This window comes from Dermacentor variabilis, chromosome 4, assembly GCF_050947875.1.
Source record: "Dermacentor variabilis isolate Ectoservices chromosome 4, ASM5094787v1, whole genome shotgun sequence".
NCBI lineage: Eukaryota > Metazoa > Arthropoda > Arachnida > Ixodida > Ixodidae > Dermacentor > Dermacentor variabilis.
In genome coordinates this window covers 190181249-190253337 of record NC_134571.1, presented here as the reverse complement: position 1 = coordinate 190253337, position 72089 = coordinate 190181249, and the positions used below count along the sequence as shown (strand labels likewise).

The window sequence follows — 72089 nt, the reverse complement described above, 5'->3', positions numbered from 1 at the left end:
TTCCTGATCGCCCTCAGAAACGAGGGCGCACCGAAGATGTCTTCAAGTTTTTTGGACGCGAAACCCAGAACTTTCCCCACTTCCATGTTATTCATTCCGAAAAGCCAAACAAAGCAGTGCGAAACATCTCACCATTCCTTGTTTCAAAGTCCCTAACTGATATTTTTGGTCCAGGTTACAAGGTGTCGAGGATGGCAAGCGGCGACCTCCTCTTGGAGCTCCGTGATGTAAAACAGTATGAGAAACTACCGCAACTAGTGTCATTTGGAGAGACCCCCATAACAGTAACCCCGCACCGTACAATGAACACCACCCGTGGTGTTGTGTCAGATGATGATTTGCTTGAGCTGACTGAAGAGGAACTACTGGAGGGCTTCAGCGAACAAAATGTGATCAATGTCAGAAGAATTAAGATGAGGCGGGATGGAAAAGAGATTCAGACGAAGCACCTAATAATTACTTTTGGATCAAGTATCTTGCCCGAATCAATCGAGGCCGGGTACATCAAGCTCCACGTCAGGCCGTACGTGCCAAACCCACTCCGATGTTTCAAATGCCAGCGCTTCGGCCACAGCTCGCAGAGCTGCCGAGGCCGCCAGACATGTGCAAAATGCAGTGCCCACGAACACACATCTGAAGCTTGTGAGAATGCTCTCCACTGTAAACTGTGATGGGGAGCACGCCGCGTACTCGCGGGCGTGCCCATCCTGGAAAAAAGAAAAGGAAATTGTAACAGTTAAAGTAAAGGAAAATATAAGTTTCAAGGAGGCACGCAGGCGGGTATCGTACCTGCCCAAGAAAACCTTTGCCGATGTGGCGCGTCAGGGGGCAGCGTCACAACGGCCTCCGGCGGCTGTCCGACCCACAGGCAGTGAGTCGGCAGTTACGCCATCTGCCCCCGCGGCGGTTGCAGCTAGCGCTGCTCCGTCGACCCAGAATGAGGGACCATCGACCCCGAAGGTGGCTGCCGCCGAGGGTGTCCCAACCTCCCCGGCCCCTTCCAGCGCTGGCAACAGCCGGCGCAGCCAAATCCCGCAGGGTGCCCCATCGACCTCTGGGCTGGTGGGCGCAGGGGTCTTGCCCTCCAAGGCAGGACTCTCTCTTGTAACTTCTCGCTCGCAAGAGCACGTGTCCGGCGCCTCACAAGAGGCAATGGACACAACACCTATCCTCAAGGCGCACCAAGCGCCTAAGGAGCGGCGAGGCTCCCTCGAACGCTTCAAAAAGGGCAGAACTCCAGTTACAGGGCCTCGAAAGAGCTCTGTAACCTAAGACATCACCACCGTTTCCGTAAACACAGCATCAATTTTTTTCTTTAATATGGATACACAAATCATTCAATCGAATGTCAGAGGTCTTCTTAGGAATCTCGATGATCTACAAGAACTCATCTACCAACACAATCCAAAAGTGCTGTGTTTACAGGAAACACACTTAAAACCAAAACACACAAATTTTCTTCGACAACACGTTACTTTTCGCAAAGACCGCGATGATGCTCTCGCATCATCGGGTGGCGTTGCCATTGTAATTCAAAAAAGCATAGCGTGTCAACGTTTGCAGCTACGAACGGCCCTCGAAGCAGTGGCGGTTCGAGTTGTCCTGCTAAACAAACTCATCACTATTTGCTCACTTTACATACCCCCACATTACAAACTAAACAAACCTGAATTTCAGTCCTTCATAGATGAATTGCCAGAACCTTATGTTGTTCTTGGCGATTTCAATGCGCACAGCTCCCTGTGGGGCGACTCTCGTACAGACGCGCGAGGTCGTCTCGTTGAACAGTTCCTTTTTTCTTCAGGTGCGTGCCTTCTAAATAAGAAAGAACCCACATATTACTCTCTTGCAAACAGAACCTTTTCGTCAATAGATCTTAGTATAGTTTCCGCGTCTATACTGCCCGAACTCGAATGGGAAGTTATGAGCAATCCTTACGGGAGCGATCACTTCCCCGTACTGCTAAGAACATCCAAAGAAAATGAATTTCCTCCACAAGCTCCTAGGTGGAAGATAGACACAGCCGACTGGGAGAAATTTCGAAATCTATCTAGCATCTCATGGGCTGATATGTCTTTTCTAGAAATTGATGCTGCTGTGGAGTATGTTACAGCGCTCATAATAGATGCCGCATCTAAATGCATATATGAAGGAAGTGGTTTGGCATGCAGACGGCGTGTCCCGTGGTGGAACAACGAATGTAGGATTGCTCGTAAGAAACAGAACAAAGCGTGGGGGTTGCTACGCGCCTCCCCCACTGCAGAGAACCTTATCAAGTTTAAGAAAGTAAAATCTCAAGGCAGGAGAACCCGCAGGCAGGCCAGAAGAGAAAGTTGGCAGAACTTTTTATCAAGTATTAACTCGTTTACAGATGAGGCGAAAGTCTGGAACCGCGTAAATAGAATTAGAGGGCGACAAACATATTCACTCCCTCTGGTAAATACACAGGGCGATACACTGAAAGACCAGGCAGACTCACTTGGGGAGTATTTTGAGAGCGTGTCAAGTTCAACAAATTATTCAGAATCCTTCCTCAAATACAAACAAATAGAAGAATGTAAGCCACTCATAGGAAAATGTCGAAAGAATGAACCATACAACTGTCCATTTAGTATTGCCGAGTTCAGAGCTGCCTTGGAATCATGCAAGAGCTCCGCACCGGGTTCTGACAGAATTATGTATAAAATGATCAAAAACCTACACAATGACACCGAAGTTACACTACTCAAAATTTTCAACACTATTTGGGCTGCGGGATACTTTCGAACTGCATGGAAAGAAGCAATTGTGGTTCCTGTTTTGAAGCAGGGGAAAGACCCATCCATGGCGGCAAGCTATCGCCCAATAGCTCTTACAAGCTGCCTGTGTAAGGTTTTTGAAAAAATGATTAATCGCAGACTCATACACTTCCTTGAACTCAATAATATACTTGATCCCTATCAGTGTGGCTTCAGAGAAGGCCGGTCGACAACAGATCACCTTGTATGCATTGAAGGATATATTCGGGACGCATTTGTACATAAGCAGTTTTTCATGTCAATATTCCTTGACATGGAGAAGGCATATGACACAACATGGCGCTACGGCATCTTGCGAGACTTGTCGGAAATGGGCATCTGTGGCAATATGCTGAAAATAATTGACAGCTATTTGTTGAATCGAATCTTCCGAGTGAAAATCGGCAACATATTGTCGCGACCTTTCACACAAGAAACAAGTGTACCACAGGGAGGCGTGCTGAGTTGTACGCTCTTCATCGTGAAGATGAACTCGCTTCGTGCTTCGCTACCACCTGCCATTCTTTATTCTGTCTACGTTGATGACATTCAAATCGGCTTCAAATCCTGTAACCTCTCAGTATGCGAGAGACAGGTGCAACAGGGCTTGAACAAGATTTCCAAGTGGGCAGACAAAAACGGATTTAAAATCAACCCCCACAAAAGCTCTTGCGTTCTTTTTACAAGAAAGAGAGGCCTGTTTCCGGATCCTTCCTTAGAACTGTGTGGACACCAAATACCTGTCAACAAAGAGCCAAATTTCTGGGTATTATACTTGATTACAGACTCACTTTCATTCCACACATTAAATATCTGAAAGAAAAATGTCTAAAAACAATGAACTTAATAAAACTTCTATCCCAGACTACATTGGGTAGTGACAGGAAGTGTTTAATGAACCTATACAAGAGCCTAATTCGGTCTCGATTGGATTATGGTGCTGTAGTATATAACTCTGCCGCCCCGAGCGCGCTAAAGATGCTAGAACCTGTTCACCATCTAGGTATCCGCTTAGCCACGGGCGCTTTCAGAACAAGCCCGATTCAAAGCTTATATGCCGAATCGAATGAATGGTCTCTCCACCTACAGAGATCATACATTAGCTTTACATATTTCCTTAAAGTACGCTCCAATCCTGAACATCCATGTTTTCATACCGTTACCGATATGACGTGCGCTACACTTTTCAGCAATCGCCCCTCCATAAGACAGCCTTTCTCGCTGCGTGTGAAGGAGATTAGCGATGAAATGCGTGTCCCACTCCTCGAGCATCGCTTAAAGCACCTAACCAAGCTCTTACCTCCTTGGGAGTGGCAGGTGATACAATGTGACATATCCTTTATAAATATTACAAAGCACGCTCCTGAGGCCGAAATTAGAAAGCATTTCCTCGAACTGCAGTACAAACACTCCTGCGCAGCGTATTACACGGACGCTTCGAAGTCAAATGCCGGGGTATCCTATGCAGCCGTCGGCCCATCCTTCTCGGAATCCGATGTACTGCATCCGGAAACAAGCATCTTTACGGCCGAGGCCTACGCATTACTTTCTGCTGTGAAGCACATAAGAAGATCAAAACTTCCAAAAGCGGCGATCTATACAGACTCTCTAAGCGTCGTGAAGGCCCTAATGTCACTCTACAAACATAAAAATCCCGTATTCAATGAACTGTATTCGGTATTGTGTAAAGCGTACTCATCTAACCAGAACATCATAATATGCTGGGTCCCTGGCCATAGGGGAATCGAAGGTAACGTTCTCGCGGACGAGATGGCCACGTCAATCACATCGCAAGCTGTTAACCCTACCGCTGATGTGCCTGTCACAGATGTGAGGCCTTTCTTACGAAATAAACTGCGACATCACTGGCAGTGCACGTGGGACGCGCAAACAAATAACAAACTGCACGTTATAAAGCCCCAGTTAGGTTTCTGGCCCTCCCCAACAAAATCTCGGCGAACAGATGTCCTATTCTGTCGCCTCAGAATAAGACACACATTTGGCACCCATAGTTACCTGCTTACTGAAAGTGAACCTCCAACCTGTGGCAGATGCGGTGAGAGGCTTACCGTCCTCCACGTGCTCCTGGAGTGTCGGGAAGCCGAAACGGAGAGAAAGAAGCATTTTCCGCTTGCTTACCATTATAACATCCCTCTACACCCGGCTATGTTTCTCGGCAAGGAACCGCTTTTTGACACCAAGGCAATCCTCAACTATTTAAATGATGTCGTACTACACGTTATATGCCCATTAAATTCGTAGAGCATCCTCGCTCCAGAGGATGCCACTGCGATAACAGTTTTGCATAGCACATGCCTCCAGGCCCTTGTTCTTGAAGGGCTCTAAGGAGGCAATAGTGCTCTCGCATATCTTATAACCATATATATTTTTACACATTGTATCATTCTTTTTAAATGCACCTTAAATGTTCATAGTACACGTCATAAGACATCGCCATAATCTTAATGTACAGATTTTGCGCACTTTAGCGCGAACATTTTTAAGGCCCCTCTACAGCCACAACACACCAACTTCATCGAACTCATGATTTCATTGCAAACTCATTACCATGGACATGGCGCTCTTTGGCCATAACTGGCCCTTGCGCCATTAAAAACCACATATCATCATCATCTGTCAGCTGCCTAGCACAAGGCAAGAAATAAGCTCTAGATTCGACACTTTCGGCCTAATTATTTTCACATAAGACGCACAGAATGAGAACAAACCGAAGCATAACATTACTGCAGGCGTCCTGCTATATGCAACAAAAACAAATTTTACCTGTCTTCTCATTCAGCTTCCCTGCAATCGCACTTGGCAACACATTGAGCTCCATGAACGGCAGCGCGTAGTTCTGTTCTTCATCTGTTAGACGGCAGTACCCTGGATATGACTGAAAGAGGTGGTTGCTTAGTTCATGACTATGGTTGCAGTCGACTTTTGTCATTTCAAGCTGCTGGGCCTCGCGACGTGCAACGATGACGACTGTCACAGAACAATTCTGCTTCATCGTCCTGCGCACGGAGCACGTGTTTAGGTGACAGGCACGCAACGGCACTTCGATGACTAGCAGGCTTCACTTTCCATACTTGCCTTTGCCGAGGTCGTATGCCTGTCCCCGTGCATCGTAGTTCCCCTCCATGCTTGCACACGTATGTGGCATTCGCGAACTTGAGCTTAGGGTCCAGTCGTTTTAGATCACTAGACAGCCGCACGTTTACTACTTCAATCTCTTGAGAAGCTTTAGTGACGAAGTGAGCATTGTTTTGTACATGAAACTCGTGAAATGCCCATTCAAATTCCAAGAAGCTATCAAATCTCGAGCCAACTTCCATGTTACTGCAACCGCTGCATAAAAGCACACGTGCGTTAAGCTTGAACAAGACATTCTGCGTTGCCTTTGGGTGCTTGACAGTGAGTGGCGACGGTCGGCAACGGTTCCAGCGCACGTCATCTCATGGCGCGGGAATCGCGTCGTGCATATAGCCACTTTCAGGTGGGAAACACGACGCCGTGCGTATAGCCTTAGCGAAAAGCAGCTCGGCCGTGGTGCGCAGTTAATGTTGAATTCCAATGGCGGAGTCGGAGCAGTCGACAGACTCCGCGAGCGAGCACTCGACTCTGGCGTAGAGCAACGCCTCCAAATCCGCGAGTGGAACACAACCTTCGCCGCCGGAGCAAGGCGGTAGCGGAACTTCTATCGCCGAGTTACCCAGGATGCCTTGCGTGTTGTCATTTCTTTCCGCTGTTTGATCCCAGCACCGCCGCACCGGTCACTTGTCTTTCCAGCGCCGTTCACCTGTTTTTTATTTAAAAGTGCGGAATGGATATCTCGCCAAGCGTGCAGCAGCTTTTGCTTCCTCGCGAGTCGTGACCGGTGGCGCCTCCCAGCAGACAAACGTGATAAAGGAAATACGTCACGCAGAGTTCCGGTCCACTCCGCCGATTTTGGCGGAGCATCTTTTTCTGCTCCACGGCGTGACTACCGCTCTGAATCCACTCCGACTCTCTCATTGGAACACCTTACTCCCGCCCTCACTTTGTCATTGGAACAAACTTGCTCCGAAACGAGCAGAAAAATTTGCTCCGACTCAGCCATTGGAATTCAACATAAGTTTCGTGTTTTAATTCACTGACAAGACAAGTTCATGGTGCTTTCTGTGATGCCCAACATATTGTAACTAATTTCGTTACTTTTTGGGGTACTTCTCAAGCGCAGTCGCCGCGCCTGGCCTTGTGACGCAGTTAGCGAAAAACAGCTCAGCTGTGTGGCACAGTTTTTTTTCGGGTACTAAATCTTACTGCGACAAGTTTGTGACAGTTCTTATGGCCTTGCAACAACTTAAGCCTTCTTTCGGTGCTCACGCTTGTCAAAAACAACACGCGATTGCCAAGAGTGACAACACGGAGTGTGTAGTTTGTGCCGGCGGAACGCGCAAAAGATAATGCCAAGGAGCTCAAATGCCATGAACTACCCAAGTGAAAATATCCCAAGTGGTCCCACTTGATTCCCAACTGGTCCCTATTGAACTGACTTATGGTGAAATTCTCAGTTGGTTGTGGTCCCAGCCCCCACTAGGACCAGCTGGAACCAGTGGGCACTAATATTGGCAGCAGCTCCATACTGACACGTGTACTTATATTTATCGGGCGACCACGTTTCGCCGCCTAACAAATGTTATCGCACAGCGCGGGACTCGCCTGCATGTATCCGAAGTTGCTGGAAAGTTATCGATGCTTCTATACGCTGTCTGTTGTCGCCGAACCTTGTTTTATCTGATTTCATCGCGTGACGCGAATGGTGTAGAACTTTGTGGAAGGCACGGGGGTCCCAACGATTAGTCTGGAACGTTCGATGACTGCTGTATAAAAGCCGACGCGCTGGACCCGCTGATCAGATTTTCGACGATCGCCGACTTTGTACGCCGCTGTCGCCGTTCTTTGAGTGCAGCCTGTTTTGAGCGCAGAAGTTCGCCCAATGAAACGCTAGTTTCGTCTTTTTCAGTTTGGCTGCTTTCTTCACAGTCACTACCATGTGACAATACGTTCAAGGTGCCCATTGGTAGCCGTGCGTTCAGAGCTGCTACTAAACAAGGGCAGTTAGGCCACTTCATTCGTAAAGTTCATTTATTAACATCCTACGGATTGACCTTTTCCATTCCATTGGATAGTGCCAGTTGCGTGTGAGATTTTCTCACGTCTTGGATTTTCTCAGACAGGAGTTTTATTACTGAGGCCACAGTTGCAGTGGTGTCTTGTTCTTTCAACTGGCCCCAGTAGCAGTCTGTAGCTGCAAAAAAAAAAATAATAATAATTCGTACAGCAGTGCATAAGGTTCAATAATGTTGGCAAAATGTCAAGAAAATTAAGATTTTTATGGAGACAAAGCCAAAATCTAGACACATGATGTGCCATTATAGATATTTCAAGGTTGCAGGAATCTGTATATAAGCAAATATTTCCATTATACCTGTCACAACGTTCACTTTTTTAGGGGTAAGTGGCTGCTTCGGCAGCTCCCCAGCTGCTCTTTGCTTGGGTGCAGCAATGCCACTCACACTCCTGTTTTCAAGGCCATCTGTGCCCCATATCGCTTGAGCGGTGTCTTTGCATACAAGCGTTGGTTCTTTGTTGTTTAAAATTTTTGCTGCTTGGCTTGCAGGAACAATCACACCTTCTGGTAGATGGAACTGAAAGGAACAAAAAACATCCATACTCATATTGTTTGAAAAGAAGGATCTCCCTAAATGAATTGTGCGAACAGCTGTCTTATCTAAATTTGTCCAGTTATATAGTTGTTAGAACACTGAGAGAACAGAAAAATTCTGAAAAGAAGGATGTGAAATGGAGCTGGGTTGTGTGTGCTTTCATTAACTGAAAAAGGAAAGGAGGGCTTGCTCATCAGAAATTACGTTCTTTGATATGCCCACGAACCTTCAGTTTCAGTGACAGAAAAATTAATTATGGGGCTTTGCGTTCCAAAACCACGATTTAGTGGGGGACTCCGGAATAATTTGGACCACTTGGGGTTCCTTAACGTGCACCTAAATCTAAGCAGACGGGTGTTTTCGCACTTTGCCCCCGCTGAAATGTGGCTGCCGTGGCCGGGATTTGATCTCACAACCTCGTGCTTGGCAGCCCAACACCATAGCCACTAAGCAACTGCGGTGGGTCGTCTCAGTGACTGAAACATCAGGGAATAAACTTCAATATAATCATAAGTAAAATGAAAACTACTGCCATGCAAAATGGGTAAATACAGTTTAGGCAGCATCCATTTCTCACATCTCATTATGACAGTGACAACTTTATGGGCTGTTTGAAAGGCTAGCATGCCAATATTACCTTTTGAACCACTAAACAGGGAAAGAATGTTAAAACAGTGTACAACGGTACTCACTGATCCATCAGGGAGGTGTACAAAGCCTTTCTCAGGCACTAGATAAGAATAACAGCAATCAAATCTTTGAGGCACCTTTAATGCCACTGTGTATACAAATAAGTGTTTTAAAACAAGCTTAGCACTGAAATAATCCTAACTAGACACCATTATATTATGTTCGACACAAGTAAATAGCATGGTTGCTATAAGAAACAAGCTGAGCTATACAAGATTTAGAGAGCAGAGAAAAAAAAGATTCTGGTAATTACTTCAGCATAAAAAGGAAACATTTGAACAGTTGCTTTATGAATAGTGGCATGGGTGGCTCAAGGCATTTACATTTGTTAGATATCTGAGTGCTCACATGCATTCTGTAAGAGTAAAGCAAATAGCAGCAGAAGGAGGATTAAGTGAGTCTGATGGAGTTCGCTAGAACAGTCTAAAGCTCACTAATACTTTCACATTCACAAAAGCATTGTTGAGAGAGAATGGGAGTAAAAGAACATACTCGGTATGCCAGGTGTGTCACCCCCCTGGGCGTTGCCATTATGAAAACACCAGTCATCATCTCTAATCCCAGAGTGCATGCTAGTTAATTAAAAATCATGCCATTAAACGTATGTGTTCAAAAATAATTGCAGGGTTCAATAGAGAGTTTTAGATTAGGGGGATGCAAGTGTTAGGGCCCCCTCACTGCACTGTGGGTCATGAGGTATGCTGTAGTAGTGGAAGGCTCTGAATTAATTTTGGTCACATTGCCGTTATTTATCATGCACCCAAAGCACGGTACACGAGAATTTTTACTGTCTGAATTGGAATGCGACCACTATGGCCGGGAGTAGAACCTGTGAACTTGGGCTCAGCAGCAGAATTCCATAGCCATTGAGCCTCTGCAATGGGTAATATGTTTATAAGTATGTTTTCAACCTTTCTTCAGAATCATTTTTAAAAGGCTTTTGGCTCTACAGTGATAAAAGTGCCCATATGACACCGGTACAAATCTCTGAAAATAGTTCACTGAAAATTCATTTGCCTAAAGATGATTTTAGCTGAATGTGAGAGGAACTGAAAGCACTTGCCTTCTGTCATTGGACTTTGCACTAGGTGATCTGCTCCTGCAGAGAAAGCATCAAATTATTGTGGTTAGATATTAGTACTTCAGGTCAGTATAAGAAAGTTTATCTGCCCAGTAATTAAGGCTATAATCACACATAGAGAAGCAAAAAGATCTTTTCTGCCAAACCACAGCTCTCCATGTACCAACCTTGCCTGGTGTGAATGGCTTTTTCTGGAATGAAGTACAGTAAAACGCTTTAAAGAAAACAGAGTCACTTAGAAATAATATAAGTATTCCAGAAGTATAGAGGAAATGCAGTGGTGATCCAGCCACTGCAACTTTTGGAGCAATTTTTGGAGCAGAGAAAATGCTGCTTTGCAGCAACTTCGTATCAGAACTCGATTTTGGAGCAGCAACTAATTCCACAGGGATACCTCTCTCATGACCACTAAAACTAAGGCTTTGGTGACTGCCACAGTTCTATAAAGTCATATTTGTCATAATTCTCTGTCACCAGATTCATCTTATGTACCTGCACATTTTATGAACCAGTCCATCAGATTTAATGCACTACTGCAAATGAAGGCAGAAGTACAGGTGCTGCACTAGCTTATTAAAGTGTATTAAAAGTTATGACAAAGATTCCAAAAACCAAACTGCAAGGGGTGTCTTTTGAATTTTCTTTTATTTACAGAACAAGGATGTGCATGTTCCAGCATTTACTGCCTTTTGCTCACCTTCTCGTTCAGTTCTTCCAGCTGTGAGAGGGTTTGGCTCAAAGTAGAGTTGCCTTCAGCTAATAAAGTTTGCCCAGCTTCAACTTGTTCTAGGCTCTTAGAATTCAGACCAGAAGAAATGATGTCTTCTGCTTGCTTCAGCAATGCCCTGCATGGGGTAGCCTTTTCTTGCTATCTCTTTTGGAGCCACTTTTCGTCGACAATATCAGCACCAGTGTCTTTGCCTCCAAGCCTTTTCCTGCTTTCCAATTATGTGCACTTGCAGGCTCTGGATCTTACACTTTGCAGCAGCTCTGTAGACAAGGGCACTTTACTCCCAGGTGAAAATAATTTGCATTCCCAGCTGGATTATGAAACCGGAAATTTTTCCCAGCTGGAAAGTGTGCAGATTCCAGCTGGAAACTTAATAATTTCCAGCTAGAATCTGCTGTATTTCCAGTTGGGACCAGTACACATTCCAGCTGTAAATGGAAGAATCTACCAGCTGGAAGGCTCAGTGGTTCCAGCTGGAGCCAAAAAATGATCCTGCTACATTTCCAGCTTTAAACCACTGACCAGCCACTTTGATGTTGAGTCATGCCCAAGTGAAATCCCAGGGTGCAGGTTCGCGTCAAGCAGGATACAAACTGGCCAGACCTCGCATGGATCTTAGGTCGCTGTCACACGTCTCAGTTAGTTGCTAATGAGATTGGCCGCCGGACCAACTGGTCCAGTGAAAATACACACAGCCAACACAGCACAGTGCTGAAACTTTAAGTAATGTATTTGAACACTTGCAGCAAGGATTGCGGAAGCATATTTTGCATCTCCCTCAAGATGTTGTATATACTCGCACATCTCCTTGTACATCATCTGAAAGAAATATTTAAACACGGCGAGTGAAATTTAAAACAATCATGACTTTAATCCACTCAGGTCTAGTAAACGATGGCCTTTACCAAAATCACGTGGATTGCATCAACATTTGCTTCAAAAATGGTGAGAGACCTTTTGTGGCCCTCGGGCTCCATGTTGCTGCTGCCCTTTGTTTCGTTAGACTGAAAAATTAGGAGAAAACAGTGAATGACTGCACCCTTTCACCTCAGTGGACTGTCGAATGAACCAAATACTCATTTCAATACAAAACGTTTCAACTGCAACAAACATTTCATGAAAAAATATGTCATTTCCCACACCACAATTCAATCTGGTGCAACACATACCTACCTGCACAGTTTCCACATGCAAGACCTTGTTGCAGTCAATGTCGATCAATGAGTAAGTACCATACTTGGCAGAGTGACCCTGCGAATCAGCTCTTCCATCCCCAGCAACACGCAGTGGCTGCCCAGCGAGTTCTCCAAAAAGCAGTTTTGATGCTTAATCCAGACCTGCACAAGAAGATTCACAATTAGAGAGTAAACACTCTTATATGAACTAATTTTAACTGCCTTCATTACGACAACTAATAATCGTGTCATATACCTTAGTGATTGCCAGAATCAGAAGAGGTCTGTATAGCATGGTGGTAACGATAAGGGCACACTATTCCTATACTCTTCAGGGCTCTAAGAAATCTGGAAGCATTGCACCCTGAGTATAGGGCTGCTGCTGGTAGTAACCCATCTGCAGCTGCTTTCCTCTGAATCATCGGCTGGTTTGTCCACGTAGAAAGATGCAGGTTTTTGCACATCCTTTCAACTCGCAGCAGTGTGCCTTTTATTCCTTTATCAACAGCTGAGTGCACTTCTCCACATACTGGGCTTGTTAAAAGCAGCTGGTGAAGTGAGGATTCAAACAATAAATTTTCGCTCTTCATGTAGGGACGGTGATGCGTAGTCAACATACTCTCTGAAATTTACATAGGCCATGTCAGTACTGTACTGCAGTACTGCAAACACTTTTTCACATACCTGAGACCACTAGTGTCAGTTAATGCATAAGAAGAATCAATGTTCCTGCCCTGCGTGTCATTTCCAGATTCTGTGTCAGAAAGTCAGATATGGGTTCAAGGCACACTGGTGATGATGCTTGTGGCATCTCAAAGGAGTATGTCTGGACAGCATGAGACTGCATGTTGACTTGTGTCTGCATTCCTACAAAGAGTGATATATGAATACATGAGGTGCAGAAAACCTTCTGTGGTAACGAAATGTTTACTAATTGTGCGATAACCACAAAATATCGAAATATCTATGCAGTAAAATGTTGCTACAAACTCACCCTGGACACGCAAAAATACTTGCCCTGACTTCGGCAGATGACCGTTGTTTGAACTGCTGCATCTGACCGATTTTTTCAGGTCTGGTGCCTCACTGTTTCCAGCCATTTTGGTAAAATCTAAACCAGTATGCTCAATGGTTTCTGATTCTGGCTCCTCTTGATGCGCTCTTAGAATTCCATCATGGGTCTGGTCTTCACATCCGTCACTGTGAGCTAAAAGACATCATTAAGAACAATGGGCAACAGTGAAGAAGACAAAAAATTTTGCTAATTATTGCTGCTGGGACTTACCTGACTCCAGGGACTTGCCGACAGGGTTGTCTTTCTGTGCGGTATCTTCTGCTCCAGCATTTGCACTGCTGCATTCTGGTGACATTCCATCAGATGTAGCAGTTGGTAGTGGGGCTGCGTGGTGTGGTTCCTCCATACTTTCACCGAGAAGTTGATCAATGATCTAAACACGGAGGAATAAGGTTTCAGAGCACAGCTCATACGCGCCGTTCCTGCACTTCGCTTCGGCTTCGCCTTTGTCCCTCGCCGTAAGCCAGCTCTGCAGACGGTGCGAGCGCGCTGCTCTAGCTGCGCGCACTTCCGCCGCAATGTCGCGCGCGAATCTTGCTCTCCACTTCGCTCATCCTCCAGTGCCACCCCTCCGCGGCAGTAGCCAGAGCACCGGCTCGGCCAAGCCGAAACGCAGAGCCATCTCCGTTATTGCTCCCCTTACCCCCCCCCCCCTTCTTCCACGGTGGCGACCGACCTCAAGCCGACCTTAAGTTCGATTGCCGAAGCGCCGGCTCGGATCGCTAAATGCACAGCCGCCTCCGTTCGGCACTGTGTGTTGCGTATGCGGTCGCCTACGGTTGAAATAAGACAGCAGCTGCCCTCAAAAATTGTATTACCAAGAAGCATAATCGCAGGCCGATTTTTTAGGCACAGCCTGCAGTATTGCCACCAACAAGGAACCCAAGTGGTGAGCAGGTAAAATGTGCACCTCAGCACATTTGCGCTAGCTAACGCGCTCGCTCCCCTTGTTTCATCGCAGCCGAGCACTCCTTCTCTTGGTGCACACGAGATGGCGCCACCAGTTTCATGTCGGCAAATTTTGTTTTTTTCGTCAGCCGTCGCTTCAGACAATGCAGATTTCGATTAATTCTGGCAGAATTGGCCAAACATCTGGCTCAGAACGTCGCACAAACAACGAATTACTGTCAAATGGTACCTGTGCACAAAACTACAGCGTGAACAAGCCCGTGGTTTACGGGAGAAGCATTCATGAAAGGCACGCGAGAAAAAGACTACCGCTGCCTACCGTTTTCACGTGCGCATGAAAAGGGAAAGCAAAACTACAAACCTCTTTTTGAACACGCCTCTGACGTCTTGTTGCTTCTGCTTCCTTGAGAATACAGATGGAACAGTGTCAGGCTTGTGGTGTTGCCTTTTCAGTGACGCCCCGAGGCTCCGTAGCAATGCCGGGCTTGTCTCGTAATCGCTGTCCTCAGAGTGGTCGGAGCAAATAAAAGAGCAGCTCGACCGCATCCACGTTGGGCGCGATGGTTGCGCTGCTCGAGTACACATTCTGCGCAGCTTCTCATCTTTCTGAAAAGAGTGGCACGGCGTGTCTCGCCCGACAATACTATCTCGGCACCCTTGCGCGCTGCAGACCCTCGGCATTCTGCGGCGTTGACATGGCTGCTCCACACATCAATCCACAAAACCACGAGATGAAAGACGAAGTTTTCAAACAGCTCAAACGAGGAAGCGGTGCGAATAGGACGGCCGAACAAGAAAGCTCATTACTGCAAACGTCAACTCGCCCTTTCGCGCGCTCAGTGCGGACGATCGCTCGCAATGGGCCTCGAGGTGGGTAAGCGTGGCACGATATCCGGTTTTGCCGGATATAGGCCGGTAGGTGCTGTGATTTCAGAAATATTCACTAAAATAATTACTTTTCGCTCACTTCTCCTCAGAAAGAGTGTTCTTTTGGTTGCTCTCGGTGTGACAGCTATCACTGGAGACAGAAATCTCGGCGACAAATTTTTTTGTTCACTATCCCTTTAATGCTTGCGATGCATAATGAGTAGCGGTTCTCGTACAAGCGTTTATTTTCACTAAACCCTCATTCGGAGTATGCATTGCCATGTGGTAGACACAGCAGCCACGTCATGAGCTTCGACAACAACGGATACTTTGGCTGACCTCCAGCAGACTTCTGTTCAAATATTTTGGCGCAATGAGCATCAATTCATTCATTTTCAAAAGCTAGAAGGGCACTATTGGAGTCACAGTTCAGCACATGCCACTCATAAATTACAGACAAAACTTCTTCATTCTTGATTACACGAAGAAGCTGCGACACAAGGTATTTTAGTGATTGCTCTTCGGACTCAACATTTGTTGACTGTAAACTGAGGAGGCTGGCACATTGAAGAACTCGATTGTCAAGCGGAAGCTTATGAAGAAGGTCCTTGGCACAGGCCAAGTAGAAAGCTTGTGCTCGAAGATAAAGGGAAAAAGACGACAAAGTGTGGCGACGGGTCGGATAGGCTCCACATCTGCTCCGCACAGAAGCTACATTTTCGGCGAAATCACCTCGGCATCCAGATTCTACGTAATCATCGTGTGCCTGAAGTCAGCCAGAGCACGTCAACACCGAACTTGAGGGTGTAAGTGCTATATTTTGCATTTTATGGCCACATCAAGTTTCGAAGCGGGGCCGCCCCGCCAAACCATTTCGCTCGTGGCGAGGCCTAGCAAAGGCTTCGGCCACCGCACCGCTGCAGATGGCGAACGCGCTGCTCAATGCCTACGCCGACAAAGCCCGCCAATCGTCCACCGGGGCCCTGGAGGACGAGGACATGGAAATTCGCGAATCCCAAGGACTTCTTCCGGCCGCTGAGGAGAACGAATACGACAATGAGCCTTGGTTCAATGTTACCAGTCGTGCCCGTCGTCGTCGGCTGCAGACACGCTCGACCAGGCCCTAACTTTCCCGAACGCCACGGAAGCCCGTTCTCCGCCGAAGCGGACCGGCGATGTGCAAGCCCCGACAACCGATGATTACGGACCGGCCGATGATTACAAGTTGGCGGTTCGTCCACGGAACGGCCTGCAGCTCAACAAGGTGAGCCGAGGGAAGTTAGTAGACGCCATCACAAATGAGGCAAAGCTACAAATCGGCTCCACCGTATTTAAAATACGCATCGATGAAGACCAAATCATCCTTGTTCTGAGCACTGCCTCAGAAGCTACGGCCTCAGCACTAAGCAAGATGCAAAAAATTACAATTGATGCAACAACATATGACATTGCATCATACGGAATTTCCCCCGATAATTCTTGCAAAGGGGTAATATACAACATCGATCATGACACCACGCCCGAAATGTTACTTAAACGCATTGAATCTCCCGGATACAAGGCGCTAACATGTAGAAGACTGGGACACACAACCACCATGGTGATCACATGCCTGGGAAAAACAGTACCATATTACATCGAATTTTCCGGCCTTCTTTTGCGGTGCTACCTCTACAAGAGAACCGTGCCACATTGCTGTACCTGCAACGAGACAGGCCACAGAGAGGACGTCTGCCTGCGGCCCCCGCCACACCCAAGTGCAGAGAGTGCGGCACTTCGCTAGCAACGGAGCAGCACGAGTGCCACCCTCGGTGCTCTCTGTGCGGCGGGAATCACCCGACGGCAACGAAAACCTCCCCCAACAGGTTCCTGCCGCCCGTCAACCGCCGGAAACTGCAGCCAGTCCTGAGAGCAGGCTCCCCCCGTCTCCGAGGCCACGTGGCGAGCGCTCAGCATCCCGCAAGTCGCGGTCCCCGAAAAGACGCGGAGCTGTCCAGGGGAGGAGCAGTTCCAGGCCGCGTTCCGGTTCCAGGCGCAGGAACTCATCGCGACAACGGACGCCATCCCATGTCAGGACCTCAAGCCGTGGTCGTTCCGCAAGCGACAGGAGGGGAAACAAGGGAGCAGCGCAGGTGAGCTGGGCACAGGTTGTTTCTTCCAAAGCTCGTCCCCCCCCCTGTTGACACAGAGCTGGCACAGGCACACGCCCAGATTAGGCGTGTCACTGAAGAAAACGCAACACTCAAAGCAGAAATCACTAGCGTACACGCAGAATTCATAGCACTTAAACATGAACTGCTTGGAAGAAGGAGCACTACCCCTACACAAGACACTTCAACCTCACCCCTTGAGAAGAGCAGCCAACTCACACAGTCACTTCAAATCCGACACCGCAACGAGCAACCGCGCAGCCCACAGCACCGCAGGGAGTCATACCCGTCCAATATGCCGCTCTCCAGAATGTAGAAGAGGTAGTAGCAAATGCAATTCAGAGCCTTCAGACATGCCTACAAGCTACTATGCAGCAACAACTCACCTATACAACAGTCAGTGGCGCAACAACAATTCGCAACTCGACAACACTCTAACACTCAGTTGGCGGAACGCATCATGAGACTAGAGGAGCGCATACTAGCAGTGGAAGGTCGTCAAAGCCGGCGCTCCATGAAAACAGTTCATCAGACCCTACCAGAATTACCAGAGTCTCTGGGCTCCCCAGAACCCCATTTTGTGCACGCATCACTACCCCTTGATAACTAAGATTGGTCCTCCTCAACATATATGCAGTAAGCGCGGGGGCTCCCCAGGCGAAACCACGGTGTGGCAGTGGAATTGCCGGGGCTACAAGAACAAGTATGGATCACTGATACAATACATCGCTGCATCAACAAGGCCACCTGAAATCATCCCACTGCAAGAAACGAACACACACGCCCGCCTACCCGGATACGTCACGTATGGCACCGATACAGGCGACAGCCTTCACACCCTGGTCAGTAAGAAGCTAGTGGCCGCTCAACACCATCTCCAGCAATCCGAACCGCTCGCCATTCTGCTCGAAATTATCCCACAGGCAACAAAGAAGAAGGGTCCCATGTTTGTTCTAAACGTCTACTGTCGGCCGAAAAGCGTGCCATCGGTCCTCAAACTGGTTTTGGAGCAAGCCACGCACGCAGCAGGCAACCATCCGCTTCTAATAGTCGGCGACTTTAATGCAGCCCACCCCCTCTGGGGTTATACGTACACCAACCCCAGATGAAACATGCTTCACTAAGTTATTGAGGATATGGATCTCACACTCGTCAACGATCCAAGGAATAGCATGAGGCTCGGCACAAGTGTTCAAAGAGACACGAACCCCGACTTAACCCTCACCAGAAGTATCCCCCAAGCTTGCTGGACCAATCTGGAGGAGTACCTAGGCAGAAAGCCAGGATAGGCACTACCCGCCTCACGGATTGGACCAAGCTGCGGGAGATAAGAGAAGAAAGAGCTGCGAACGAACACAGCCAACAGCTTCAGTCAATTAAGGACTGGATCACGCAGCTTCACCAGGATGTGATGGCGCACACCAAAATGCTTGAAACAGCCACCAGTACTCCGAGCATCGACGCTCGCTTGCTCCACATGTGGGAAGCCCGGCGTAGCCTGCTGAAGCGTTGGAAAAGGCAAAGATTAAATCGCAAGCTTAAGAGGCGAATAGCACTACTCACACAAGAGGCTGCAGAATACGCTACCCCTCTACGACAGCTTGAGAGGAAGACTGAGTACATCCAAGACGTGGAAGTTATTGAGGTATTTAATCAACCCGGCCAGCAGCAAAACGGAATCCCACCATAATATGGCCCGAGTAATTCACCAATTTCCTGGAAACGCGGCAGACCTGGTCGTCCACAGGGTCTATCGGGGAAACGGAGAACCGCTTGTAGGAAGCTGCAGACGTGGTGAGCGACTATGCTGCGCCCCCCAAAAGTCAGAGCTACTCCTGGTCTCACCGTGAAAGAAGCACACATCCGACTCGCCCACTATCAACATACAACTGGAGGGACACACCATCGTTCCGTCTCAGAGCGTCAAAATACTGGGAATGGTTTTCCAGTCGGATCGCACCAATACAATATTAATTCAAAAGCTTAATACAACAGCCCAAGTTACCCACATGATCCGGCGAATAACAACCAAGACAAGAGGCATGGGGGAGGCGGACACGCTTTGGCTTGTCCAAGCCTTCGTCGTGTCTCGAATAACTTACGCTATTCCATACGCACTTCTCAATGCGACGGAACTCAAGAAAATGAGCACAATGATCAGAAAGGCATACAAGCAGGCGATGGGCTTGCCAATCAGTACGTCCACAGAACGCCTACTACGACTAGGTGTGCACAACACGGCCGAGGAGCTGATAGAGGCACATTTATCCAGTCGGCGAACAAGGCTGGCGGTTACGGAAGCGGGGAGGTCCATTCTATTACGCCTGGGCTTTCTGCCCCTCTGAGCCATCCGCCGTCTCAGACTGTGAGCTTACCCCATGCCATACAGAGTAACATCACCCTACGTCCTCTACCTTGAAATATGCACCCAGTGCATCACGCAGAGCGAAGGGAGGCCCGCGCCCTGGCCATATACAAGCGATACGGGACTTTACCCTCTACAGCCTACACGGACGCGGCTTCTTATCCCAGACGCGCAGCCACAACAGCCACCGTACTCGTCAACGAAGAACATCGGACCAGCATTTCGCTCACACAATACAATCCCCTCCAAGCCGAGGAAGCGGCCATAGCCCTCGCGCTCTACCAAACAGAGGTTGAAGTCATAGTGACCGACTCCCAACAGGCGTGCCGCAACTTTGCTAGCCACCGCAGGGGCGTCTGCGCAAGCAGGCGTTTGGTGTGTTGCGACACCACGGACCCGAGCACACGAGGATTGGACCCTCCCGCGTGTAGCCGTGCGCGGCTTAGCCGTGTCTGGGGAAAAGGGGATCCTGGGGGTTGAGCCGATGCTGGGTGTCTGGACCTTTAAGGCCCCCCGGCGGAGGCAACACACCTCTTCGGCCTCGGCTTCACATAGACGGCACCTCCAGGCTGACCCACCTGGAGGACATCGGCATTCGCCTTTTCCTGTCTCTCCCTCCTCGAATCTTCGTCTTTATCTCTCACTTTTTGACCTTTCCTGTCTCCTTCTCTCTTCTTTTTACTTCCTTTCTCCTGGCGGCACGGGTTAACCCTGTGTGGCTATCCAACCTTGGGTACACCATATTCGGTTATAGTGACGGCGTACGACTGGCGTCGTGCAGACTTGTACGCAAGCTCTGCCGCGTCCCCTCGTTGGGCTCCGTGGTGGGCGGTCGGCGCTGTTGCCGAAAGCATACATTTTTTCATGGAAACATCTTTCCCCTCCCTTACTGATCGCCCTCAGAAACGAGGGCGCACCGAAGATGTCTTCAAGTTTTTTGGACGCCAAACCCAGAACTTTCCCCGCTTCCATGTTATTCATTCCGAAAAGCCAAACAAAGCAGTGCGATACATCTCACCATTCCTTGTTTCAAAGTCCCTAACTGATATTTTTGGTCCAGGTTACAAAGTGTCGAGGATGGCAAGCGGCGACCTCCTCTTGGAGCTCCGCGATGTAAAACAGTATGAGAAACTACCGCAACTAGTATCATTTGGAGAGACCCCCATAACAGTAACCCCGCACCGTACAATGAACACCACCCGTGGTGTTGTGTCAGATGATGATTTGCTTGAGCTCACTGAGGCTGAACTCTTGGAGGGCTTCAGTGATCAAAATGTCATAAATGTCAAAAGAATCAAGATGAGGCGCGAGGGTAAAGAAATTGCGACCAAGCACCTAATCCTCACCTTCAATTCAAGTGTCCTGCCCGAATCAATCGAGGCCGGGTACATCAAGCTCCGTGTAAGACCGTATGTGCCAAATCCCTTGAGATGTTTCAAATGCCAACGTTTTGGCCACAGCTCGCAGAGCTGCCGAGGCCGCCAAACATGTGCGAAATGCAGTGCCCTTGAACATGCAACAGAAGAATGTAATAACTCTCTACACTGTGTAAACTGTGATGGGGATCACGCCGCGTACTCACGGTCGTGCCCCTCCTGGAAGAAGGAAAAAGAAATTGTAACCATAAAAGTAAAAGAGAATATATCGTTCAAAGAGGCACGAAGGCGGGTAGCATACCTGCCAAAGAAAAGCTTTGCCGAAGTGGCGCGTCAGGGGGCAGCGTCACAACGGCCTCCGGCGGCTGTCCGACCCACAAGCAGTGAGTCGGCAGTCACGCCATCTGCCCCCGCGACGGTTGCAGCTAGCGCTGCTCCGTCAACCGAGGAGAAGGAACCATCGACCCCGAAGGTGGGCGCAGCCGAGGCTGCCTCAACTTCCCAGGTCCCTTCCTGCGCTGGCAACAGCCGGCGCAGCCAAATCTCTCGGGGAGCCCCATCGACCTCCGGGCTGGTGGGCGCAGGGGTCTTGCCCTCCAAGGCGGGACCCTCTCTAGTAACTTCTCGCTCGCAAGAGCATGTGTCCGGCGCCTCACAAGAGGCAATGGACACTACACCTATTCCCAAGGCGCACCAAGCGCCTAAGGAGCGGCGAGGCTCACTCGAACGCTCCAGAAAGGGCAGAACCCCTGTTACAGGGCCTCGAAAGAGCTCTGTAACCTAAGGCATCACCTGTTTCCATACACACAGCACTTATTAACCTTCAATATGGATACACAAATTATTCAATGGAACGTTAGAGGTCTTCTTAGGAACCTTGATGAAGTACAAGAACTCATACACAAACACAATCCAAAAGTGCTGTGTCTACAGGAAACACACCTAAAAACACAACACACCAACTTTCTCCGACAGTATGTTACTTTTCGCAAAGATCGTGATGATGCAATCGCATCATCGGGAGGTGTTGCAATTGTAATCCAAAAGAGCATAGCATGTCAACATTTACAGCTACGAACGGCCCTTGAAGCAGTGGCGGTTCGAATAGTTTTGCTAAACAAACTTATCACTATTTGCTCGATTTATATACCCCCACACTACAAACTAAGCAAACATGAATTTCAGTCCTTCATAGATGAATTGCCAGAACCTTATGTTGTTCTTGGCGATTTCAATGCACACAGCACCTTGTGGGGAGACTCGTATCGATGCGCGAGGTCGCCTCGTTGAACAGTTCCTTTTCTCTTCTGGAGCGTGCCTTCTAAATAAGAAAGAACCCACATATTACTCTCTTGCGAACAGAACCTTTTCGTCAATAGATCTTAGTATAGTTTCCGCCTCTTTACTGCTCGAACTCGAATGGGAAATTACGAGAAACCCTTACGGGAGCGATCACTTCCCTGTATTGCTAAGAACATCTAAAGAAAATGAACTTCCTCCACGAGCTCCTAGGTGGAAGATAGATACAGCCGACTGGGAGAAATATCGAACTCTCACTAACATCTCATGGGCCGATATGTCTTCTTTAGAAATTGATGCGGCTGTGGAATATCTTACATCACTCATAATAGATGCCGCATCAAAATGCATATCCGAAGTGAGTGGTCTGGCATGCAAACGACGTGTGCCGTGGTGGAACAGCGAATGTAGGATCGCCCGTAAGAATCAGAACAAGGCGTGGGGGTTGCTACGCGCTTCTCCCACAGCGGAAAATCTTATGAACTTTAAAAAAGTAAAGTCCCAAGGCAGGCGAACCCGCCGACAGGCCAGAAGAGAAAGCTGGCACAAGTTTTTATCAAGTATTAACTCGTTCAGGGATGAGGCCAAAGCCTGGGACAGAGTAAATAGGATTAGAGGGCGGCAAACACATGCACTCCCCCTGGTAAACACACAGGGACATACACTGCAAGACCAGGCAGACTCACTTGGGGAATATTTTGAGAGCGTGTCAAGTACAACAAATTATACACAATCCTTTCTCAAATACAAAGAAACAGAAGAACGTAAGCCATTAACAAGAAAAGGTCGAGAGAATGAGCCTTACAACCGTCCCTTCAGCATTGCCGAGCTAAGAGCTGCCTTGATCACATGCAAGAGCTCTGCTCCAGGACCTGACAGAATTATGTACGACATAATTAAGAACGTACACACTGATACACAATTGACTTTACTTGCACTTTTTAACACTATTTGGGCTGCTGGGTATCTTCCACTTGCATGGAGAGAAGCGATTGTGATTCCCATTCTGAAGCAAGGTAAAGATCCTTCGTTGGCGTCAAGTTACCGCCCGATAGCCCTCACAAGTTGCATTTGTAAGCTGTTTGAGAAAATGGTTAATCGGCGGCTCATACATTTCCTGGAATTAAACCAAATGCTTGATCCCTTTCAGTGTGGCTTCAGGGAAGGGCGGTCCACAATTGATCACCTTGTGCGCATTGAGGGAAACATTCGCGACGCCTTTCTACATAAGCAATATTTCCTATCCGTGTTCCTAGATATGGAGAAGGCGTACGACACAGCGTGGCGCTACGGAATCTTGAGAGACTTGTCGGGAATGGGCATCCGTGGCAATATGCTCGCCCTAATAGAAAGCTATTTGTCCAATCGTACCTTCCGAGTAAAAGTCGGTAATGCACTGTCACGTCCTTTTACGCAGGAAACTGGTGTACCCCAGGGAGGTGTGCTAAGCTGCACTCTTTTTATTGTTAAGATGAACACACTACGTGCTTCACTGCCACCGGCCATTTTTTATTCCGTATACGTCGACGATATACAAATAGGCTTTAAATCCTGCAACCTCGCAGTATGCGAGAGACAGGTACAGCAGGGCCTGAACAAGGTTTCCAAGTGGGCTGACGAAAACGGATTTAAGATCAACCCCCACAAAAGCACTTGTGTTCTTTTTACTAGAAAGAGAGGCCTGGTTCCAGATCCGTGTGTTCAACTGTGTGGACATCAAATACCCATAAACAAAGAACACAAATTTTTAGGTATTATACTAGACTCCAAGCTTACTTTTATACAGCACATTAAATATCTTAAAGAAAAATGTCTAAGGACAATGAACCTACTTAAAATTCTATCCCACTCAACATGGGGTAGCGACAGGAAGTGTCTGATGAATGTTTATAAGAGCCTAATTCGATCACGATTGGACTATGGTGCCGTCGTATATAACTCTGCCGCTCCGAGCGCACTAAAGATCCTAGATCCTATCCACCATCTAGGTATCCGCTTAGCCACTGGTGCTTTCAGAACAAGCCCGATTGAAAGCTTATACGCGGAATCAAATGAATGGTCGCTCCATCTTCAGAGAAGTTACATAAGCCTTACATATTTCCTAAAAATACACTCCAATCATCAACATCCATGTTTTAACACTGTTAACGATATGACCTGCACTACACTATTCCATAATCGTCCTTCTGTAAGAAAGCCTTTCTCGCTTCGAGTGAGGGAGCTTAGTGATGAGATACATGTCCCACTCCTCGAGCTTCGCCTAATGCATCCAACCAAGTTGTTACCGCCTTGGGAGTGGCAGGTCATAGAATGTGACATATCCTTTTTAGAAATAACAAAACACGCACCAGAGATCGAAATCAGAATGCATTTCCTAGAACTACAGTACAAGCACTCCTGCACAGATTTCTACACAGACGCTTCGAAGTCAAATGCCGGGGTATCCTATGCAGCAGTCGGCCCATCCTTTTCGGAATCCGATGTACTGCATCCCGAAACAAGCATCTTTACGGCCGAGGCCTACGCTTTACTCTCTGCCGTGAAGCATATAAGAAGATCAAAACTTTCAAAAGCAGCGATCTATACAGACTCTCTAAGCGTCGTGAAGGCCTTGATGTCAGTCTATACACACAAAAATCCTGTACTTAGTGAACTCTACACCGTCTTGTGTAAAGCGTACATATCTAACCAGCGTATCATTATATGCTGGGTGCCTGGCCACAGGAGCATTGAGGGTAACGTTCTGGCGGACGAGATGGCCACGTCCATCGCATCGCGAGCCGCTAATCCTACCGCTGAGGTGCCTGTCACAGATCTGAGGCCTTTCTTGCGAAGGAAGCTGCGAGCCCACTGGCAACACATATGGGACGCGGAAACAAATAATAAGCTGCACCTGATAAAACCGCAGTTAGGATTCTGGCCCTCTACTATAAAATCGCGCCGAACAGATGTCCTATTCTGTCGTCTCAGAATAGGACACACGTTTGGCACCCATAATTTTCTACTCACCGGAAGTGAGCCTCCTACTTGTGGTAGATGCGGGGAGAGGCTGACCGTACTCCACGTCCTCCTGGAGTGTCGGGAAGCCGAATATGAAAGAATGAAACATTTTTCCTTCGCTTACAGACAGCACATCCCTCTTCATCCAGTAATGTTCCTCGGCCCAGAACCGCTTTTTAACACAGACACAGTCCTAGGTTTTCTGAGAGATGTGGTCCTACATGTTATTAGCCCCATGCATTCCTAGCGCTTCCTCTCTTTAGAGGATGCCGCTGGGATAGTTGTACGGTATAGCACATGCCTCCAGACCCTTGTGTTTCAAGGGCTCTAAGGAGGCAGTAGTGCTCTGGCATTTCTCATAATCTGATATATTTTAGCTATCATATAATTTTTTTATATGCATCTAAATGTTCATAGTACGAGTCATACGTCATCGCCATAATTTTATTACACAGATTTTACGCATTTTAGAGCGTATATTTTAAGGCCCCTTTACAGCCACGACACACCAATTCATAGTAATCATAGTTACACTGCACACCCACTACCACAGACATGGCGCTCTTTGGCCATTCCTGGCCCTTGCGCCATGAAACCCCATACATCATCAACTTTGCTAGCGGCAGAATTCATACCAGTACGCTCCGGATCATCAATCAAAAGCCGCCAACGAGATCAGTCATGATCATCTGGGCACCAGCTCATCAATGCATTCCTGGCAACGAGGTCGCCAACCACGTGGCTCGAGATCTGACCCACCGAGCCGACGCCGAGGAATCTGAACCCGAGCGCATGCACCCTTTAATCTCGTACCAAGACATCACACAACACTACAAGCTGACCCGCAGAACATATGCACCCCCACACAAATCGCTACCTAGAGAGCAGGAGTTATTCCTCCAAGCTCTACAGGTTAATACATTCCCCCACCAAACCAGAAATCACCTCATAGCACCTACACAATTCTCTCCGCAATGCCGCTTCTGCGCAGAGCCCGGGTCCCTCAGACACATAGTAGGGGGTTGCAGAGCGGCACCATTAAATCCTCCAAACCCTTACCCCACTAACGAGCTTTGGGAGAGAGCCTTGGCCAGCTCCGACCTCGAGGATCAGCAACGGCTGATTGCGAGGGCCCAGGACGCGGCCCGAGCTCAAGGCATTCTGGAATGAGGACGCCTCTCCAAAGCTGCATTCACCCAATAAAAATGTTTATTCTCTCTCTCTCTCTCGAAGATAAAACCGCTTCTTCTCACTTGAGTCCCACTGAAGCATTGATTTTTCGGTATCTGTACCAACTTCACATTTTGACTTCCAAAGGGATGAAACCGTCACGTCTAGCCTTTTCAGTTCTTTAGCGCTCTTGGCTGCGAAGGCCTCATGACAAAGAAACCGACTTAGGACTCGCTGGACCAGAGCAATAAGTTCAGTGTGAAGTATGTGCAAGAACGGCTCTTGCCTTTGAAACAGCAGCTGAAATCCACTAAAAAGTTGCGCACAGTTCTTTAAGAACAACACTTTAGGCAAAAGATGGTTCTCAGAAAATGGTGGCACAAGCTTGTTGTGGAGGCTTCGAGTGGCATATCGTTTTGATGCACTTCCCTTAAGAAAATAGGCACAAAGTGCTTCAAACTGTTCTTCAACATGGCACAACGAATCCTGTAGTGTGAGTAGAGTGTACTAGAACATCTGAGTGAGACGAACGAGGCGCTCAAAGCGAGGCGCTGGCTGTCGAGAGAATAGAGGGCGCTGTGATCGAAGTGGATTGGCTGGGCGCGCCGGCAGACGCGGCGCAAGCTGTGCGCTGCGGCCCCTTCTGCGGCGTCTTGGCTGTACGGGTTGATTCTTTTTATTCAAACAGGGGTCATTGGCGCAGTACGGCACAAGATAGGCCCCGAGGTGTTTCGGAACGCTTGTAGTCGCTTGACCGTCCCCTCCGTGTGCGCGTCAGGCGAGTTGCAACTGCCGCGCACTCCACAAGTTCGCGTGTATGTCTGGCCTGGCAGCTTACACGGAGTCTACCATAACTTTTGTTCTTCGAATACTGATGAAATATCCGTCGTCATGCAAAGGTAATAAAAAAAAGTCCTTAACCAGACGATGTGTATTAGGCAGTGGAATCGCGAAAGCATGCTGTCAGCGCGAGAACGAAATAGATTTACGCGGAATGCATGGACGCGCACAAAAATAAAGCGCAGGAATGCGTTCCGGCGCGATTCCAAATGAAAGTCTGGAATCGCAGAGTCGAGAAATGTTACGAAGTCGGAGCGCTCAAGGGCCCCCGCGTACGCAAATCGCAACAGCTGAGTGCAAGACTGGGATTCGAACACCACTCAGCGCTCAGTTTACTTCTCTCTGAACCTTTTCGTTGTGAGCAGGCAGGCTATCACTGACCAAAGTTCTGTTGTACAAGCAAAATATTTTCTTGGTGTTGCACAAGGATGAATACATTTTTGGTTATGGCAATAAAAGGCTGTGAAACATGCCAATAATTGGACAGTAATGATGTATATTATAAACCACTGATGGCAAGTGCAACTCAAATGCAAAATATGTCAACATTTATTTCGCGAAAGCAACCAGCAGTACTGCTTGTCAGTGTCACAGACACCTGCGCACTTTTAGGTGCTTCATCCTTTGACGCCTTTCATCATTTGATTTGTTTAGGCCCTTAATCAGGAAGTGGAGCCGTGTTACAATATAAAACTTCACAACCTTGCACTTTACTTCGCCTTCATGGACTGTGCATCCAATTGTTTTTGTTCTGGTCCTGAGCAGTGACAGCACATCCAGAATGCTGCCAGCATGTAATTGATTCATGCTGAAACAGCCCGTAAAGGCACTCTCTAAGTAGTTAATGAACTCAAAGAGCTCTTTAGATGGATACAGCAGTCCACCTGTGTCAGCGAAGCTGGTAAAACCAGAGTGCAGGTCTGACCTCCCCTCTGCATTGCTCACAAGCAAAAGAGTGCGACATGCATCACATCCAGTTTTTTTCACAAATTTCCTGGCGACATATCCTGCCATGTGGTAGATAAGGCGCGAGTCACTTCTTTTTTGAACTAGACTTTTGTGCTCACTGGGAACACCGTTGCCTTTCTGGCTGGCAGCATCCTCTAGGGAATCAAGGTCCCCCCTTGAAATATAGCTGTCAATTGTGTCTTCCAAGGTTGTGGAATTTGACAGGTCTGTGTTTCCTGTGTCAAGTAGCGCTGTGAGGACTAGTGGCTCAACACTGGCACCATCAACAGGTCTGGCCAGGCTGTAAAAGCTGAGGCAGTTAACAGTTATCAAGAACTGCTCAGGTGTAGGATGGTCATTACACCCTGATGACTGCCGTACAACCCCGAACAAGTTTTCAACTGGATCCTGGCTTAACTTGGCCGTCATTAAGTACTTAAATCCAACTTCTTTGGTTAAATACTCCAAAAGTCGCAACACTCCAGACAATGTCACTCTAAAGCCGACAGCCGTTGTCTTGCTGATGAAGCCAACCCCGTTGACGGTGCACTCCTCCCACTTAGTGATGTATTCCAGGAAAGCCGACAACGCAGCAGCACCTCTTGAGTTTGGCCAGAGAGCTTCAGACTTGTAGCGCGATGTCATTGTTTTGATCAGTTCGTTGATCATTCTGAAAAAAAATAAAGATCTGCTGTCACTACAGGTTAGAGCAATACTATTTTCACAACTGAAGACAACTTTTTGTCGCACATGCTGCCTTATCACATGCACAGATTGAGAGTACAAAACACGTTACCTGAAGAATTTTTCCGTAGCATCTATGGCTCCTTTTCCATAACTTGATTCAAGTCTGTCCTTATAATGATGCAAGCCACGCAACACGCGGTCACCGAAAAGCTGGAACGCGAGGGTGACCCGCATTTTTTCAAAATTGTTTGGGTCCAGATGGCTTAAAGTCAGCCCTGGCATCGCCTTCAGCGTCACATTATCTTTGTCATAGTTGAACGCTTCTTTAACAAAATATGTTGAAACCTGCATCATAAAAAAGAAGCACATTGTTAGTCACTTTGCAGGATAACTATGCTGGAACACTCAAAACAGATAAAATCTTACTCCTCCGTCTGGTGTATTAAAGCCACCTTTCAGCAGTGAGTTTCGAAGGCATTTCAGTAGATGCGGGAAGTCTGAAAGGAAATACAGGTTCCTTTTTGCGTCGACAGGATGTTTCACTCCGCACGTAATCTTGCTGGCAGATGCCTTAATGCCCATTAGTGTCCACATTTTCCGATTCCATGACGCACCGTCACAGGCTTTCCTTCGAACCGCATCTTTCGAGACGCTGAACAACGACAGCTTCTTCTCGGCTGGGACGCCCGCGTAGCCGGTGCGACATCCCGGTGCGTAGCAGTGACGATGCCTTCGATTAGGCATGCCACACACTTTGATGGTAACTGCAGGATAAAACAGTGATCACAAAAGAACGAGCTACGCAAAGAAAACCGCCGCCGCTAGCTGCTCGAGAACATTCCTGACGCTTCGTCTGCTCCGGCGCAACCCAATCCACTTCGACCGCAGCGCCACCGCAGCATTTTCAACGCGGAGCGCCTCACCTCCTAACAAGCGCGGAGCCGGTTATTCGGCCCACTCGAAACCTTTCTAGTACACTCTAGTGTGAGCTAGCGATTAGAAACGTGGCGTAGAAATACATGACAAGGAATTCCTAAGGCCTCCTGGCATTCTTTGAGTGCTTCAGCACAGACAGCACCTTGAAAGTAGTAGTAGATGTTTCTTACTACTTCGACATCCAAGCCAAATGCATCCAAGGCTTTTCCAAATGCATTATGAACCTTATGAACATGAGCATTATGAACCTTGCGAGCCCCGCAGGGGCGTCTGCGCAAGCAGGCGTTTGGTGTGTTGCGACACCACGTACCCGAGCACACGAGGGTTGGACCCTCCCGCGTGTAGCCGTGCGCGGCTTAGCCGTGTCTGGGGAAAAGGGGATCCTGGCGGTTGAGCTGATGCTGGGTGTTTGGACCTTTAAGGCCCCCCGGCGGAGGCAACACACCTCTTTGGCCTCTGCTTCACATAGACGGCACCTCCAGGTTGACCCACCTGGAGGAAATCGGCAGTCGCCTTTTTCTGTCCTCCTCTCCAATCTTCGTCTTTCTCTCCCACTTTTCCATCTTTCCTGTCTTCTCTTCACTTCTTATTACTTCCGTATTTCCTGGCGGCAAGGGTTAACCGTGTGTAATATATCCTGCCTTGGGTATATATATATTAGGTTATAGCGGCGATGAATGGCTGGCGTCTGCAGGTATTCTTCCAACCTTGTAGCGTCTCCTTGTTGGGCTCGGTGGTGGGTGGCCACCATCGCCGCCGAAATTTCCGATGCTATATGGCAAGCAACTTTCCCCCATTACCTGATCGCTCCCTCAAGAGGGGGCGCACCGATGAAACTTTCACCTTTTTCATGCAAACAAAGCAATCTTTTCCCAAGTACCACGTTGTACACGGTCAGCACAATAGCAAAACAGTCAGAATGATCTCACCATTTGTTGTAGCAAAATGGCTCACGGAAGCAATTGGCCCAGGCTATAAAGTAACGAAGATGGGAAGTGGTGATCTTCTTCTCGAACTTCGCGACAAAGCACAATATGACAAGCTCTCGAAACTTGTAGCATTTGGGGAAATTCCAGTCTCAGTGGGCCCACACAGATCCATGAACACAGTGCGCGGGGTCGTCTCAGAAGATGACCTTCTCGAACTGAGTGAAAGCGAACTACTAGAAGGATGGCAAGACCAGAACGTAGTAAAAGTGCAAAGAATCACAATAAGGCGAGATGACAAACAAATACCGACCAAACACATAATCATTACTTTAGGAACCAGCGACCTGCCTGAAACAATAGAAACCGGCTACTGCAAGCTACGTGTTCGACCATACATCCCAAATCGGCGTCGATGCTTCAAGTGTCAGCGTTTTGGGCATGGGTCTCAAACCTGCAGAGGACATGCTACTTGTGCTAAGTGTAGTTCTTCTGAACACGCTTGTGACATCTGCACTTCACCAAACCACTGTGCCAACTGTGAAGGAGATCACCCCGCCTACTCGCGATCGTGCCCCTCGTGGAAAAAGGAGAAACAAATAATAGAACTGAAAGTCAAACTAAACCTATCTTTTCCAGAGGCACGTAAACGTTTCGCTCTCCACAACCACTCTAGTCCTTCCTACACCGATTTGGCGCGCCGGGGGGCAGCGCTACATCCTTCGGCGGCCGTCCAAGTCACACGGAGTGTGACGACGGTTACGCCATCAGCCCCCCTGGCGGGAGCAGCCACTGCGCTTCCGCCCCCTACCACGAAGGACCAGCAGACCTCCGAGCCTGCCGGTCCCAGGGCCACTGCCCGTGCAGACAGGCCCGAAAAACTCCCGAGAGTGCCCGCTGAGCGGGCGTCATCCAGCGCCTCTGACGAGGCGATGGATGTAACAAAAACTTCGCCGGCGTCTCAGACGCCGAAGGAACGGCGTTGCTCCCTGGAGCGCGCCAAGAAAAAAGAAATACCCCGCATCAAGGGGCCTGGAAAGGTCCCTTAAGCCAACCTAATTCATATCTCTTGACACACAGCACATAAACACAAACAATATGGATACACAAATATTACACTGGAACGTGAGAGGTCTGATCCACAACCTCGATGATATCAAAGAACTCTTACACAAATACAATCCAAAGGTGCTGTGTGTTCAGGAGACACATCTTAAATCTACGCAAACAAACTTTCTTAGGCAATACGCTATTTTCCGGAAGGACCGAGATGATGCTGTTGCATCGTCCGGCGGCGTAGCAATAGTAGTAGACAGAGGCGTTGCTTGTCGGCAACTGCAACTCCAAACTCCCCTTGAGGCAGTTGCTATCCAAGCAGTACTATTCAATAAACTAGTTACTATCACGTCCGTATACATCCCCCCAAGTTATCAACTCTCTAGCACAACATTTCAAAGCTTTATTGATGAGCTGCCTCACCCTTACATAGTCGTCGGTGATCTAAACGCGCATAGCCCACTTTGGGGCGACTCTCGCTGTGATGCGAGAGGACGGCTTATAGAAAACATCCTATTCACTTCAAGTTCCTGCTTGCTTAACAAGAAAAAGCCAACATTTTACAGCTCTACACATAAAACGTTTTCTTCGATAGATCTAAGCATAGCGTCAAGTACAATTGTGCCATATCTCCAGTGGGATGTCATTAATAACCCTTATGGCAGTGATCACTTCCCCATCGTCCTAAACCTTAAAAAACAAAGTGAGTGTCCTGCACATGTTCCCCGATGGAAAGTTGATTCAGCCGACTGGACGAAGTTTCGCGAACTAACTCAGCTGCCCTGGAATAATATCTGTGAACTTAGCCTAGACGACGCAGTAGCATACATAACAGCGTTCATTATTGATGCTGCATCAGTATGTATCCCCCAAACAAAAGGGTCGCCCTCGAAACGACGTATTCCATGGTGGAATGAGGAGTGTAGGGAAGCCAGGAAAAAACAAAACAAGGCTTGGAATCTCCTCCGTAACTCACCAACCACAGAGAATCTAATCAATTTCAAGGCGATCAAGTCGCAAGGGAGAAGAACACGCCGCCGCGCTAAACGGGAAAGTTGGAAAAACTACATAAGCAGCATCAATTCATATACAGACGAACAAAAAGCCTGGAACAGGGTTAACAAAATAAAAGGCCGCGAAACTCATCCCTTACCTTTATTAAATTCACAAGGAGACACCCTGGAGTATCAGGCAGATTGTCTAGGAGCACATTTCGAGCACATTTCCAGTACATCTCACTACACAGATACATTCGTAAAATACCAGCGACTAGCAGAACAGATGAATTTGGATCGGAAAAGCACATCCAACGAAGTATACAATCGTCCATTTGGAATGGCTGAGTTCCAGGCCTCACTGAACTGTTGCAACAAGTCCGCTCCAGGAAGTGACAGGATAATGTATGAGATGATCAGACACTTACACCCCGAAACCCAAAAAACACTACTGTCACTCTTTAATTCCTTGTTCTCTGCAGGCTACATTCCTTCTGTTTGGAAAGAAGCAATCGTAATCCCTATCCTCAAGGAGGGCAAGGACCCTTCCTCACCCAACAATTATAGGCCCATAGCTCTGACAAGTTGTATATGCAAATTATTTGAGAAAATGATTAACCGTCGCCTCATCCATTTTCTTGAAAGCAGCAAGATACTCGATCCCTTACAGTGCGGTTTTAGAGAGGGTAGATCCACAACAGATCACCTTGTCCGCATCGAAACAAATATCCGCGATGCCTTCGTCCACAAACAGTTTTTCCTGTCCGTATTTTTAGATATGGAGAAGGCATACGACACAACCTGGCGCTTTGGAATCCTCCGCGATCTGTCTGAAATGAGAGTTCGAGGCAATTTGCTACACATCATTCAGAGTTACCTCTCCAATCGCACGTTCCGTGTTAGAGTCGGTAACGTTCTGTCTCGTCCATTTACACAGGAGGCTGGTCTTCCACAAGGAGGTGTGCTGAGCTGCACTCTCTTTATTGTCAAAATGAACTCCATCCAGACTGCCATACCACGTAGTATGTTTTATTCTGTATATGTAGATGATATCCAGATAGGTTTTAAATCATGTAATCTAAGTATCTGTGAGCGACATGTACAGCTTTGCATAAATAAATTGTCTAAGTGGGCGGACGAAAATGGTTTTAGGCTAAATCCGAGAAAAAGTTCGTGTGTCCTGTTCTCTAATAAAAGAGGGATACTGGCGGAACCCGTAATCAGTCTCAATGGAGAACGGTTATCTGTGAGCCATGAACACAAATTCTTAGGGATCCTTCTAGACAGTAAACTTTTGTGCCACACCTGAAGTATCTTAAGGCAAAGTGCCTCAAGACTATGAATCTTCCGAAGCTGTTGTCACGTACAGCTTGGGGAAGCGACAGGAGGTGCCTAATAAAGCTGTACAAAAGTCTAATATTAACACGCCTTGACTATGGCGCCATAGTCTATAATTCTGCAGGACCTAACACTCTAAAAATGCTAGATCCTGTCCACCACTTAGGCATCCGCCTTGCTACAGGCGCCTTTAGGACTAGCCCTGTGCAAAGCCTCTACGTCGAATCAAACGAATGGTCATTGCACTACCACAGGACATATTTAACTTTCTCCTACGCCCTAAAAGTTAACTCAGATGTTGAACATCCTTGTCATTCCACTATATGCGACTTGTCCACTGCTAGGCTGTTTCGTAACCGCCCAGCCACTAGGCCTCCTCTGTCCCTCCGGTTGGAAGCACTCTCAGAAAAAACAGGGGTCCCTCTTCTACACAATGTCCTAATGGCTCCTACACGGCTTCCACCGCCTTGGGAGTGGCAGACTATCCAATGCGACATCTCTTTCTTAGAAATATCGAAACGAGCCCCGGAGGCGCACATATATTCGCATTTTCTGGAACTCAAAGAGAAGTACTCATGTGATGAATTTTACACAGATGCTTCGAAGTCTCCAGCTGGTGTTGCTTATGCAGCTCTGGGACCCTCACTTTCAAGATCAGGACCACTAAACCCACACACCAGTATCTTTACAGCGGAAGCATACGCCATTCTTAAGGCTATTCAACACATACGGCTCACAAATATAGCCAAGGTTATTGTCTTCACAGACTCTTTAAGTGTAGTGAGAGCCCTAATTAGCTTACGAAAGCATAAGAACTCGGTTTTTAATGAGCTGTATAGCTTGTTATGCTCCGCATATATGTGCAGCCAAGCGATTATACTGTGCTGGGTACCTGGCCATAAAGGCATAAAAGGCAACGTAGATGCTGACGAAAAAGCTACGTCAGTGAGTTTTAGCACCACAGATGGAAATATCCCCATTCCTGCCACAGAACTAAAGCCCTTTCTGCGCCGTAAATTGAGGAATCATTGGCAAGAAGAGTGGGATACACAGACATTGAATAAGTTACACATTATAAAACCAAAATTGCGGAATTGGATAAGTAACAAAACAGCACGGTACAAGGAAGTACTTCTATGCCGATTAAGAATAGGACACACTTACAGCACTCACTCCTACCTCTTGACTGGCGGGGATCCTCCTACCTGTAGTAGGTGCGGCGATAGCCTGACTATCCTCCATGTTCTTAATCATTATCATCATCGCCAGAAAAAAAAACATGTTCTCCTCTGTTGACGCGCACATCGGCGGATCCGTTGCTGCTTCTCACTTTTCCGCCACGACATCGAGATCTCGCGGTAGTTTCATTTTTGGTTTTGCGACTTCGCGAACGAGACGAGAGTTCACGTGAGTGCCTCTCGGTCGCAGGCTTTTGTTGTGTCTGCTTGTGCACCGTTGCTGGGTTTCCAGCTGCGAGATACTGAGCACAGCACGGTGGCGAGCTTTTCAGAAGATGAGGAAATGTTGGAAGAAGAAGAAATGGTCACGATTCTGCTCTGCAACTCAATGATGGCTATGCTTGAAGAGCTGCGACGGGCTGAGCAACCAAGGTTGCGTTGGCTACGACGGCGGTGGGTCCGCCCGTCCTTGCAGGAGCGGGATAGGTTGGGACAGGCCAACAATTTCTTGCCACTGCTTCGCGATCGAGACGTCGAGTACTAGAGAGAGTAAGTATGCATGTCTCTACATGGTGTTTTATCAAAGTTTGACTATGACTGTTGCAGCGCTAAACGTGCTGAAAGATGCCTCTCTCGGTTTAAACTGCTGCTTATTCGCGCTGATATTTGACTCAGAGATGGCATACGATAGTCTTGCTTTTTAAATACCATGTTTGGGGGATGTACTTGCCTGATTCGATCAGAATTGCATAGAAATCCGTGTCGCCTGCAGCATCAGCGACCTTAAACAAGCAGCTGTCGCGTATACTGGTGGTGCCTTTCGAGTAACGCTTGTTTTGTCTATTCTGGAAAGATTTACCTTTGCAGCTGCAAGATGTATAGGCACCAAATGGTGCTACCGGCATCAGCCTTGCGTAAGCTGACAGTTCTAGGTCGCTGACGTTGCAGAGGGGCCAATTTCTAAGTAATTTTGATGGAATCAGGCAAGTACATCACTCATACATGGTATTGAAAAAGCAAGGCTGTTGTATGCCATCTTTGCGCAAAGTGAGCGCCATTAATCGAGCGGGTTAAATGAGAAGCATTTCACGGTACATGTTTGGCGTTGCAACACTTGTGATGAGCACACACGGCCATTGTATGTGCTTCCTTCTCACTGCCGGTTCTCTTTCGGCAGCTTCCTGCGCATGTTTTCCAGCAGATTTGACACAGTGATGGAGCTCCTTGGCCCCCGTATCGCATAAAAAGATGCGCGGTTTCGCAAGGCTATACCTCCAGACCACCGCCTGGCGCTAGTTATTAGGTGATGCGAACATATTTGTGGTGTTGTGCACGCCCTGTTGTAGACATGCTGTAATATTGCTTTGCTTTTTGTTTTGCTCTGAAAACAGACTGCTAGTCATATCAGGGATACTGTGAAGCTAATAAGGGATACAGCATAACTTGAAAGAATGGGAGGAATTTAAGACACATTTACTTTGATTATTTCGCCGCCTGATGAGTTGGTTCTTGAACTTGATGTGGATTACGGTTGGTGTTATTTTATCCAGTAAAAACAGCTACTGGAACTGGTGGCGATTGGATCCATCGCTTTGGAACCACAGTACACATGAAGACTTACTTAGCGAGTGTTGCTGCATTCGTTTGTCCCTTCTCTTTCCCTCTTTTCAGATTGCTAGCTGTTGGCGATACCCTGCGGTCGTCTGCCTTTAATTTCTTGGCTGGCAGGTCCACAACATGCAACCTTGTTTCAGAGGTGTGCCTGGCCATTTTGGAAGTGCTTGGCCCTATATACAGTATAACACCGTCATCTCCAGAAGAATGGTTGAGGATAAGTTCTTTGATCTCATTTCCTTGCACATACTGCATAGGGGGTAAGCCACTGACAGTATCGATAAAATGTATTTTAAGCACTGAAACTTCGTGACCACCGTCCTTGAAACTAAAGCAACCAGTACAAAAAAGTCTGCATAAAAGCATAATTGTCAGAATAAATAATTTAAGTGTTACATATCGCCTGCCTGAGGTTATCTTCGAGGCTTGTGCCTAACATATCAATTGCGTTTCTTTTTCTGCCTTAAACTTAGGTTTTGAAAGAGTTTGAGCGCATCTGGAACATGCCACACTGCCTAAGCACAATAGATGGAAAGCATGTCAATATTGAGTGCCTGAACATTTCAGGCAGTGTGGACACAAACTATAAAAATGCTTTCAGTAAGTCGATGCTTGCGATCAGTGATGCACACTACAGGTATGGAAGTACAGTTGCTTTACTCACAAGTGCTTGGAGCTGTTGTATATGCTGTGCCTGGCTGATTCTCTTGGTAATACCAGCTTTTTTTGTGTGTAGTGGTGGGTCTCAATCCCAGAGAGCACGATGCCATGTGGTAGATGCATAAGAATCACATACGGCCTCTAAGTAGTCATCCGTAGTGTTAATGTTAGAAAACAGCCAGTAAGGGATGCTTTCGTAAGAACTTATAATGAAAACAAAGAGATATACTCCATGCAACTTTATTTTACAAAAAACACCTTTCAAATAAATTTTAAAACCGCTTTTTGCTTTTTACTAACCACTGTAAGTCACTTACGGATAGACCTTGTCAGAGTCTGACTAGAGCCTTTCTAGCTCTGTCGCCTATTTATCATCATCAGCCTAGTTACGCCCACTGCAGGGCAAAGGCCTCTCCCGTACTTCTCCAACTACCCCGGTCATGTACTAATTGTGACCACGTTGTCCCTGCCCCGCAGGGGCGTCTGCGCAAGCAGGCGTTTGGTGTGTTGCGACACCACGTACCCGAGCACACGAGGGTTGGACCCTCCCGCGTGTAGCCGTGCGCGGCTTAGCCGTGTCTGGGGAAAGGGGGATCCTGGAGGTTGAGCCGATGCTGGGTGTTTGGACCTTTAAGGCCCCCCCGCGGAGTCAACACACCTCTTCGGCCTCTGCTTCACATAGACGGCACCCCCGGACTGACCCACCCGGGGGATATCGGCAGTCGCCTTTTCCTGTCCTCCTCTCCAATCTTCGTCTTTCTCTCCTACTTTTACATCTTTCCTGTCTTCTCTTCACTTCTTATTACTTCCGTATTTCCTGGCGGCAAGGGTTAACCGTGTGTAATATATCCTGCCTTGGGTATATATATATTAGGTTATAGCGGCGATGCATGGCTGGCGTCTGCAGGTTCTCTTCCAACCTTGTAGCGTCCCCTTGTTGGGCTCGGTGGTGGGTGGCCACCATCGCCGCCGAATTTTCCAGTGTTTACATGGCAAACGCTTTTCCCCCCCTCCAAGATCGCCCTCCAAAACGAGGGCGCACTGAAGCAACATTTCAGTTCCTATTAAAACCAAACTATGACACCTTCCCAAAGTTCCATGTCCTTCACAGTGAAGGCAACACAACTGTTAGAAAACTATCACCTTTCATAGTATCCAAATGCCTATCAAACGCGATCGGATCAGGCTACAAAGCATCAAAGATGGCAAGTGGAGACCTCCTCCTCGAACTGACAAAGAAAGAACAAGTCGAAAAAATCAGTGAACTCAAAAGCATCGGTGACACTAATGTCACAATTTCCCCACATCGCTCGCTCAACACCAGCAGAGGAGTAATATCAGAAGAAGATTTCATGAACCTCAGTGACGAAGAGCTCCTTGAGGGATTCCAGGAGCAACATGTAATCAAGGTACAAAGGATAACACTTCGACGAAACGACCAACAGATCCCCACAAAACACGTAATACTTACATTTGGCTCCAGTACTGTGCCAAGTTCACTCGACGCAGGCTACCTGAAAATCAACGTCCGACCATATATACCGAACCCGAGGCGGTGCTTCAAGTGCCAGAGGTTCGGACATGCATCACAATCATGCAGAGGAAAGGAGACATGTGCAAAGTGTAGTGCCAACGACCATCCATCTGACAACTGCAATGCTCCCGCACAATGTGTCAATTGCAAGGGCGATCATCCAGCTTACTCGCGGAGCTGCCCTTGCTGGAAAAGAGAAAAAGAAATAATTGCAATAACTGTAAAGGAAAAGATTTCATTCCATGAAGCGAGGAAAAGGTTAGCGCACTTACCTCAGGTAAGCTATGCCAGTGTGACGCGGCAGGGGGCAGCGCCACACCGGTCTGAGGAATCTACAGGGTCCACGTCCGGTACTCCTGTAGAAACCCCAACCGCCCCCTTGGTGGCTGCAGCCAGTGCTGCTCCACCAGCAACGAATACGGGCCCGCAGACAACAGTGCCGCAGGGCCCGAAGTTGAAGCGTACCCCACGGCCCGAGACGCGCGTCTCGGCGCCTGGCTCTCGATCGTCCAGTGCCTCGGAAAAGGCGATGGACGTCGATCCAAAAATCCCGGCGTCATTGACGCCAAAAGACCCGCGCTCCTTGGAGCGCACACAGAAGGAGAAACATATTTTAACTTCTGTGAGAAAGGGAAAGGTAACCTGAGCGGTTACCGCCCTTCATAAGAGTAACCAGGTTTTAAATAGATGTCACCTACAATTTGTAAGCTCACACACATAAGTGTTTTTTCCCAATTCCAATAAGATGGCTTTTATCATTCATTGGAACTGCAGAGGCCTAACTCACAATCTAGGTGACATCAAAGACATCATAAATAAATTATCACCAGTAGCATTCTGCCTTCAAGAAATGAACCTGGGAACCAAACATAAACATTTTCTTAAAGGTTTTACTGTCATAAGAAAGGACCGCGAGCACTCCAGCCGTCTGTCAGGAGGTGTCGCTATTATCGTCCAAGGCGGCATCCCCACAAGGAACGTTTCACTACAAACTGCGTTTGAGGCAGTAGCCGTCACTGTTTTAACATTTAAGACTGTCACCATATGTTCGTTGTACATCCCTCCCCATACCCATTTCACAACTCGAGATATGGAAAATTTAATTAGCCAGCTGCCGGAGCCTTTTGTTTTAGTTGGAGATTTTAATGCTCATTGCACTCTTTGGGGCAGCGATAAGAATGATCCAAGAGAACAACTTATCGAAGATTTCATTTTGACAAACAACATCTGTCTTTTAAATTCAGGTGCGCCAACTTATTTTTCACCAAGTTCAAGCAATTTTAGCTGCCTCGATTTAGCCTTTTGCTCTCCGGACATTTTTACAGATTTTAAATGGGATGTACTCGAGACTTCATATGGCAGTGATCATCTACCTGCCATAATCAACCTCACCTCAACGCTACCCATTATATCCTACAGGCCACGCCGATGGAGGTTACAAATGGCAGGCTGGGCTGTTTTTACAGAAAGTGCCAGGCTGGAGGAGCTCACTTTAACAAACTTAAGCATCGACGAAATTAATGAAAAATTTACTAACTGTATTATTTCTGCAGCTGAAAAGGCCATTCCACAATCTTCTGGCGTTGTTCGCAAAAAGCTAAATCCTTGGTGGACACACACGAGTGTACCATAGCAAAAAAGCTGCAAAATAGGGCCTGGGGAATCTTACGCAGGTACCCAACACATAACAACCTTCTAAATTTTAAACAAGCCAAAGCGAAAGCTCGATACATTCGGAGACAGGCAGAAAAATCTTCATGGCAAAAATATGTATCAACAATTAATAGCACCGTCACATCCAAAAGGATGTGGGAACAGGTCAGGAAGTTTAAGGGGGACTACACACCATACACGATACCCATACTCACACCTTCAGGCACTCAGACAACACTACAAGAACAAGCGAATATACTTGGGGAACATTTCTATAACGTCTCTAGATCGGCTAATTACACAAACAGGTTCTTAACTTACAAACTATCTGCAGAAAAAGAAAAACTACCAACTACTTGTACGTCAAGGGACGAATACAACGCTCCATTTACGTTACAAGAGCTTAACAGGGTTCTCTGTGCTGGCAAGAAAACTGCAGTAGGTCCTGACCAGATCCATTATTCTATGCTCGCACACCTGTCCCAAGCATCCGTAGATGCTCTCCTTAAATTTTTTAACAAAATATTTGAATCCGGAAGCATGCCAAAATGTTGGAAAAATGCAATAGTTGTGCCTTTTTTAAAAACAGGAAAATCCCCCACATCCCCAAGCAGCTTTCGACCCATTGCCCTGACAAGTTGTTTGTCAAAATCGTACGAGAGTGTCGTAAATGCAAGGTTAACCTTCACGCTTGATAAACGGAACTCCATTGATTTTCACCAGTGTGGCTATAAGAAAGGGTGTTCAACGACAGACCACCTCGTCCGACTTGAACACGAAATACGTGAAGCATTTTTACACAAACAGCACTGCCTGGTGGTGTTCTTCGACCTTGAGAAAGCGTACGACACCACATGGAGATTTGGAATCTTACGTGACCTCGCCGCGTTAGGAATCCGTGGCAAAATGCTAAACTGTCTCGCTGATATTATGTCCAACAGAACATTCCAAATCCGTCTAGGCACTGTGCTCTCGCGCACATTTATCCAGGAGAGCGGCGTGCCACAAGGTTGCGTACTTAGCACAACACTCTTTATAATAAAAATGAACTCTGTCAACAATGTAATTCCCACCTCTGGTATGCACTCCATATATGTCGATGATCTACAAATAGCGTGCCGCGGCTCTAACTTACGAACATGTGAAAGGCAACTCCAGATAACAATAAATAAACTAATGGAGTGGGCTGAGAAAAATGGCTTCCGCTTCTCTACTCAGGAAACTGTTACAGTGCTATTTTCGCAAGAACGAGGGTTGTACTTAGACCCGGTTTTAAGATTGAATTATGTCGCGCTGCCGGTAAAACAAGAATATAAATTCCTGGGAGTAACCTTTGACAAAAAACTAAACTTTCTTGCCCACATTAAAGCACTAAAAATTAAGGCAAATAAAGCATTGAATATCCTCAAAGTGTTATCTCATAAGCACTGGGATTCCGACCGAACGTGTCTTTTACGTATTTACCGGTCTCTTGTTCATAGCCTTTTAGACTACGGCTCCATTGTTTACGGCTCAGCCAGACAATCCTACATCCAAAGACTTGATCCAGTACATAACCTTGGACTGCGACTGGCGAGTGGTGCCTACAGAACTTCACCCATTGAAAGTTTATACGTCGAATGTAATGAACCCTCCTTACAGCAGCGCAGAGCATTACTCACTTTTTCCTACGTACTCAGAATTCAGTCATCACCGCAACACATATGCTACAACATCCTCACACAATGCAACTCACGCTTACACTACACGAATAAACCGAACATGATTAGGCCACTTGTCCTGCGGTATGAGCAATACTGTCGGGATTATGACATTCCCCATGAAGTCCTCCAGGTTGCCAAGAAACCACAACGGCTGGCCCCGTGGTACGATTTCACACAGTTGTGCGACTGGACATTGGCACATTTAAAGAAAAGAGACACTCCACGCGAACACATTATACAAGAATTCAATGCTCTTCAGGACAAATATCAAAATAACATGCAATATTACACTGATGGCTCTAAAACAAAAGATCACGTGGGTGTGGGGGTCGTAGCGGAAAATTGGGAAACAAGTATTCGATTACCACAACATGCTTCTGTTTTCACGGCTGAAGTTTACGCTATCTGGGTTGTTGTTAAAAAGATTATAACTGATAAACACAAACATGCAGTCATATACACAGTTTCTTTAAGCACACTGAAGGCACTACATCTGAAATCTGAGTGTGAACCCCTGATTGGAGACATTTTAAACATGGTGGCTTTTAACGAATACGGGAGGACAATTCGTTTCTGCTGGGTCCCAAGCCATGTTGGGATACCGGGTAACGAAGCAGCTGATACATATGCATTGATGGCAGCGCACAAAGATATTACAAACACGAAACTCCCATATAATGATAGCATCCGTGCAATTAGAAATGCCTTCAAGGTAAAATGGCAACGCGAATGGGACCGTTGTGCCGACAACAAGCTACATCTCACGAAACCTATAGTTGGCGAGTGGAAGTCATGCTATCATTAGGAGCGGTTCATCGAAGTAGTTTTATGCCGACTACGCATTGGGCACACACACCTCACGCACAATTACTTACTTACGAAAGAAGACACACCAACATGCGAGCAATGTCAGCAGCCACTAACAGTTATGCACATATTACTCACATGTACGCAGACTGAAACACACAGACGAACACTTTTGCACAAATTATATCAACTACACATACCTTTACACCCTGCTTTAATTTTAGGTGATGACCTGCTAGTCCCATTATGTGACGTCCGTAAATTTCTACACGACACTGGATTTTTACATAAAATATAGATTAACAAAGCCTTTTCCTTCATAAACTTGATTTCAAAACACCTCGTGTTTGGCGCAGCATAGCCTCAGCCGCTTTTGCGCCATGAAACCCCATTTAACTAACTAACTAACTAACGTTGTCCCTGCAAACGTCTTAATGTCATCCGTCCACCTAACTTCCTGCCGCCCCTTGCTACGCTTCCCTTCCCTTGGAATCCAGTCCGTAACCCTTAATGACCATCGGTTATCTTCCCTCCTCATTACATGTCCGGCCCATGCTAATTTATTTTTATTGATTTCAACTAAGATGTCATTTACCAGCGTTTGTTCCCTCACCCAATCTGCTCTTTTCTTATCCCTTAACGTAACACCCATCATTCTTCTTTCCATAGCTCGTTGCGTCGTCCTCAATTTCAGCAGAACCCTTTTCGTAGCCCTCCAGGTTTCTGCCCCATACGTGAGTACTGGTAACACACAGGTGTTATACACTTTCCTCTTGAGGGATAGTGGCAACCTGCTGTTCATGATTTGAGAATGCCTGGCAAACGCACCCCAGCCCATTCTTATTCTTCTGGTTATTTCGGTCTCATGATCCGGATCCAAGGTCACTACCTGCCCTAAGCAGATGTATTCCCTTACCACTTCCAGTGCCTCGCTACCTATCGTAAACTGCTGTTCTCTTCCGAGACTGTTAAAGATTACTTTAGTTTTCTGCAGATTAATTTTCAGACCCACCCTTCTGCTTCGCCTCTCCAGGTCAGTGAGCATGCATTGCAATTGGGCCCCTGAGTTACTAAGCACGGCAATATCATCAGCGAATCGCAAGTTGCTAAGGTATTCTCCATCAACTTTTATCCCCAATTCTTCCCACTCCAGGTCTCTGAATACCTCCTGTAAACATGCTGTGAATAGCATTGGAGAGATCGTATCTCCCTGTGTGACGCCTTTCTTTATTGGGATTTTGTTGCTTTCTTTGTGGAGGACTACGGTGGCTGTGGAGCCGCTATAAATATCTTCCAGTATCTTTACATATGGCACATCTACGCCCTGATTCCGTAATGCCTTCTAGACTGCTGAGGTCGACTGAATCAAACGCTTTTTCGTAATCAATGAAGGCTATATATAAGGGTTTGTTATATTCCGCACATTTCTCTATCACCTGATTGATAGTGTGAATATGGTCTATTGTTGAGTAGCCTTTACGGAATCCTGCCTGGTTCATTAGTTGACAGAAGTCTAAGGTATTCCTGATTCTACTTGCGATTACCTTAGTAAATACATTGTAGGCAACGGACAGTAAGCTGATCGGTCTATAATTTTTCAAGTCTTTGGCGTCTCCTTTCTTATGGATTAGGATTATGTTAGCGTTCTTCCAAGAATGCGGTACGTTCGAGGTCATGAGCCATTGTGTATATAGGGCGGCCAATATTTCTAGGACAGTGTTCCCAGATAAAAAGATTTCCAGTTCCGGCTGTATTATTGAACCGGAAATCCTTCCGATCTGGAAAATGTTCCAGTTGGAAATGACTCTTTCCAACCGGGATTGGAACTTCTGATCCAGCTGGAACTTGCTCCTCTTCCAGCTGGAAATCGCTCCTTTTCCATCAGGAAATTGCTCCTCTTCCATCAGGAAATTGCTCCTCTTCCAGCAGGAAATTGCTCCTCTTTCCAGCTGGAAAGTGCCTCTATTCCAGCTGGAAAGTGCTCCTATTGCAGCTGGAAAGTGTCCCTGTTCCAGCTAGAGAATGCTCTCAATCTAGCTTGAAAGGGTTCCTGTAACAACTGGAATCGAAGCCGTTTCCAGCTGAAAATGAAGCAATTTCCACTTGGAGTCTCAGCTACCGAGCTGGAAATGTCCTTCTGGTAGACAGAATTAAATCAAGCCTAGTTCTGCTGTGGAAAAGAAGTTTAACAGGATCGATTACGTTTCACACTTCCATACAGTGCTTTTCTTCCAAGGAGAAGGGCATATAGCTGGTTGTTTTGAGCACCCACTCAGCCATATGCATAGAAGACAAAACTCCAGCAGTCAAAAACACAATGTACGTATATTTCAAAATATTTACAGTGGTACTCTAGTACTTGTCAGCAATTTCTCAGTGTGGAAGACGAAGTTTTACATCTTTTTACATCTTGAATTTTTTTCACTGAGGGTCCTTGGCAGAGCACGCTCCGCAGCGCCGATGTCCTGGTTGTGTATCTGACCCCAGTGCCGCAGACAATCTACAATCAAAATAATATATCTCAAAAGATGATCACAGTGATCAGCTGGAAAAATGCATACTCTTTAACAAACCTTAAGCAATAAGTACCTACCATAAAGAACCTCCACCTTTCCAGGCGTCAGCTGCTTGGATGGCTGCTCGCTGCTGCCACTTTCTGTTGGTGCGAGTCTGCCGCTTACACTTCTTTTTGCGAATAGTTTGTTGCCCCAGATCACCTGGGCCGTGTCTCTCACAAGGATGCTTGGCTTTTTATTTCTGAGCAGTTTTTCCGCTTGCTCAGGCCTGACGAAAATTCCACCAGACAAGTGGAACTGGAAGAAAGCGAAAAAAAAAGGTGTTTATTGCTATATACAGCGTCAACTAGTATTACAGCACTAGAGGCAACTGCTGCTTATAACACATCCATGTGAAGAGCTTGAAAAACAAGTTTTATTTGAATTTGGGTGCTAACGATAAATTTGTGGTATAGGTGAGCAACAACCATACTCACACGTCCATCAGATGTGGCCACAAGGTTGCCGTCCTGGCATCGTTTCGTATATTCTAAGGCGTCTGGCACAGGCAAATCTGGTGCTAAAGCAGCAAATGTGAGACAGACAACAATAAGTATAGTTAAAATAGGTTCACATCAAAATTTCGTTTAATTAGCAATGTTGCAGGTACATTCACCGTCTTCGATAAAAGCAGCCACTCGTTGAGGCTGCTCTCTAGCAGGTGCCACTAGTGGTGCTTCCAGATTTTGTCGTCTCTCACCTGTAAAATAAAAAGTTTGAGATACATATGCATTTGGTCACCATAAATGTGCAATGAGTGATATTGCTGGTACACTTAGTACTCTTACGGCCAGTGGCCATTGGAGACTAGCTGTTGGACCAGCAGCAATACAACTGCTGTTGCAGTATGTGCTGGCTCACACCTGTGTAATGAAAACTTTGAGTTGTGCGGGCAACTATACACTTGAGTTACTTTGACCTGCGCTGATGTGCCTGTTTGGAAAAAAACTATGCATTCATGGTCTTTAGCTTAATTGCTTTTATCCCATACAAATGTCCATGCTGTAATTCCCCATGCAAAGCTTTCTCTTCTCTCTTATCAGAGCAGAATACTTAACAAAAATAGTTGGCTACACAAACGCAATGCATACTGTAGAGAATGCTTGTTAAATACACCTGCAAACTTGCCACAAGACTGCAAATAAGTTGTTTTATTAAATGTTGCAGGAATATAGCTTCAGAAGTGACACTTTGATGAGCATGTAGCGGCAGCAGCATCGGCGTCGCACGAGGGATGACGTAGACGCTCGCGTCTACACGAGGCTCGAGCGGCTGGCGCTCCGGCACGGGCTAGCGTTCCGAAGGAGATCATTAAAAAGAATGCTACGCTAAGAGACGGACTGTCGGTTCTTCCTCTCCTGCGAGAGCCCGAGACTTTAACGGTCTACGTGGTCGCTCGTCGCCACAAGCACTTGATAATACAGCATATTAGGTACCTTACAGCTGACAGTGCTGCATTTATGATTGCTTACCTTCACATCTCTCGCTTCTCTACATGTCAAGTATTTGGGCAACTAGGAAAACATGAAAAGTGGTCATTGTTAGACAGCATATAATACACTCAACTACAATAAAAATGAAGTATTGCTAACAGTTGTTCAGCTGTGTTCTAATGGTATTTTCCAAGAACTCTTATGTGTTTTTTCAATGATGCATTGTGCTGCCACTCAATGCGGCACTGCATTTTCCAGTATTTTGCATCTTTTCGTGCAGTTATTAGCTCTTTTGAAGAAACCAGCGATTCATCGTCTGTTGAATCGCTGGTTTCATCATACAGCTTCCTTTCGACCTGTGCAAAAAAAAAAAATTATGAAGTGCATACACTTTTTTCCATTGAACACTCCCACAACAAAATTGGGGTATGCACCAAGATTGTGGTAGTAGCAGCATTGCTGGGGCTCCCTATATTGTATTTGGTTAGCGCCAAATTTTTTCAAACTGCAGTAACTTTACACCCATAATGTTTGATCAAAGTGACTAATAAGAAATATATTTGGCAGAGACGTGGGTGCTAAGCTGGGTAGCAGGGGGACCTTCCACGTAGTTTTATTTTTCTGTAGGCCATGGTTATGTGTCTTCACTCTCAAGCTGATCCTAAAATGCACATCAAGTTTCACACATCACGTTCAGTATGCCAAGACGTTTTTGCTATTTGTTGGTGTATTGTTCAACAAAATTGCACTTAAGTGTGCACACTTTAGTGCTGAAATATCCTATTTTATAAGAACAACTCAAACAGCATGTGCTATGTAAAAAAAAAGAAACTGTGACTGTCGTGGCACTCCAGAACTCAAAGATGATGTGGTGCATTGTACAGCATCAGACTACTGCTTATCATAAATTCTTTTGATCTCTGGTACTGACATATAGCTTTAAGAATCCAAGGGATTGCCAAATGATTTATCGGTGATACGGGAGATAAATTTCAAATCTTCTATCAAAGCAACAGTACTGAAACAAGTCTTATTATTTGGTCATGCCATGTGGGTTTGTCTCAAGGGGCACAAATTAATGCCAGCCAAAGCGGAAGGTAAGAGAGAACAAGGTTGCCTATACATGAGATCGTTAGATGACATTCTTCAGGCCACAGGGAAACAGTGGTAAGCTTAAAGAAACCAATAAAAATAGTTCTTAATGGTGAAGGCTTGTGCAATGTGCAAATCATTTTCTAGAATAAAAAAGCAGAAAAAGTCTCTTTTCTCATCTGTACTTCTTTGTTTCCGTAAAACCATTTTCATGCTGCATAAAATATTACTACGTGCTGCTGCCAAGTTGCCCAACGATTTACCCTTATTGGCATATACAAATTCATGATATCACAAGTTGACAGCGACTCAATGGTACCTTACATTTATGGTCACGTACCAGGTACCCATTACAAATGTGAAGACTCAAGACTGTAGGCACTTAAATAATTAAGTGGGCAAGAACCTCCAGATACTAGTCATTCCATTTGTTTCCCAAATTTTGCTACAGCAGAGAGAAATAGGGTGCTAAAAGGGTATGCAACGTTGTGCCACATACTGACTGCCGTACTGGTTTATATGCCAGCTTTTATCCATTAGTAATTGCTCCTCAAAGTGTACCTAAAGTCACCCACCTGTATTTTATACCTTTTTGCATAAGTCAACACTTAACGAAGTCACTTTCTGCTGATGCCTTAACTTACATTTGCAGCATGTATGCTAAAGCATAAATTTGTGCAACTCAGTCTATATGGAGTTTTAACAATGCAGTGCAAACACAACATAAGCAAAATAAGGTGTGAATCAATTCCGTGGCTCATTACTAACAGTTTAAAAAAAGACTGCATGCATGACCACTTCTTCCAGCATATCGTGACGAGGTGTTTACAAGTTAGCATGCCATCAATGCAGTAATACCTCGCAGCACAAGAAAGGCACGTCAGAACTTAACATTGCACAGCTGTGTTGGTCTTTCAGACACTGCAAGATACTTGTTTCTCTTCTACATATTTGTGACCCTCGTGACTGTTTGGTGGAGGTGCGAGGTGTGGGCAATGGTGCAGCAACCTACTTAGCAACGTCAACATTCTTTAGGGCATGTGCCGTGTGCTGTCGGAGAACAGCCTCGTACTGCTGCTTTCTTGATGCAGCCTGATTTGCCTGCTTGGCCTTGTCCTGCTATAATGGATGACAATACTGGAAATTAGTGACACTGTTGAAAACTTAGTGGTCTGGTGTTTACTGTGTATAGACAAAGCAAAATATGCATGTACCTGTCTTATGTTCTTTTTAGCATTCACATCCCCTTCAGAGAGGGGCAAGTCCTCCACATCTGACAGCCTCATCGGTGGAATGGGCACTCTCTTGTTTTTTGTTTCTCTTGCCATCTTTTCCCTTGTGGCTGCAAAGAGTATTTTTCATTGACTGCATCATATTTGGAAAACTATATATTAAGAAACGCCAGTAACCCTTAATATATTTAGCATAGATACATTTCCGCGGACACGTGGCTTTATTGTCAAAAGTGTAATTATCCGAGTCCCTATCAAGCGAGGGCATATTCAGTGGGCAACAGCCATTTCACCGCCGTCAGACTGTGCCGGTATCGTGCAAAGAAGGATCATATTCAAGCGGTAGTAAGTAGCAAGTATAAGCGCACCGTTATTTAACATGCTACGCAGTTGGTCCATGCAACTGCAAGGTCAGTGGCACAGGCTTGCCGTTCCGCGATGTGCCTTTGGCATGCTCGCTTTTTTTCCCAGGCTTTAGCGGCGCGCGCTCGCCCACCCACCGCTGTCACAAACTTGTATTTTCTGAGGGCTTCTTCGAAGCCATAATGTTAATGCGGAAATAATACCAATTAATGAGGCCAAAGCGCCGCAAAACGTCCCCTCGCACTGCCTGCCAGATGCCAGCTGAATGTCCACTCCCCTACACTTCACACTTTGAAATGCAATGTTTCGAGCAGCATATTAAAATGCCGAGCCCTTAAATAGGTATCTTTAAAACAATATACAAGTATTATAAGTGCGTGCTGAAATTGTTACAAGTTTATGCGCAGCCAGTATCTTTATTCTAATACACTCAACCGACAGGCAGTAATTTTCAGAAAAGTCGGTGCAGCTAACTTTTAGCTCCGGTACTCCTATCTAAATACATGTAAAAGGAGAATTCGTTTTTCTCGACAACCATTGCATCAAATTTCACGAGGTTTGTTGCACTTAAAAGCAAAACTTAATATCGAGTGAATGTTGGTTTCTAAATTTTTACTGCGGTTGTCAACTGTTTATTTAAGATTGTCGTAAATTGAAAAGTTTGAGAAAACGAAACTATGAAGTTTACAACTCTAACTCGGCAATCAAAACGATATCACAATTCTGTGAACTGCACTTCTTTTTTTTTAATTAGCATGGCACTCTAACAAAGTATTTACCTACGAGCTTGAGAATCTGTACGACGTATACGCCACTGTTCTCCTCGTTGTCTTCGTCCCGCCAGTATGCGTCGTAAGGCATCGTATTGTCAAAATCCAATTCATTTTCGGGATGGAAGTTCTTGGCATCGGTTGCCGGTATAACATATCGTTTGTGTGTCTTGTCTTCAACAAATCGCACAAGAGCAAACATCGCGCTTACTGATACGATGCACGCGTGCGAAACGACCCACAACACAAACGCGGCACCACGAAGCCAAACGATACTCGGACCACGCGCTCAGATGCGCGGACTGCGGAGGAACACTAATTGGCCTCCTCACGCTCTGGAGCTCTGCGGAGGGTTTGGAACGCCAACATGTAGATCGCGCATGTGCGTAAATTAAATGGTAGTACATTTTTAATAAAGGGTATTTGTTCATACTTCTTAACATGTATTATTGTATATTATTCATTTATAAACAATACGTCACTCTTTACCAAAAGAGTTTGTAAATTGCACGATTGCAGAGCATTTGCGGTGCGGGGTATGGTGCTGCAGCACAAAAGGTTGTGGTAGATTTTAGTCCATGCGCATGTGGTCCGCGCTCTCGACGCTCTGTTTGTCCGTGGATCAAGAGCTCTATCTCGTTCGCGATTACATAGCTGTACTTATCTTGGATACCAATTGGCACCGCGAAAAAGGCGTAAAGTCTATCTCGACCCTGGATCAAGCAGCAGCACGCCGAAGTCAACAAAGTGGCTCCTTCACCATCCACTTGGCGCCGCTCCGCGAACACCAAAAGGTCACAACCCACGAAACACGCAAGCAGCTGTTTGATGTCTAAAAGATGTCTTGAACGGCTAATTCAAAAGCCTAGTAGCTGTCTTGATCAAGACATTTTGTAGCCATGGATGTCTAGAAGTACTTCAGTAAGCCCTGCTAACGTTACGCTAAAGGTTGGCTAATGGACAGCTTGACAAGAACAACTGAAGACTTTTATTAGACATTCCTTCAAATTGTTGCGGCAGCTGTTACAATAACACGACGTTTGCCCACAGTTACAATTTATTTTAAACGAGGCATAGACATCAGAAGAAAAAAGTTTATATTGTCGGATCGAGTGATGCACAGGTAGTTTTTCCAGATGTGAACCATGGGAATAGTGTAGTACAGCCTTATTGGTCAATTAGTGCTTTTTAATTAGAACAATCAATTGAGTGCCGCCTGTCAGAATTATGTTGCAAATAAAACAAGATCTGTATTGTATGCTGATATAATTCCAATGTTCACCCATTGACCTAAACAAAAACATCTCTGCGTGAAACACGTCATTACTGACACAACATCGCCCTGCTGGGTCTCCGCCAAATTGAAATAGTTTCTAGCAAAGAAAAATTTTGTCAGTGATGCTGCAGTTCAGGCAAAAATTACATCCTGGTTTCAGCTACAGCGGCACAATAGCCATACACCAGTATACGAAACAGAACACTGTGCTACAATGAGTTAAGAAATAAAGGATAGTACACATCTGGAAAAACACTCTGCGAACCACTCTAACTAGCAATATAAATATAATTTTTCTGATGTCCATGCTTCATTTAAAAGTAAATTGTAACTTACTTTGTGGGTGCCTCTTGTAAGGTAACGCCACATGCATGCACAGCATCACGCAGAAATAATGGCCAGTTCTTCGGCATACCATCCATTAGTGAATTCCTTGTACGTTGCATGTTACCAGAACTGAAAGATAAATCATAATATGCTGTTATTTTTTGCATAGATTGTACGATGAGCTTTTCATGCATAAAAGATGATTGCAAGCGAAAATGCAGCAAGACATCAACTTCACACCATGTCACATACTGATACTTTATTACCTAATAAATTAGAAAAGATGCAGAAAGTGTAATTAACAAGAGTGACAAATAGCAGCAAAGGTGATCATGGATAAATCTTGAAGATGATTGCCGCCGCTGCCAGAGTAGGCCAGCCTTCGTAGGAGAGCACTTGCTGCCCACAAAAGCTTGCTGTCACAGGCCACGCGTGATGGTTCTTGTAGACATAGGCAAGCAATACCTGCACAGAAGAGGAAAAAAAAGGCAAGGGAGGAAATGGGAATGTTGACATTGGAACTTCAATTAGCAATATGTGCTAAGTAAGAAGTTTGGCTCACATTAAAAATAAATTTAAGCACTCCTTTCTCTTAAATTACGGGTATCTTAAGGTATGTATGCGATGATGTTTAAAATGACTAGTATATTCCCTATCATAAGAAGCCAACAAACACTGACACCAAGGACAACATAAGGGAAATTACTTGTGCTTAATAAACAAAATAAAGAAACGATAAATTAATGAAAATGAAAGTGGATGAAAAAACACCTTGCCGCAGGTGGGAACCGAACCCACAACCTTCGCATTTCGCCAATTGAGCTACAGCGGCGTCGTTTTCCCATCCTCTTTCTTGGGTATTTATGTGTCCTAGCAGAACCCTGGGAGTGTTAGCCAGCGCCACAACTCAGAGACCTTGTTCCTGGCATAAAGTCATTAAGTTGCATAGCAGAGTCAAAGTCAGCCTTTAAATTATTATATGGTGTTTTGTGGCTAAAAAGCCACTTATCAACCTGTCAACCAAATCTGAGAAGCTTCCTGCAAAATATAATCCGCTTAAAACAGTAATTCATTCTGCAGGTAAATGATGTACTAACTTAATTAAAGAGTTAAATAGCGTTTTATATTGTTGAACTAAAAGCAAGTTTGGCATTTTATGCTGCCTAGCTGTTGCCTTTCTTTCAAACTTAAACATGACACAGTACAGTGTAAGCAGGTAGCATGCAAAGGAGGACTGGTGATAAAGTAATGTTCCAAAGCAACACTCCTAGCTGGATCAATCACTTTTGTTGATATATTTTCATGCGACCCTAATTCGCTTAGGGCAATACCTCACACAAATGATGCAACACCTTGGATGATGCGTCATACAAAATTGAAAGTATCTCATGATGTGATCAAACGATAACATTGCCCACTGTCTTGGAAGTGTTAACATGCTGTTTGCGCGAGAAAGTGCAAAGTGATTCGTATAGGTGGCTAATTCATCAGTGCATCTATAGCCTCGGGTAATTCTGAGCACTATGTTGACTTGCAATTGAGAAGCCACTGTACACAGAAAGGTGTATTCAAGTAATGGTCCATGCTGAATAAATGCCTACCTAGTGAAAAGGCAAATGTGGCAGGCTAATGGGCCAGGGCAAATAGATTGCTAAATTCTGATAACACCTGCAATGATATTATTGAAATAGGTGATAAGAAACAGCACAGGTAAAATTGCAGTTATGACAAAATTTTAAAAGCAACTCTGAAAACTGCTGGAACCCTCAGCATTGTGCCTGTTCTACACGCACATGTTGCAGCACAATCTATATCTCAGACACAGGCGCCTCCACACATCACTTTGTGATCTCCTCACAATAAGGTTAAAAACAGTCTGGCACAAGCTACCTGATGTGATTCATTTTGCAAGCGCCAGCCAAGTGCTGATGGTGGTAGAGCGAAATTGAAGTTTGTCCTTGTATGGACGCCTCGGCCCATGTTTTATCAATTCTAGCGGCAAAGCACACCTTTTACAGCACACATAAATCTTAAATTAGACTGCTTGCTGATGCCGTACAGTAAATTCCTGTAAAGAAACTAAATCACACAGAAAACATCTAGAATACCAAACTAATCAAATACTGGCTTGAATACATTTGTGCATTAGGAAAGCAAGGTGTAATGTATGCAAATTTATTGTGCAAATTTTTGCTTATGTATGGAATACTTGTATGACACAGCAGAATTAATTTTTGAGTTCTTACATAGCAATGACTACCTACAGGTAATTTTGTAAGGCTTAGGGAAACTAATTATTAGTAGAACTGTGTATGTGCACTGGCACTGAGAAATTGGTTATAATAGTGGCAGCTTATAATGGACCAGTGCAAAAAAATGCCCGTTTGTGAGACACCAACTAGCTATTTTACCATGAAGCACTCCCTGGCCTTAACCCATATAAATACCACTGGGACGACCAGAGAGGGTACAGTACAATGGCTTACACTGATCATGATGAGGTCCCGTCATCCAGCTAGTGCCAAGGTACAAGAAGGATGTCCAGCCGTCTATAGAGCGAAAGGAACAAAATAAGATAGCATCAAGTCAGTTGAAAGGCGGATTTGCAATTACAAATAAGGTGACCCCAGTCACAGTCATTCATTAATAAATGCCAAGCTGTCGTGATTTCACTCCCAGATGAAGCACCTACTAGGTTAAAGGTTTTGCTGCTTATTTAGAACAAAACACAAGCGAAATTTGTACTTCAGCAGACGATTTAATTTGGAATTGTATAAATGAAGTAAACATTGCAGTTATATTTTTGTTTTGCTATAAAGTGGGAACGCTACAAACTGCATAGTCCCTGACACACATGCGCGCACACGCAAGAACAAAAGGACACAAAATAGGGCGAGTTCAGCCTGGTTCAGCATTACAGCCAGCGCGTCGTCTTCGAATGCACTCCTTTCGGTTGGTTCGTGCTACGTTAACCTCAAAGACTAACAAGCAGGGCAAAGTTCTGACTCGTGTTGCGGAAGTCGTGAATTGTCTCGGGTAACACCTAAAAATATTCAAATTGTTGACGAAAAACGAAGTGCAATGTATTTCACTTACCGGAAAAAGTGTTATCCGAACATGCGACGTACAAAGACGCACCGAGACACTAAGGCGGCAAACGCAGATCCCGCCATTATGGTAGTAAGCCGTCGGCGAAAACACGCAATACAGCCGATGTCACGAAGCACTGATGCAAAACAAACGGCAAACAGCATCAGTACAGCTAAATGACTCCAGTTAATATCCAGTATGAATGTACAGAACGGCTTAGAATGACGCACAACTAGATAACGAACCCACGACCGAGACATTGCGGGCGGCAGTGGCCGTTTTTTCTAACTTCCTGCCTCCCAGTGTTTCCAGCACAGAATGAGATGTCCGACAAAGTTTGATTGTGCTGTCGAAGTGATCGAAGCGCGGTGGTTCTGTCATACCGCTGTGCAACGCCGGCGTTTCGCTCCTGCTGCTGCCAGTATACCTGCGGCGCGAGCATAGAATGGTTTCCAGGCGTCGCGTGCGCGCCCCGTATGGAAAACAATAACACGCCCTTGATTGTTGAAGTTCTGGTGTGAAACTATTTAATATTAAAGCCAATTAACTTAAGTTGCTTTTAACGAGTTCGATTTGCCTGTGGCGTTTTTTATTCGCTAACGCCGACGGTAACTGCACTTTTAACACGTCGTTTGGCATTTTATGCACTTTTAGACAAAAAGATCTAGAGAAGTTCTTGAGTTGGACATTCTGAATGTGTTTACCAAAACAGACTCTAGTGACACTAGTAGTGGGTTCTGCCGCAGATAGAATATATACTAGCATATTCCAAGTGCTGAGGTTATGTTTAGAAGAAATTCTATTTTCAGTCTTACCGTAGACCAATACGTCTATAGCCGTTTGTAGCCGTTTCAAGAATTTTTTTAGAGGTTCTGTGTTTCGTGGGAAGTCGCCTATGACATCAACGAGATCGCCAACATCGCCAGCAAACTCTCTCGAGGACAAAATCTGTGATGAGTCTACATATACAGACTTAACCCGAAAGAAGGACAGTGATGAAGACTGCAGTGACTTTAGTGATGGCGAACACCCAACTTCCGATGCATCTTTGTCACAACCGGTGTCCGCGGACGAAGACTGTTTGCCGGGCGAAAATAGTGCGTGTCCGAGCGGTGATCCGAAAGATATAGATGCTGATGAACTCTGTGAGCCATTCATTGAAGGTGGAACAGTCACCCGAGGAGATGCCTATATGCTGCTGTTGGACTTGGCAATTAAATTTGGCCTATTCTGGGCTGCAATTGAAGAGATTCAGAAGCTTTTCAACAACCTCTTGGAGAAGAAATGTTTTCCGGAAATCAAATACCTCTAAGAATTTTTGTGGAATTGACATGAAGGATGTGAGTTTCAACTTTTACTGCGCAGATTGCAAGCATCTGCTTGCTAAAACAACGGGATGCCTAGAGCAGCGTCAAAAACTTCAAATGTACAGTCTGCAACACAAAATATGTAGGCTGTGATCTTGTGCGCACAGGCAGCTTTTTTGTAACTTTGCCAATTGAGAAGCAGCTGATGGCAATTGTTTCTAGCAAGACAGCCAACACTGCGCTAGCAGCAAACCTCAGCCGGCGACAGAGCAGTAATGGCTTAATGACTGACATCTTGGATGGCCATCAATACCGCACTGCACCCCGCAGGGGCGTCTGCGTCAGCAGGCGTTTGGTGTGTTGCAACACCACGTACCCGAGCACACGAGGGTTGGACCCTCCCGCGTGTAGCCGTGCGCGGCTTAGCCGTGTCTGGGGAAAGGGGGATCCTGGGGGTTGAGCTGATGCTGGGTGTTTGGACCTTTAAGGCCCCACGGCGGAGGCAACACACCCCTTTGGCCTCTGCTTCACATAGACGGTACCCCCGGACTGACCCACCCGGGGGAAATCGGTAGTTGCCTTTTCCTTTCTCTTTCTCCCTCAAATCTTCGTCTTTCTCTCACTTTTAATCTTTTCTGTCCTCTCTTTATTTTCGTATTACTTCCAGCTTCGCAGGCGGCGAGGGTTAACCTTGTGCACTATATCCAGTCTTGGGTATATGTATTTGGTTATAGCGGGGTTGTACCGCTGGCGTGCGCAGAACTGGATATTTCCGTCCTGTGTCGTCCCCTGGTTGGGCTCCATGGTGGGCGGCGGCCATCCCTGCCGAAAAAACCATACTTCTAATGGCCACTTCTTTTCCCCGACTACCTGATCGCCCTCCGAAACGAGGGCGCACCGAAGATATTTTCTAATTTCTTGGGAACAAACAGCCAAACTTCCCCCGATTCCAAGTAATTCATTCAAACAATCCTGAAAAGACCATGAGAATGATTTCTCCTTTCCTCGTATCTAAGCACCTAACTGAAACTCTTGGTACAGGCTATAAAGCAACGAAAATGGCTAGCGGCGATCTCCTTCTGGAACTCCGCAATCCGAAACAGCATGAAAATCTTCCTAAAGTTCAGTCATTTGGGGAAATCCCAGTAACAGTAACCCCACACCGAACTATGAACACCAGCCGTGGTGTTGTTTCTGACGACGATTTGATGGAGCTCACAGAAGCCGAACTGTTGGAAGGCTGGAGTGAGCAAAACGTGATCAATGTTAAAAGAATCATGCTAAGGCGCGACGGCAAGGAGATAAAAACCAAGCATCTTGTATTGACTTTCTCCTCAAGCATTCTGCCTGAGACAGTCGAGGCCGGCTATGTAATGCTACGGGTCAGGCCGTATGTTCCAAATCCTCTGCGCTGCTTCAAATGCCAGCGTTTCGGCCACAGTTCCCAGAACTGCCGAGGCCGGCAGACATGTGCAAAATGTAGTTCCCGTGACCATGCCTCTGAAACGTGCGAAAACGCTCCACACTGCGTGAACTGTGATGGCGAGCATGCCGCATACTCGCGGTCATGCCCGTCGTGGAAGAAAGAAAAAGAAATAGTCACAATCAAAGTAAAAGAAAACATATCATTCAAAGAGGCACGCAGGCGGGTTGCATACCTTCCTAAGGCCAGCTTTGCCGAAGTGGCGCGTCAGGGGGCAGCGTCACAACGGCCTCCGGCGGCTGTCCGACCCACGAGCTGTGAGTCGGCAGTTACGCCATCTGCCACCGCGGCGGTTGCAGCTAGCGCTGCTCCGTCAACCCAGTAGACGGGGCCACCGACCCCAAAGGTGGGCGCAGCCGAGGCTGTCCCAACCTCCTCGGCCCTTTCCAGCGCTGGCAACAGCCGGCGCAGCCAAATCCCTCAGGGAGCCCCATCGACCTCCGGGCTGGTGGGCGCAGGGGTCTTGCCCTCCAAGGCGAGACTTTCCCGGGAACCTTCTCGCTCGCAAGAGCACGTGTCCGGCGCCTCACCAGCGGCAATGGACACTACACCTATCCTCAAGGCGCACCAAGCGCCTAAGGAGCGGCGAGGTTCCCTCGAACGCTTCAAAAAGAACAAAACCCCGGTTACAGGGCCTCGAAAGAGCACTGTAATCTAAGGCATAACTTCTATTTCCGTACACACAGCACCAAATTAACTTCATTATGGACACGCTAATTATGCAGTGGAACGTCAGAGGTCTCCTCAGAAACCTTGATGATGTTCAAGAACTTCTTTACGAACTCACCCCAAAAGTGCTGTGTGTACAAGAAACCCATCTTAAATCTAAACACACTAACTTTCTTCGTCATTATGTTATTTTTCGTAAAGATCGTGATGATGCCATCGCATCATCTGGCGGCGTAGCCATCATACTCGATGCCCGCAGGGGCGTCTGCGTAAGCAGGCGTTTGGTGTGTTGCGACACCACGTACCCGAGCACACGAGGGTTGGACCCTCCCGCGTGTAGCCGTGCGCGGCTTAGCCGTGTCTGGGGAAAGGGGGATCCTGGAGGTTGAGCCGATGCTGGGTGCTTGGACCTTTAAGGCCCCCCGGCGGAGGCAACACACCTCTTCGGCCTCGGCTTCACATAGACGGCACCTCCAGACTGACCCACCTGGAGGAAATCGGCAGTCGCCTTTTCCTGTCCTCCTCTCCAATCTTCGACTTTCTCTCCCACTTTTACATCTTTCCTGTCTTCTCCTCTCTTCCATCTACTTCCTTTCTTCACGGCGGCTAGGGTTAACCTTGTGTATGTGTCCTCCCTTGGGTATAATATATTAGGTTATAGTGGCAATGTACGGTTGGCGCCTGCAGCCTTACACGTTAATGCCTGCAGCGTCCCCATGTTGGGCTCCGTGGTGGGTGGCCGCCATTGCTGCCGAAAACGAACTAACAAATTATGGGAACACCCGCATTTCCCCGCCTACTTGATCGCCACCCTCAGAAGAGGGGACGCACCGATGACATAAATTCATATTTGACCCGCACCAAAGAGAACTACCCGAAATACCATGTTGTACATAGTGAGAATGCTGCAAAACAGGCCAGACTCATTTCACCATTCATAGTTTCAAAATCTTTGACCGAAGCCTTAGGGTAAGGTTACAAGGTGACGAAAATGGCAAGTGGAGATCTCCTTCTTGAGATCCCACAGAAAAATCAATACGAAAAGCTAGACAGTCTGGTGACCTTTGGCAACATTCCAGTTTCTGTTACACCACACCGATCAATGAACAGCTCACGTGGAGTCGTCTCAGAGGCAGACCTTCAGGATTTGACAGAAGCTGAACTGCTGGAAGGGTGGAAAGATCAAAATGTGACCGATATAAAGCGTATTATAATTAGACGGGACAATAAGGAAATCCCCACAAAGCATCTTATCCTAACATTTGCATCCAGCGTACTGCCAGAAACGATTGAAACAGGATACATCAGATTAAATGTTCGACCATATATCCCCAACCCTAGAAGGTGTTTCAAATGTCAGAGGCTCGGCCATGGCTCGCAGAGCTGCCGTGGTCAAACAACTTGTGCAAAGTGTGGAGTGCAGGGCCACCCCTCCGAGAACTGCAGTGGCACACCTCACTGTGTGAACTGCAGTGGTGACCACCCAGCTTACTCGCGCTCCTGTCCGAACTGGAAGAAAGAAAAAGATATAATCACCCTTAAAGTCAAGGAAAATATTTCGTTTAAGGAAGCCCGTAAACGGTGCTCACCTTTCCACAGCACACCTTATGCTGATGCGGCGCGTCGGGGGGCAGCGTCGCAGCGGCCATTGCCAAGTACCCAGCCCGCGTACAGCGAGCAGGTACCTTTGGCTCCTGCCCCCAGGGTGGAAGTAGGTAAGCCTACTCCATCCAACCAGCAACCAGGCCAGGCTACCCTTGGGTTGCCGGCCCCACAAGAGTTATCTGCGGCAACCTGCGCTACACGCAGCGATCCCGCAGGACCGATAGTGGCCACGAAGGTAGGCGCAGCTGAGGCTGCCGCGACCTCCCCGGGCCCCCCCAGCGCTGGCAACAGCCGGCGCAGCCAAATTCCACAGGGAGCCCCATCGACCTCCGGGTGGGCGCAGGGGTCTCGCCTTCCGAGGTGAGACTCTCCCGAAAAACTTCTCGCTCGCAAGAGCGCGTGTCCGGCGCCTCACAAGAGGCAATGGACACAACACCTATCCCCACGGCGCACCAAGCGCCTAAGGAGCGGCGAGGCTCCCTCGAACGCTCCAAAAAAGGCAAAACCCCGGTTACAGGGCCTCGCAAGAGCCCTGTAATCTAATTAATCATTTCTGTTTCCGTATACACAGCACCAATTTACATTAAATATGGATACACAAATCATACAATGGAATATCAGAGGTCTTCTGAGAAACCTTGATGATGTACAAGAACTCATCCACCAACACAATCCAAAAGTGCTGTGTTTACAGGAAACACACCTAAAATCAAAACACACAAACTTTCTCCGACACTATATAAACTTTCGTAAAGATCGCGATGATGGTGTCGCATCATCGGGCGGTGTTGCCATTGTCATACATAAAAGCATTGCGTGTCAACATTTACAGCTACAAACGCCTCTTGAAGCAGTGGCGGTTCGAGCTTTTCTCCTAAACAAACTCATCACTATTAGCTCTGTTTACATACCCCCACATTACAAATTAACTAAACATGAATTCCAATCCTTTATAGATCAATTGAAAGAACCTTATGTTGTCCTGGGTGATTTCAATGCACACAGCAGCTTGTGGGGAGACTCTCGTATCGATGCGCGAGGACGTCTCGTTGAACAATTCCTTTTTTCGTCCGGTGCGTGTCTGCTGAATAAGAAAGAACCCACCTATTACTCTCTTGCAAACAATACCTTTTCTTCAATTGATCTTAGCCTAGTTTCCCCGTCAATACTGTCTGAACTCGAATGGGAAGTTATAAACAATCCTTACGGGAGCGAGCACTTCCCCATACTGCTGAGAACATATAAAGAAAACGATTATCTACCACAGGCTCCTAAGTGGAAGATCGATGCAGCCGACTGGAAGAAATTCCGAACTCTCACTAGTATCTCCTGGAATCACATGTCTTCTTTAGAAATTGATGCTGCTGTGGAGTATTTTACAGCGTTCATAATAGATGCCGCATCAAAATGCATATCCGAAGCAAGCGGTTTGCCATGCAAACGACGTGTACCGTGGTGGAACAACGAATGTACGATCGCCCGTAGGAAACAGAACAAAGCGTGGGGATCGTTACGCGCCTCTCCCACTGCAGAGAATCTTATTAACTTCAAAAAAGCAAAGTCTCAAGCCAGGAGAACGCGCCGACAGGCCAGAAGAGAGAGTTGGCAGAAGTTATTATCGGGTATCAACTCTTATACAGATGAGGCGAAAGTCTGGAACAGGGTTAACAGGATAAAAGGACGACAAACTTATTCACTCCCCCTGGTAAACACACAAGGCGATACCCTGCTTGAACAAGCAGACTCACTTGGGGAGCACTTTCAGAGCGTGTCAAGTTCCAGCAATTATTCCAAACCCTTTCGTAATATAAACAAATAGAAGAACGCAAGCCCCTCATAAGAAAGTGTCGGCAGAATGAACCGTACAACCGCCCCTTTAGTATTGCAGAGTTGAGAGCTGCCTTGAGCGCATGCAAGAGTTCTGCACCGGGATCTGACAGAATCATGTATGAAATGCTGAAAAACTTACACAATGACACGCAACTGACACTACTTACACTTTTCAACACTATCTGGGACGCAGGATACCTTCCGACCGCATGGAAAGAAGCCATTGTGGTCCCTGTTTTAAAACAAGGAAAAGATCCTTCCTCAGTGGCAAGCTACCGCCCGATAGCCCTCACAAGTTGCATGTGTAAGGTATTTGAAAAAATGATAAATCGACGACTCATCCATTTCCTTGAACAGAACAAAATGCTTGATCCCTATCAGTGTGGCTTCCGAGAAGGGCGCTCCACTACCGACCATCTTGTACGTATTGAAGGAAATATCCGGGACGCCTTTATACATAAACAGTTCTTCTTATCAATATTTCTCGATATGGAAAAGGCGTATGACACAACGTGGCGCTACGGAATCTTGAGAGATTTGTCAGAAATGGGCATTCATGGTAATATGCTAAACGTTATAAAAAGCTACGTGTCCAATCGTACCTTCCGGGTGAAAGTAGGCAATGTGCTGTCGCGTCCTTTTATACAAGAAACCGGTGTACCCCAGGGTGGCGTGCTCAGTTGCACACTCTTTATTGTCAAGATGACGACACTTCGTGCTTCTTTACCACCGGCCATTTTATATTCCGTCTATGTGGACGACATTCAAATAGGTTTCAAATCCTGTAACCTCGCAGTGTGCGAGAGACAGGTACAGCATGGTTTGAACAAGGTGTCAGGGTGGGCAGAGAAAAATGGATTCAAAATCAATCCTCATAAGAGTTCTTGTGTTTTGTTTACAAGGAAGAGAGGCCTGGTTCCGGATCCCTGCTTAGAAATGTGTGGACAACAGATACCTGTAAACAAAGAGCATAAATTTCTAGGTGTTATACTCGGCAATAGACTCACTTTCGTCCCGCACATTAAACATCTTAAAGAAAAGTGTCTAAAAACAATGAACATAATGAAACTCCTATCCCAGACTACGTGGTGTTGCGTTTCGCCTGCGACACGTGGTTTTGCCGGCGCGACTGCGGCGGGGCGGCAGACATTTTTGGCCCGATCGTCGTCGCCGCAACACTCATCGCCAGGTGTTTCCAGGCGCGACTGCGGCGATGCGACCGCCTAGGGATCATCCTCGCATTCCAGTCATTGTGCCCGAAACAGGCGATGCCAAAGCAGGGATCTCATTCCAGTCATTGTGCCCGAAACAGGCGATGCCAAAGCAGGGATCTCGTTCCAGTCATTATGCCCGAAACAGGCGATGCCAAAGCAGGGACCATCCTCTCATTACAGTCATTGTGTCCGACCGGCAGCGCCACGACAGGGTGCTACGAGATCGTGCTCGACATGGTGCTACGGCATCGCTACGACAGTGTGCGTCACCATTAGCCCATTGTACATTGACGTGCTCGTCTTTTGAGGGGTTCCTTCTTGCCCTCAACTGCGAGAGTATAAAAACAGCTGCCCCCGGACGCCAAAAGGAGGGCTCCGATTTCTTCTGTTGAGTGAAGTGCTCTCCCGTCTCTCTACTTCGGTCAACCTGACCGCCAACTCTTTGCGATGTTAAAATAAACAAGTTGTTTCGTTGTTACCAGTCGACTCATGCTTTGCCGGGACCTTCGGATGCTTCCAGTTGTACCCCAGGCCGCCAGGCCAACGCTACCCTTGGGGCTTGCGACCCAGGTACAACCACGGGCGTCAGCGCCGAGTTCCCAACAGATCGTGCCAGCGGTGCGATCCCAAACATCTGGTGGCAGCGGTGGGATCGCGACAACGGAGGCCAGCAGCGAAGAGATGCAGTTGACTGTATGCTGAGCAGCTCAACGACGATCCGGGAGCAGTGCAACGAGCCCTGTGTGACGACTGGTTGCCTGCAGCGGAACGACTGCGCTGAACTCTTGACTGCGAGGTTTGGTGAGTGCGGGACTTTCTTCTTCTGAGCTTTGCCAGGCTTTTGTTAGTGTCAGAAACAGAGCTGGTAATTGTGGTTGTCGTTGCTGCCGGGTTAGTTTGCGGCAAGACAATAGTAAGCAGTAGAGAAAGCAGCATTCAGAGCAGCCATGGATTTGAAGTCGTTGCGCAAACCGAAATTGTTGGAGCTTGCAAGAGAGTTGGGTCTGGATGTCTCGGACAAACTCAGAAAACCTGAACTGCTAAAGGCTATTCTGGAGTTAGAGGCTGAGGATGACGAGCTGTCGGAATGCCTTGAGACAATTGAAGAGAGGGAGACTGCAAAAAGAGAAGAGCGTGAACGTAAAGAACAGAAAGAAAAAGAAGAGCGTGAACGTAAAGAACAGAAAGAGCGAGAGCAACAAGAGCGTGACCGTCAACACGCTTTGGAAATGAAGCGTCTTGAGGTAGAGATGGAACGCGCTCGTAATGGAAGTCAGGCACACGGTGCAGGAGAACGCGTATTGTTCAAAATGACTGACCTGATGCGGCCGTTTAAGCTTGGAGAGGACATTGGTTTGTTCCTGGTTAACTTTGAGCGAACGTGCGAGAAGCAGGGGTTCTCTCGGGAAACGTGGCCACAGCGCTTGCTCACTTTGTTACCCGGCGAGGCGGCCGACGTAGTCGCTCGCTTGGATAGAGAGGAAGCAGAGGATTTCGACAAAGTAAAATCGAGTCTGCTAAAAAAGTACCGGCTGTCTGCGGAGGCGTTCCGTCGGAAGTTTCGGGAAAATGAGAAAGGCAAAAGTGAGTCATATACAGAGTTTGCGTATAGGCTTATGTCGAACATGCAGGAGTGGCTCAAAGAAGAGAAAGCGTTTGGTGACCACGATAAAGTTCTGCAGTGTTTCGGGCTAGAACAGTTTTATAGTCGGTTACCGGAGAACGTGCGATACTGGGTCTTGGATAGGCCAGACGTTTGTACGGTGGCTAAAGCCGCTGAGCTAGCCGAGGAGTTTGTGACGCGTCGGGCTCGCGGAGCTAAGGACGGTCAAAAGGGTGAATTTGGCTCGAAGTTTGAGAGGCCGAGGTTCACGCCCATGAGATTAAAAGGGGACACGCGTAGTGAGGATGCGAGTGAAAGCAGTCCGACCAAACGTAAAGAGACGGCGGCAGCCAAACGCAGAAAGCGGTTCGAGATGAGGCGAGCGCGCTTGTGTTATACGTGCCAGAAGCCGGGTCACTTTTCGGCGCAGTGTCCGGAAACAACACCAAAAGTTGTGTTTTTTTCAATAGGCAGCACTGACGAGAACATGAAGCTTCTCGAGCCTTACATGCGAGACCTCCTCGTGAACGGGAAAGAGTGCCGAGTGCTTCGCGATTCCGCAGCTACGATGGATGTAGTTCACCCGTCTTACGTAGAACCCCATATGTTCACGGGCGAGTGCGCGTGGATCAAGCAAGCCGTGGAAGCTCATAGCGTGTGTCTGCCGGTAGCAAAGGTGCTTATTGAAGGACCTTTCGGAACGCTTGAGACAGAGGCGGCAGTGTCATCTATGCTGCCACCCCAGTACCCGTACCTATTTTCAAACAGGTCCGATCACCTCCTGCGCGAGAAGGGGCTTTTGTTTGGTGAAGCTAGTGTTCAGGCCTTAACCAGATCGAAGGTTCGGGAGCTCGCTGCAAAGGCGGTAGTTGCGGGGCCGACGTTATCAAACAACGAAAAAGGGTCAGAGGCGCAGCAAGCTGATATTCAGAGCACGCCCGAACTGAATAAAATTGAGTCTGTAGCGTTGAAGGCGCCAGATACTGGAGAGGAAAATCCCGATTCGGGAAAGTTAGAAGAGCTATCTACTGATTTGCTCATCACGCCTACGTCAGACGGACTTGATAGGTTGCTAAAAGTCAGCCGGACGGCTTTGATAGCCGAGCAAAAAAAGGATGGCAGCCTGGAAAACGTGCGCTGCAATGTCAAAGAAGGTATCGCCAGGAAAACTGCGCGTTTTGTGGAAAGAGGTGGAGTCCTGTACCGGAAGTATCTAGACCGCCGAGGAGTGGAGTTCGATCAGCTGGTCGTGCCTCAATGCTATCGTCAGGATCTGTTGCGCTTGTCACATGGGGGTTCGTGGTCCGGACACCTAGGAGTTAAGAAAACTAAGGACCGTCTCTTGCAAGAGTACTATTGGCCAGGGTGTTTTCGGGACGCAGACCATTTCGTGAGGACATGTGACACTTGTCAGCGGGTGGGCAAACCAGGGGACAAATCAAGGGCGCCGTTGAAATTGGTACCTATCATAACGGAGCCTTTTAGACGGCTCGTTATGGATACAGTGGGACCTCTGCCGGTAACAGCCACGGGGTACAGACACATTTTGACTGTGATCTGCCCAGCGACAAAGTTCCCTGAAGCAGTGCCGCTTAAAGAACTCAGCTCAGTTGAGATAGTTAATGCACTACTGTCCATATTTGCGCGAGTTGGTTTTCCTGCAGAAATTCAATCAGATCAGGGCACAGTGTTTACTAGCGCTTTGACGACAACTTTTCTCGAAAGGTGTGGGGTAAAGCTGTTACACAGCTCAGTGTACCACCCACAGTCGAATTCCGTTGAGAAGCTCCACTCCGTCATGAAGCGCGTGTTGAGAGCCTTGTGTTTTGAACATCAAACTGACTGGGAGCTGTGTCTGCCTGGGGTGATGTTTGCTTTAAGGACCGCGCCGCATGCGGCTACGGGGTTTTCGCCAGCTGAACTGGTGTACGGTCGCTCGCTTCGATCTCCGCTTCGCATGCTTCGAGAATCATGGGAAGGTAGGGGCGACGACCCAGTCGTGGTGGAGTACGTACTTAAGCTCCTCGAACGCTTAAGAAGGGCACAGGAGTTGTCAGGTGAAGCAATGACAAAGGCCCAGCAGAGGGCCAAGGTTTATTATGATCGGACAGCCAGGGCCCGTCGTTTTGAGGTTGGCGATGAGGTCATGATATTGCGCACATCGCTAAACAACAAACTAGACGTGCAGTGGGAGGGCCCAGCACGAATTGTTCAGAAACTGTCGGACGTTAACTACGTGGTAAGTCTGCCAGGAAAGCGGAAAGCACAGCAAGTTTACCACTGTAATCTGCTCAAACCTTATAGACAAAGGGAAGCAGTGGTGTGCATGATGGTAAACGTTCCTGAAGAGCTTCCGGTCGAGCTTCCAGGACTAGGCTCAGTGACGAACAGGGAAGACACCGGTCAAGTCATTAGTGACCTTATCAGTAAAGCACCGCTGTCGCCCCAGCAGAAAACCGAACTACACCAGCTATTACAAGAGTTTCAAGGTCTGTTCTCTGAGAGGCCTGGTAGGACTTCTGTACTTACTCATGATATAGAACTTACCTCCACAGAGCCAGTACGATCCAAGGCGTATCGGGTGTCACCCCGCCAGAGCGATATTATGGAGGCTGAGGTAAAGAAAATGCTACAGCTCGGTGTTATTGAGGCAGGTGAGAGTGATTATACCTCCCCTTTGATTTTAGTTGAGGTACCGGGCAAGGAACCTCGTCCTTGCGTCGACTACCGCAGGCTTAATTCCATCACTAAGGATCAAATTTATCCGATCCCTAACATCGAGGAGCGCCTTGAGAAAGTTAGTAGCGCTCAGTTTATTTCCACCCTAGATCTTGTCAGGGGTTATTGGCAGGTTCCACTTACAGAAGAGGCTAGTAGGTATGCGGCGTTAATTTCACCAATGGGAACATTCCGTCCTAAAGTGTTGAGTTTTGGTTTGAAGAACGCGCCATACTGTTTTTCAAGTCTCATGGATAAAGTGTTGCGGGGACAGCAAGAATTCGCTTTACCGTATCTAGACGACGTAGCGATATTCTCCGCATCCTGGTCTGAGCATATGACACACTTGCGGGCAGTGCTAACCCGCCTGCGCGAAGCAGGCTTGACAGTCAAGGCTCCTAAGTGCCAGTTAGCACAGGCCGAGGTTGTCTACCTCGGTCACGTGATTGGTCAGGGTCGTCGCCGCCCCTCTGAAATAAAAGTGGCCGCTGTGCGAGACTTTCCGCAACCGCGCACCAAGACCGATATTCGGTCGTTCTTGGGTGTCGCCGGCTACTATCAGAGGTACATCCCTAGGTACTCTGATATCGCGGCTCCCCTGACGGATGCTCTAAGAAAGACAGAGCCTCAAACAGTCGTCTGGGACGAGACAAAGGAAAGAGCTTTTAGCGCCCTAAAGAGTGCCCTAACAAACCAGCCTGTGCTACGATCGCCAGACTATACAAAAGGGTTCGTTGTTCAGTGCGATGCTAGTGAGCGAGGCATGGGCGTTGTACTGTGCCAACGGGAAAATGGAGAAGTAGAACACCCCGTCCTGTATGCTAGTCGTAAGCTGACCAGTCGTGAGCAGGCGTATAGCGCCACCGAGAAAGAGTGTGCATGTCTCGTGTGGGCCGTTCAGAAATTGTCATGCTATCTAGCCGGCTCAAGGTTTATCATTGAGACGGATCACTGCCCTCTCCAATGGCTGCAGACCATCTCTCCCAAAAATGGCCGCCTCCTGCGCTGGAGCCTCGCTTTACAACAATATTCCTTTGAGGTGCGTTACAAAAAGGGGAGTCTCAACGGTAACGCCGATGGCTTAAGTCGAAGCCCCTAACGTAGGAATCAGCCTCAAAATTGTTTGTTACTGATGTTTTTCTTCCTGAGGCAGGATTTTTTTTAACATATTGCTTTTGTTTAGTGTTTCAAAGTGATGATATGCTTTCTAGTGCAATTTTTCAATTTGTGGACGCGTTCTGAGTGATGCTAGACTACTGTAAGGAACTAGGCAGTGGTATAAAAAGGGGAAAGAGCCTGGCAGGGCTTAGTGAGGGTTGTGCCGTGCTTGCTGACTGAGCGGTTGAGTTTCAGCGTAGTTCTAACGCTTGCCGGGAACGAGAACAAAAATGTGAACTCTCCCGAAGTCACTTTGCAGTGTCCCGTGCGAACCTGAACAAGAGAACGAGGCCTTCTCTGTGCGCTGCGCTCAAGAAACGTCGAGGGACGCCCGACTTCGGTTATGAGCATCATCGAGCGACATCCCTCCGGACAGCGGATGCAGTCCCCTGTCCATCGGGATCTCCTTCCCCCGGCGGGGCGGTCTGTTGCGTTTCGCCTGCGACACGTGGTTTTGCCGGCGCGACTGCGGCGGGGCGGCAGACATTTTTGGCCCGATCGTCGTCGCCGCAACACTCATCGCCAGGTGTTTCCAGGCGCGACTGCGGCGATGCGACCGCCTAGGGATCATCCTCGCATTCCAGTCATTGTGCCCGAAACAGGCGATGCCAAAGCAGGGATCTCATTCCAGTCATTGTGCCCGAAACAGGCGATGCCAAAGCAGGGATCTCGTTCCAGTCATTATGCCCGAAACAGGCGATGCCAAAGCAGGGACCATCCTCTCATTACAGTCATTGTGTCCGACCGGCAGCGCCACGACAGGGTGCTACGAGATCGTGCTCGACATGGTGCTACGGCATCGCTACGACAGTGTGCGTCACCATTAGCCCATTGTACATTGACGTGCTCGTCTTTTGAGGGGTTCCTTCTTGCCCTCAACTGCGAGAGTATAAAAACAGCTGCCCCCGGACGCCAAAAGGAGGGCTCCGATTTCTTCTGTTGAGTGAAGTGCTCTCCCGTCTCTCTACTTCGGTCAACCTGACCGCCAACTCTTTGCGATGTTAAAATAAACAAGTTGTTTCGTTGTTACCAGTCGACTCATGCTTTGCCGGGACCTTCGGATGCTTCCAGTTGTACCCCAGGCCGCCAGGCCAACGCTACCCTTGGGGCTTGCGACCCAGGTACAACCACGGGCGTCAGCGCCGAGTTCCCAACAGATCGTGCCAGCGGTGCGATCCCAAACAGTGGGGTAGTGACAGGAAGTGCCTAATGAATCTCTATAAGAGCCTAATCCGGTCACGATTAGATTATGGTGCCGTGGTATATAACTCTGCCGCCCCGAGCGCGCTAAAGATGCTAGACCCTGTTCACCATCTGGGTATCCGTTTAGCCACAGGAGCTTTCAGAACGAGTCCCGTACAAAGTTTATATGCAGAATCGACTGAGTGGTCACTTCATATGCAGAGAACATACATCAGCCAAACATATTTTTTGAAAGTCCACTCTAATCCTGAACATCCCTGTTTTAACACCATTAATGACATGACATATACTACACTGTTTCGTAATCGTCCTTCCGTAAGACAGCCTTTCTCGCTGCGTGTGAGGGAGCTTAGTCATGAAATGCATGTTCCACTTTTCGAACTTCGCCTAATGCATCCAGCCAAGCTGCTACCTCCTTGGGAGTGGCAGTTGATACAATGCGATACATCTTTCATGGAAGTTACAAAAAACGCTTCAGACATTGAAATCCAAATGCATTTCCGGGCCCCGGGCGTCTGCGTAAGCAGGCGTTTGGTGTGTTGCGACACCACGTACCCGAGCACACGAGGGTTGGACCCTCCCGCGTGTAGCCGTGCGCGGCTTAGCCGTGTCCGGGGAAAGGGGGATCCTTGGGGTTGAGCCGATGCCGGGTGTTCGGACCTTTAAGGCCCCCCGGAGGAGGCAACACGCCTCTTTGGCCTCTGCTTCACGTAGACGGCACCCCCGGACTGACCCACCCGGGGGAAATCGGTAGTCGCCTTTTCCTGTCTCTCTCTCCCTCCAGCCTTCGACTTCCTCTTACTTTCCACCTTTCCTGTCTCCTTCTCTCTTCTATTTACTTCCTTCTTGGCGGCAAGGGTTAACCTTGTGTGAGTAGCCAACCTTGGTTATGTCATATTGGGTTATAGTGGCAACGTACAGCTGGCGTTTGCAGGCCCTGTTTTTCAGGCCCTGCAGCGTCCCCTTGTTGGACTCCATGGTGGGTGGCTGGCGTTGCTGCCGAAAACTACATGTCCACTCATGGCTACCTCTTTCCCTCCATTACCTGATCGCCCTCAGAAAAGAGGGCGCACCGATGAAGTCTTCCAATTTTTTGGCCGCCAAAAAGAATCCTTCCCGCGTTTCCATGTCATCCACTCTGCAAAACCAGATAAACCAGTAAGAACTATCTCACCCTTCCTTGTTTCGAAGTCACTGACTGAAGCCTTTGGTCCTGGATATAAGGCGTCGAGGATGTCAAGCGGCGATCTCCTCTTGGAGCTCCGCGATCAAAAACAATATGATAAATTGTCAACACTAGTGTCATTTGGGGAAACCGAAATAATTATAACCCCGCACCGCACGATGAACACCACCCGTGGTGTTGTCTCTGACGATGACTTAATGGAGCTCACTGAGGCTGAACTCTTGGAGGGCTTCAGTGACCAGAATGTTATCAATGTTAAACGAATTAAGATGAGGAGAGATGGAAAAGAGATCAAGACGAAACACCTGATACTGACTTTCGGCTCAAGTGTCCTTCCCGAGTCCATCGAGGCTGGTTATATCAAACTTCGTGTTCGGCCATACGTTCCCAATCCTCTCAGATGCTTTAAGTGCCAACGTTTTGGCCACAGTTCACAGAACTGTCGAGGCCGGCTGACTTGTGCCAAGTGCAGTGACAACGAACATTCCTCCGAAACGTGCCAAAACACTCCACATTGTGTGAACTGTGATGGCGAGCATGCCGCATACTCGCGCGCCTGCCCGTCCTGGAAAAGAGAAAAAGAGATTGTGACAATCAAAGTCAAAGAAAACATATCTTTCAAAGAGGCACGTAGGCGGATGTCATACCTGTCTAAGAGCAGCTTTGCCGATGTGGCGCGTAAGGGGGCAGCGTCACAACGGCCTCCGGCGGCTGTCCGACCCACA

General features: G+C 47.2%; 2 long non-coding RNA genes and 1 pseudogene across 2 annotated transcripts; 1 reads left to right on the top strand and 2 right to left on the bottom strand.

The window, feature by feature from the left end:
• Positions 1 to 11707: 11707 nt before the first annotated feature.
• Positions 11708 to 12314, bottom strand: LOC142578110 (uncharacterized). Its single transcript, XR_012827170.1, has 2 exons — positions 12163 to 12314; positions 11708 to 11993 (listed from the first exon to the last, which is right to left on the bottom strand). It is a non-coding gene; the product is annotated as an uncharacterized LOC142578110 (long non-coding RNA).
• A 2849-nt stretch (positions 12315 to 15163) lies between these two features.
• LOC142578476 (uncharacterized) lies at positions 15164 to 35001 on the bottom strand (annotated as a pseudogene).
• An 816-nt stretch (positions 35002 to 35817) lies between these two features.
• Positions 35818 to 36963, top strand: LOC142578109 (uncharacterized). Its single transcript, XR_012827169.1, has 3 exons — positions 35818 to 35828; positions 36457 to 36582; positions 36951 to 36963. It is a non-coding gene; the product is annotated as an uncharacterized LOC142578109 (long non-coding RNA).
• The last annotated feature ends 35126 nt before the right edge of the window (positions 36964 to 72089 follow it).